At 40.3% G+C, this 72,089-nt stretch overlaps 1 protein-coding gene across 1 annotated transcript; it reads left to right on the forward strand.

Moving 5' to 3' along the window:
* Positions 1-21,238: 21,238 nt before the first annotated feature.
* Positions 21,239-47,130, forward strand: XIAP (X-linked inhibitor of apoptosis). The gene is made up of 7 exons (XM_080795451.1): positions 21,239-21,369; positions 27,045-27,953; positions 29,089-29,188; positions 30,248-30,326; positions 31,011-31,053; positions 36,439-36,639; positions 45,331-47,130. The coding sequence occupies exons 2-7, from the start codon at positions 27,077-27,079 to the stop codon at positions 45,522-45,524; spliced, it is 1,494 nt and encodes a 497-aa protein (XP_080651577.1). The 5' UTR covers positions 21,239-21,369; positions 27,045-27,076; the 3' UTR covers positions 45,525-47,130.
* The last annotated feature ends 24,959 nt before the right edge of the window (positions 47,131-72,089 follow it).

Below are 72,089 nucleotides of genomic sequence, written 5' to 3' on the forward strand. Positions count from 1 at the left end.
ACAGGTGGAGATCACAAGTAGGCAGAGAAGCAGGCAGAGAGTGAGGAAGGGAAGCAGGCTCCCTGCGGAGCAGATAGCCCAATGCGGGGCCCAATCCCAGGACCCTGGGATCATGACCTGCGCCGAAGGCAGAGGCTTTAACCCACTGAGCCACCCAGGTGCCCCAAGTGTACTCTTTTTTTAAAAAAGATTTTATTTGTTTATTTGAGAGGGAGCACAAGTGGTGAGAGGAGGCAAGGCAGGGGGCAGAGGGAGAGGGAGAAGCAGACTCCCCTCTTAGCAGGGAGCCTGACGTGGAGCTTGATCCCAGGACCCCAGGATCATGACCTGAGCTGAAGGCAGATGCTTAACCAACTGAGCCACCCAGGTGCCCCAAGATAAGTGTACTCTTAATCCCCTTTACTTGTTTGACCCGTTCCCACCACCACAAAAAGTATACCAATTTTTATTTTTATTTTATTTTTTTTTAAAGATTTTATTTATTCGACAGAGAGAGAAAGAGATCGCAAGTAGGCAGAGAGGCAGGCAGAAAGAGAGGGGGAATCAGGCTCCCCGCTGAGCAGAGAGCCTGATGCGGGGCTCGATCCCAAGGCTTAACCCACTGAGCCAGCAAGAGTGCCTGTTATCACGTACCTTTCCCACTGTTAGATTTTTATTGTTGGCAGTGATGGCCATCACTATCCTGCCAAACAAGACAAAAATGGTGGTATCTTTTTTTTTTTTTATTTGACAGACAGAGATCACAAGTAGGCAGAGAGGCAGGCAGAGTGAGAGGGAAACAGGCTCCCCGCTGAGCAGAGAGCCCGATGCGGGGCTCGATTCCAGGACCCTGAGATCATGACCCTAGGCGAAGGCAGAGGCTTTAACCCACTGAGCCACACAGGCGCCCCTGGTGGTATCTTTTAAAATGTTTATTTCCGGGGGGAAAAAAGTTTATTTCCGGGGTGCCTGGGTGGCTTAGTATATTCATAGACCATCTCGGGAGGAGTACACAAATTGGTAAGGGTTATTGCTACTGGGAATGTGTTGGGGGATTATTTTTATACTTTTCTAGGTTCCTTTGGCTGGTAAACTGATACAGGACAGATTAATAGGAAAAAATTTTGATTACATACATATGGGAGCCCCAGAAGAACATGAGATCTACAGGCAGTCAGAGTTGAGATTTATATGCCATCCTAAGCTGGGAGAAAAGGGGGTAGGGGTCTGAGACTTCAAAGGGGAGAAAGACAGTTTATAGGACGATAGGAAGAACCAATGTTTCATAAATGTTTGCCAGGCCATACATAGACAATGAAACACAGAGGAATTTGATCTCCAGGTCCTACAGAGCTTCCCCCAGCTTACCACACCTAGCTCGTATTCTTTGCAGTTATCTCAGGTGATAGTTCTCTTCCTGGACCAGGCCCTCTATCTAAATTCCTTTGGGCAGTTGAGGAGGAGGTAAAAGCATTTCCTGAATCTTTGGGGCTTGACTCACTTCCGGTTAAAGTAGTCAACAGGCCCCAGGCGCCTGGCTGGCTCGGTTGGTAGGACATGCAACTTTTGATCTCTGGGTCTTGAGTTCAAGCCCCACATTGAGGGTAGAGTTTACTTAGAAAAATAAGGGGCACCTGACTGGCTGATTGAGAAGAGCGTGCAACTTGATCTTGGGGTTTTGAGTTGGAGTTTCCAGTTGGGTGTAGAAATTATAATCAATAATAATAGTAATAAATATTTAAAAAGTAATTCTCATACCAAAGCTGCACACTTTGGGAAGGCTTCTTCTGAAACCCTGTAGTCCAGCCTTTGAAGCTTGCCCATGAAGTTTCACAACCCAGAAGTTGAGTTGGTATGTTGCTCCATCTCATTGAACTAGTCTCTTAATCCTGAGAATAGTCAGTTCAGTTAAATAGTTGTGTCTCATTTCAGGAGATGGTGATGCACTTGGGCTCCCAAAGTTAGGGCTGTGATGCAAACAGTCTGGTATTTAATAAGAGAAATTTCTGTGAAAACGAAACAGAAAGGTTAATAGAGCAGATTAAAGTTTCAGTTTCTGAGTTGTTTTTTTAGACAGAGATACAGTGAGAGAGGGAACACAAGCAGGGGGAGTGGGAGAGGAAGAAGCAGGCTTCCCACTGAGCAGGGAGCTCAGAGTGGGGCTCCATCCCAGGAACCTGGGATCACGACCTGAGCTGAATGCAGTCGCCTAAGGACTAAGCCACCCAGGCGTCCCCCCCCCCCCCCAGTTTCTGAGTTCTGAAGGCAGCCTGGTGAGAGGATTTCTAGATGTTCAGCTTGAAGCAGCTTCAGATAGAGTGGGGGCAGGCAGTGGCATTCTGAAAGATTTTCCTGAATGTCTCTGGTGATCTTTCTGAGTGGTCCACATAGCAATAGGCATGAAGACTGTATGTGAGCTGTTGTGGTGATTTCTCTGAAGCTTATATCAAGTTGTCAGACTTTAGGTCACATGGCTTTGGAAAAGGGGCAGTTTTAGTTCTCTGATTCCAACTCAGGAGGTTGGGGTAAATTTAGAAATGTTGGTTTGGAGAGTTGTAGCCAAATATTGGAGGAAACTTCTGGATTCAGAATCCAGTCCAGTTTATAGGTAGAAATCAAAGACAATAGCACTAGCATTTGAGACTTTTAAAAAAAGATTTATTTATTTAGAGAGAGAGCGTAAGTGGGGAAAGGAGAAGAGGGAAAGTATCTCCAAGCAGACTTACTGCTAAGCCCAGAGCCCAGTGTGGGGCTCAGTCCCACAACCCATGAGATCATGACTTGAGCTGAAATCAAAAGTTGGACGCTTAACCAACTGAGCCACCCAGGTGACCCCCCACTTTTCTTAAGAGGCTTCATGTGGAACCAAATGTGGGACTTGAGCTCACAACCCTGAGATCAAGACCTGAACTAAAATCAAGAGTCAAATGCTTGACCTGACTGAGCCACCCAGGTGCCCCAGTAGAACTAGAATTTGATATTCATAATGGTGTATTACTGAAACATAATTTTTCTCTGTCTGATCACCCCCATTTTTATCAAAGATAATCACATACCTGTCTATTTGCAGATTCAGTCTAGTTTCAATAAACTTGGCCTATTTACATAAGTGTAACACGAGTGGTGATTTATCATATAGGCTCTTTTAATCTGCTTTGTTGGAACTTTTCATAAGAAATATGATTGGACTCTTTTAAAGGCTTCTTGGGGCCAGAAAGCCAAGCCAAGACTTGCCATCAGACTTAACCTGTAATACTCACAGATTTGGGTTAATTTCTCTTTTCACGGTTCCCAGGATTTCCTAAGGTTCCTATCCTCCTGGAAGGTGACCTTCCTTCCTTACCTGGTAAGGCTACCGGGAACCCTGTAAGCAAGGTACCAGGCTGATTTTTCCAAGGGGCTTTATTGGCTCCATGAAATTAGCCTTAGCTCCTTAAAGCTGTCTAGTGGTATCTGAGTCTGTGCATGTCTCTCTCAAACATAATATCCCAGTCAGAGCCTTGGTACCATAGCCAGTGTTTCCAGTTGTGTCCTGTTATAAAGAGAACAGATTCTTATAGAACCGATGCAAATAACTATCTTGCCATGAAAATAAGAATACTGAGTTTCCAAATTCTGGATGGATCAGGTAAAAAATGTATGTTCCAGTTCTTCTCTCAAAGGTATCATTTAACAAATTGCTTAAGGTCATAGCTTAAGAAGAAAGGTTTCCTGGGGTGCCTGGCTGGCTCAGTCGGTTAAGTATCTGACTCTTGGTTTCAGCTCAGGTCATGATCTGGGGGGTTGTGAGATCAAGCCCCACTTTGGGCTCCATGCTCAGTGCAGAGTCCACTTGAGATTCTTTCCCTCTCTCTCTCCCAGTTTGAGTCCGTGCACACACACTTTCTCTCTCTCTCTCTCAAATGAACTTACTTGAAATTTATTTATCTGGAAAAGAGAGAAACTGAACACAAGCAGGGAGAGCGGCAGAGGGAGAGGGAGAAGCAGGTCCCCCACTGAGCAGGGCGCCCAGTAACCTGGGGCCTGATCCCAGGACCCCTGGATCATGACTCAAGCCGAAGGCAGACGCTTAACCAACTGAGCCACCCAGGTGCCCCAATAAATAAAATCTTTTTTTTTTTAAGATTTTATTTATTTGTTTGACAGAGACACAGCAAGAGAGGGAACACAAGCAGAGGAGCAGCAGAGGGAGAAGCAGGCTTCCTGCCAACCAGGGAACCCAGTGCGGGGCTCAATCCCAGGACCCTAGGATCATGACTTGAACCAAAGGCAGATGACTTAATGACTGAGCGACCCAGGTGCCCCTAAAGTCTTTTTTTTTTTTTTTTTAAAGAAAGCGTTCTTTATATCTGGAAGATAAAAGATGAAAGAATGAGGGGTGCCCGGGTGGCTCAGTGGGTTAAAGCCTCTGCCCTCAGCTCAGGTCATGATCCCAGAGTCCTGGGATCGAGCCTCACATCAGTCTCTCAGATTGGCGGGGAGCCTGCTTCCCCCTCTCTCTGCCTGCCTTTCTGCCTTCTTGGGATCTCTGTCTGTCAAATAAATAAACAAATAACCTTAAAAAAAAGATGAAAGAATGAGTGATATTATAAACAAGTCATAAAGAATCCTAATCATCCTCTTCAGTTCTTTACAGTACTATGTAATTAGTATTTGTTCTGTTAAATCCAGCTTTTACATTTGTTCCAAAAATTCTTACCCAGTTCAGTTTTATGATCTTAAAGTTATTGGAAACCCATATTCTAGCATACCTGTTGAGTCCTTTCTATAGGGCTCCACTTGGCATGAGCCTGCTTAAAAAGGAAAAGCAAAAAGAGTCCTTCCCATTCATTTCTCTGAAGGTGAAACAGTTTTGCGGAACATTTGCAAAAGCATCAGAGTAAATAAGTGTTAAGTAGCAAAAGCCTTTAACATGGCAATGGTTAAAGATCTGATGAGTGTTTGTTATGGGGCGCCTGGGTGGCTCAGTGGTTTAAAGCCTCTGCCTTCGGCTCAGGTCATGATCCCGGGGTCTTGGGATCGAGCCCTGCATCGGGCTCTCTGCTCAGCAGGGAGACTGCTTCCACCTCTCTCTCTGCCTGCCTTTCTGCCTACTTGTGATCTCTCTCTCTCTCTGTCAAATAAATAAATAAAATCTTAAAAAAAAATCTGATAAGTGTTTGTTATAATGCAGTTGACAAGGAAATTTGGTTGTTTTGGTGAGATACATTTTAAGATGGCAAACATACCAATATGTAATGGATTTTTAGAATTTTTTCAGAATTTAGAATATTTTAGAATTTTTTCCTTAACGTTTTATTTTTAAGTAATCTCTGCACCCAACTTGGGGCTCAGACCTATAACCCTGAGATCAAGAGTTGCACACTGGACTAACTGAGCCAGCCAGGCACCCCCAGATTTTTAGAAATTTCATATGAGGGGTGCCTTGGTGGCTCAGTTAAGTGTCTGCTTTCGGCTCTGGTCATGATCCCAGGGTCCTGGGATGGAGCCCTGCATTAGGCTCCCTGCTGGCGGGAAACCTGCTTTGCCCTCTCCCACTCCCCCTACTTGTATTCCCTCTCTCACTGTGTCTCTCTCTGCCAAATAAATAAATAAAATCTTTTTTAAAAATGTCATATGATTTCTGGAACACTTAGATTTAAGAAGATTATTATCAGCGGGCTCTCTGCTCAGCAGGGAGCCTGCTTCTCCCTCTCTCTCTGCCTGCCTCTCTGCCTACTTGTGATCTCTGTCTGTCAAATAAATAAGTAAAATCTTTAAAAAAAAAAAGATTATCAGTTATTTGACAATGCTTCCCATGTAATTTAACATACCAAATGAGCCTAATTACTTAATATCTCACTTTTTATAAGGAGAGAACAAATCTTTTGAGAGGTTCAAGGGGGCCCTTTGGAAAAATCCCCAAACTAGTTTGAGGTCAAAAAAGACTTTATAATTTAATTTTTGGAAACTTTGTCAAAAATACCAAAATATTTTAAAACATTTGACTAAATAGGATCAGAGATGATTATGAAACATTATTTAACCAGAGTGACAAAAGATTTTATGGGCAAATACAAAAGCTTACATAGTTGTGAGCAAAACCAATCAAAGAGCTGATAAATCACAGGAAATTATTTTAATAAAATACAAAATCTTTGCTTTCTAAGAAGATTACTTAAAAGGTAAAGAAAAACCTTTCACAGTCTCTTAAATTAGCAGACCAATAGTCCAAGGAAACATTGTCCTTTTAGTAAATGAATAATTAAGTTTTAATTTTACATAAGTATAGTACCAATATTAAAGCTTATTTTAAAAACCCTTGTGGGGTGCCTGTGTGGCTCAGTAGGTTAAGCATCTGCCTTCAGCTCAGGTCATGATCTCCAGGTCCTGGGATTGGCCCTGTGTCCAGCTCCCTGCTCAACAGGGAATCTTCTTGTCCCTCTGCCTCTGTGCCTCCCCTGCTAGCACACTCTTTCACTCAAATAAAATCTTTTTTAAAAAATTAAATTTAACAAAAACCCTAATTTTTTAAAGATTTTTATTTATTTGTATGACAGAGAAATCACAAGTAGGCAGAGAGGCAGGCAGAGAGAGAGGGGGAAGCAGGCTCCCCGCTGAGCAAAGAGCCCGATGTAGGGCTCCATCTCAGGACCCTGAGATCATGACCTGAGCTGAAAGCAGAGACTTAACCCACTGAGCCACCGAGGCACCCCAACAAAAACCCTTGTAATAACAGTTCAGATTTTTTTTTAAGATTTTATTTATTTGAGAGAGAGTGAGCATGAGCATGAGCAGGGAGAGGGAGAGGGAGAAGCCGGCTCCCTGCTTAGTGGGGATTCCAGTTCGGGGCTTGATCCAGGATCCCAGGATCATGACCTGAGCCAAAGGCAGATGCTTAACCAACTGAGCCACTGAGGTGCCCCAACAATTCAATTTTAGCCAGCTTGATTACACGAGCTAGGATTTTCTCTTTCTCTGTGTTCCCAACTTTCTATTTGTCCTTTCTTTTCACCTTTCCCAATTTGAAATAACGAGATTGACTTCAGGACAAATTACTTTCTTTTCCTGTAACACAAATGCATCTCCATACCTCATGCACTTTCATAGCCAAAAACACAACCTGCTTTTTTTTTTCCTGGTTAAAACTAATAAGCAATTGTGAACAGTTACATCAGTATTCTTTTAGATTGGCAAATTTTTGAGTACATTTCATAATTCCTAGAAGCATGTGCTTCTTCATTTTAGTCTTTTAGTGTGGTGTAAAATGTGTTTACTAATAGACCCATATTTATCTTTATGTATAACAGGAACCCAAAACTAGATAAAAACCTGTGTTCAGTAATTGATGTTTCATTGTTTTATCTTACTTGGAAATTAGATATTCAGTAAACTTCCATCATTTAACTTAGCAAAACTCTAAACTTTAAAGTTACCAAAAAGGGGGCACCTGGGTGGCTCAGTCAGTTTAGCGTCTGCCTTCACCTCAGGTCATTATCCCAGGGTGCTAGAATCAAGCCCTACATCAGCTCTGCTAGGTGGGAGCCTGCTTCTCCCTCTCCCTTTGCCTGCTGCTTTCCCTGCTTGTGCTCTCTCTCTCTGCCAAATGAATAAAATCCTTTTAAAAAGTAAAGTTACCAAAAAGATTTTAGAAGCTATTTTTATTTTATTTTATTTATTTATTTTTAGATTTTATTTATTTATTTGACAGACAGAGATCACAAGTAGGCAGAGAGGCAGGCAGAGAAAGAGGAGGAAGCAGGCTCCCCGCCGAGCAGAGAGCCCGACTCGGGGCTCGATCCCAGGACCCTGGGATCATGACCTGAGTCGAAGGCAGAGGCTTCAACCCACTGAGCCACCCAGGTGCCCCTGGAAGCTATTTTTAAGTACACATATTGTAAAATACAGTTAACTGCTCAAAAATTCAACCAAAAACCTCTACCCCACTTATATCTCACATCTAACTAAATCACTTGCTCCCAATGGTTGTGTTTAGACTACTCAGAAAAACTTCATGAGACATTAGACAGCCATCACCCCAAACTATTTTCTGTAAGCGCTATATACTTGACTAGTAAACCTAGGCAGAATAGAAGTTGAATGTCTGCATTATTATCAGTGTTGATAACTCTAAAGACATGCCTATTTTATTTTTTGTTTTTTAAGTATTTATTTATTTGAGAGCGAGTGAGCCCACGTGAGGGAGAGGCAGGGGGAGAGGAAGAGAGTCTCAAGCAGATTCCTACCTTATTTTAAACTAATGAACTTCAGTTGGCTTCAGTACTGAATATTTTTCCAGATCACATGAACCTGAGAAGGATTTGGGTTAGTTGCTATTATATTTCTGAGAACTTTCAGGATACCTAATTTATAAGCATTTAATTTTATAGAGCTTTTTAACAAATTAACTTTAGTAATACCATCTGGAGATAGAAAATGCCACCCATCTACAACACAGATATAAATATAGAGATAAATGCAGGTAGAGACCTTGTTTTAAAAAGTTAACCATGAGAGGGGTGCCTCACTGGCGCAGTTGATAGAACATGCATCTCTTGATTTTAGGGTCGTGAGTTCAAGCCCCACGTTGGGCATTTTAGCCATGAGATGGGTATGATAATGCAAAACTCACTAGTTTGTAAAGGAACAGTTGAGGGGTGCCTGGGTGGCTATCAACTTTTTTGTTTCAGCTCAGGTCATGATCTCAGGGTCAGGAGATCAAGCCCCTTGCCAGGCTCTGTGCTCAGGGCAGAGTTTGCTTGAGATTTTTTTCCCCTCCTTCCTCTCCCCCTCGGTTCCTCCCCCTGTTCATGTTTGCATGCACATGTGCTCTATCTAAAAAAATAAATAAAATCTTTGAACAGTCAGAATAAGTTTAGCTTACCTGAATAGAAGCTTTTTAGCTCATATTTATGGAGAAGACTTAGAAGATTTGTATTTGTCCTTGACAAGTAATATTTAAGGAGGCTATAGTCTAGAGTTGAGGCACAAAAGCCTTTTCAGCAGTTTGTATTTGCAATTATCATGTCTCAAATAAATCTCGTTGGCTGCCACTGTGCAAAGCGAGCAGTTTATATTTTAAAAAGGTTTCTGCCCCCCCCCCCTTTTTTTCCACACCACTCTTAGGAGTTGGGCATAGTCTAGGTAAGAGTTTACACTTAAAATCTCAAAGGCACAGGGAAAGAGTGCAAGTTCCTCCGAGAAAAATTTCGGCTTCTTAAGGCCAATATTTACAAGCCTTGTGAGATAGAGGTTTGGGGAATGGTAAAAAGGTATAGGTGAACTTTGAATTGCCTCTAGAGTTGCATTTCTAGTTTTGCAAAGATTTTAAGATAAGGACAGGTGCTCTCAGTCCCTCCAAGAATTGGGTTGCAACTTGAATCCTTACCCAAGAACATTAGAAGGTTTTTCTTTCCCTCTGGGTACATAGTTTTATTTCAACTTAGGGGAGGAGGCCAAAAAAGTTCCTGTCAGACTCTGAATATTAGCTTTCAGTCTGGCCAGTCTCTTACCACAGAACTACGTAAGCTGTAAACTTTATGGCCATCACAGGGCTTGAACTCATGACCCTGAGATCAGGAGTTGGATATTCTACCAACTGAACCATCCCTGAAAAAAAACCTTGTCAGTTTTTAGCCAGATAGACAGCAAGCATTTTCCAAGTTTAATGCAGTTTTGTAAAGTCTGTATAAAGCATCTTATTTTATTTTATTATTTTTTTTAATTTTTTATAAACATATAATGTATTTTTATCCCCAGGGGTACAGGTCTGTGAATCACCAGGTTTACACACTTCACAGCACTCACCATAGCACATATCCTCCCCAGTGTCCATAACCCCACCCCCCTCTCCCAACCCCTCTCTCCCGACCCCCCGAGCCCCAGCAACCCTCAGTTTGTTTTATGAGATTAAGAGTTACTTATGGTTTGTCTCCCTTATTTTATTTTATTTTTAAAAATATTTTATTTATTTATTTGACAGGGGGAGAGAGATCACAAGTAGGCAGAGCAACAGGCAGAGGGAGAGGGGGAAGCAGGCTCCCTGCTGAGCCGAGAGCCCGATGTGGGGCTCTATCGCAGGACCCTGAGATCATGACCTGGGCTAAAGGCAGAGGCTTAACCCACTGAGCCACCCAGGGGCCCCTGTATAAAGCATTTTAATAAAGGCCTTCTTTCTTAGTGTTCAGTTCAACCTTGAATTCACCTTAAGGGGAAAAGCCTCCCTGTCGGCCCCAAACATCGCCTTCAGTTGATATTTGTTGGAGGGCCTGGGAGAAATTCCAGGCAGGGAGAGGTTTTCAGGAGGTGGTCTGGCTGAGTGGAGTTGTAAATGGCCATTAATTTTTTGAATCCCTCTTTAAATTTGGTAGGCTCCTGAAAGTAGAGGTAAGGGCTTTATAATTTAAAAGATCTGCTGTCCAGGGGACATGAAATTCTTTGGGACATTGCCTAGGAGGAAACTGGAGGAGCCTGATTATAGAACCCAGCAAAGTAAGCCTTATGTCTGAGCCTTATTGTCCATCCTAGGTACTTCTGTTAAATTTATTTTCTGACTTTCAGTATTTACCTGAGTCACCTGTCTACCCTGGTCTTAGAGATCATGCTGGAGTGCTCCCTGTAAATATTGTAGGGAAGGGGAAGCTGAAACAAGCAGCTAAGTGCTTTAAGGGATTTTCTGAGGAAGGTGAAGGAGCTCTGGGGACTAAAGACTTTGCTAAAGAGATGGACCAGATTTTAAGAAGGGGAATTCATATTGGGGACTTCACAGCTTCTATTCTCATTTCTATTCTTACATCTTGTTAAAGGAGGCTCTAAGGCTAGCTCTTCTGTGTCTTTGTGTCTACTTTTTAATTTGGTCTTCCCATAGGTACCATTAAGACAATTGTTTAGGATGAGAGCTCTCTAAAAATTTTTTTCTAATACAGAACTTTTTCATTTCTGAAGATCCATCATCTGGCCATTGAGAAGTAGAATCTATGTTTTTTAAAGATTTATTTATTTGAGAGAATGCACTCACGTGAAGTGGGCGGCAGGCAGAAGGAGAGGAGAGAGGATCTTAAGCCGACTCCCCACTGATAACAGAGCCTGACAATGGGGCTCGATCTCATGACCCTCAGATCATGACCTGAATCGAAATCAAGAGCCAGATGCTTAACTGACTGAACCACCCAGGTGCCCCAACAAGTAGCATCTATTAACGTCAGTAGTGGTTCAAATCAGGAAAACTTTTTATGGCTTAACCAAGGATGCAAGAGGTATCCTACAAGAGAGTGCAAAAGATGCAGTCCTTACAAGATCCTGAAAATTCATTCCCAAAGATAGTCAAAGAAAGTAAAGCCCTTTGTTGTTACAGGCTGTAAAAATGGTGTGAAAACCATGTCTCTGTTTTCTCAGAAAAAACACCTCCAGTCCCAGACCCACTAATCTGACACCAGGCATTACTAGAATGGGTTTTTTCCAACACTAGGAAAACAAAGAAGGTTGCCATAAAAGCCCCTTATGGACTGGGATGGGACCCCTTCTGATAGATTCCCCTGAGAGCTGTCACAGTTAGATGAAAAGAGTGCTGCTTGTGATTTCATGTCTCAGAACCCCAGTCTCTTTGGCCATCAAGATGCACACTGGTATGTGCATCTTCTGGCTGGCAGAGACGAGACAATATTCTTACTGGACATACAGCCACACTCTCTAAGACATAGAACAAGACAAAAGGAAAACCTTATTCAGCTTTTTGTTTATGTATGTTAACAGCTTTAGCTAAGCCAGTCTCTCAAGCCAAACTAATACCTAAGATGGATGTTCCACTGGTTTGGGGATCATGTGGTGGTTTACAGAGTAACTTGCATGGAAATTTTTTTGAGTTTGACAGGTGACCTAATAGAAATCTAACCTGTTCTGTTCCAACTTACTCTAATACAGGAGTCTTTGGATTACGTGGCCAGTGCTGTAATAGCTCTTAAATACTTGACCCATACCCTCCAATCTTGTGACTTTGGCTTCCAAGATGTTTCATAGCAACAGCCTTTACCTCATGTCCTCATTAACCCACAGCAAAGTGTATGAACAGACACTGGTCTGGTGAGAGCCATGAGTTCACCAATCAGTGAGGCCGGCTTGAACAGCAGACTTACAGGGCCTGTGCCTATGTTCTCTACCCTATGGTCTTCCTTCTTATGACAACACAGCAGAGACAAAGGAAAACAGTGACTGTCTCTGGGAGGAAAAGGATCAGTAAAAATCAAAAGTACTAAAAAAAATCAAGAGTACTCATAATAGATCTTTACCAGAGTTGCTATACCCAAGGAACTAGTTTCACAAATATGTTTTCCTACTAATCTAAATTTAGAAAAGGAAAAAAAGGACTCACACCACTCTAATTTTCACTGGACCCTTCAGGCAGAGATCCAGAAAACTGATATGGTAAGAATTCTTACCTTCTGCCATGCCTGTTGGAGATGCCAGGATTTCGCAGCTGCTGTAGCCCTGGAGCAAGCAGTGATCAGTCAGTAAAGTTGCTCCTGCCTGGCTCACCAACTGTCGGGGAGAAAAGTTTTTTCCTCTGCTATTCCAGGTTCTTTGGCTGGTAAATTGATATAAAACAGACCAACAGGAGAAAAACAAATTTAAGTATGTGCAGAAGCCACATAGGAATATGAGAGCCGCAGGCAGTCAGGTGGTTGAGGCTTATTTGCCATCTGGAGCTAAGGAGAAGGGGGGGTAGGGGTCTGAGACTTCAAAGGGGAGAAAGACAGTTTACAAGAAGGTGGGAAGAGCAAATGTTTGATAAACAAATGTTTACCAGACCATACCGAGAGTGTGGAACCAGAGAGGAATTTGATCTCCAGGCCTGGTAGAGCTTCCCCCAGCTTAAGCACACCTAGCCCAAATTCTTTGTAGTTTTTTCTAATATCCTCTTCCTGGACGGGGCCCTTTATCTAAATTCCTTTAGGCAGTTAAGGAGAAGGTAAAAGCTTTTCTTGAGTCTTTGGGCCTTGATTTGACTTCAGCTTAAACTAATCCACATGCCAAAGTGGCATATTTTGGGAAAGCTTCTTCTGAAACCTTTCAAGGGAAACCAGAGGATTTAAAGTACAGGGTAGGTAGCATGAATGAGGTGACTTCTCGAACTGTTTGATCATGTGCATATTGTCTCTTTTTAAAATAATATATCTAGGGGCGCCTGAGTGGCTCAGTGGGTTAAGCCTCTGCCTTCGGCTCAGGTCATGATCCCAGGGTCCTGGGATTGAGCCCCACTTCGGGCTCTCTGCTCAGCGGGGAGCCTGCTTCCTCCCCTCTCTCTCTGCCTGCCTCTCTGTCTGCTTGTGTTCTCTCTCTCTGTCAAATAAATAAATAAAAATATTTAAAAAAATAAAATATACATCAAAAATTAGTGTTCAGAAATATGATTTGATGAGGTCATGGTACATTTGTATAGTCATGTTCTAGTCATCCTTTTATGAGACTGATGCGCTACCTACTGTGCTAACGAGGCACCTTAGTCATTTAAAATAATGTTCTAATCAAGATAAAGATGGATGTGGGAAGATGCTTATGATATATTATTAAATGGGGAAAAAAGCAAGGGCTCCTGGGTGGCTCAGTCAGTTAAGCATTGGCCTTCTGCTTAGGTCATGAGCCTGGAGTCCCGGGATGGAGCCCCACATTTGGCGGGTGGAGGGGGGGGGAAATCTCTGCACAGCAGGGAGTCTGCTTCTCGCTCTGCCCCTTACCTCACTCTCATGCTCGCTCTCACTCACTCTCTCAAGTAAATAAAACCTTTAAAAAAAAAGATAAGTTATAAAATACCATGTATAATAAATCCCCTCTAGAAATATTTATAATGTACATGTGTACATTCACACAGAAAAGTTTGGGTTGGTTTTTTTTTCAAAAATTTTATTTATTTATTTGGCAGAGAGAGAGATCAGAAGTAGGCAGAGAGGCAGGCAGAGAGAGAGGAAGGGAAGCAGGCTCCCTGCGGAGCAGAAAGCCCAATGCGGGGCTCAATCCCAGGGCCCTGGAATCATGACCTGAGCCGAAGGCAGAGGCTTTAACCCACTGAGCCACCCAGGCGCCCCTGGAAAAGGTTTTAAAAGGTTAAATATGCTAAAGGTCGCAGCCTGCATAGTAAGATTCTTTTTTTAATTCCTGTCCTTTGAAAAGGAAAACATGAGGGGTACCTAGGTGGCTCAGCTAATTAGACGTCTGCCTATGGCTCAGGTCATGATCTTGGGGTCCTAGGATCGGTTCTAAAACACTCAGCAGGGAGTCTGCTTTTCCCTCTGCCCCTCCTTCTGCTCCTGTTCTTCCCCACCCAATAAATAAAAAAAAAATCTCAAAAAAATTTCTTTTTAAGATTTTATTTATTTGTCAGAGAGAGAGTGCACACACACAAGGAGGCAGAGTGGCAGACAGAGGCAGAGAGAGCAGGAGGCTCCCTGCCGAACAAGGAACCCAATGTGGGACTTGATCCCAGAACCCTGGGATCACGACCTGAGCCAAAGGCAGCGGCTTAACCGACTGAGCCACCCAGGCGTCCCAAAAATCTTCAAAAACTTTTAAAAAATAAGAAAGAAAACATTTGTATTAAAGATTGAGTTAATGTCCATCTTGAGACTTTTTCTGCGTGTTCAGATTTTAGCAAAGGTTTTGATCTGGGCTCTGAATAAGCATAAATAATATTAGTTATGTCATGGATCTACAGTTTGGACTGTAGATGGTTTGTTTTTTAATCAAAGGCAGCTGATGAGCAAGCATGGTAGATTGCTTAAGTTTTGAACAGTTTCCAGTAAAATGAAAGAGGGAATAGTAATAGTGATGTTGAGCCTTTTTATGATCTTTAATGAATTATTGAGCCCCAAACCTGTGTATTCTTCATGTAAAACATTGTTTTGGGAAACACAGGTGCATAATTTGTTAAAAGATGAGGGAATATTTTTTAAAAAAGGAGGAAATATCTTACTGTTGTGTCCATTCTGAGCAACTGTACCTATGGAATTAATTATAATTAGGCAAAGACTGGAGGTCTGTGTTCAAAATTTAAGTATTACTCTGATTTTATAAATCAAGTATAGAACATGTAATTGATATTCTCTTTATTGATTCTCAGTATGCCTTTGCAGGTATTTATAGAAGTAGGTTTCATGATCAAGTACCTATTGTATATAGCACTATTCATAAGTTTCGATTATTGACTGAGCTTATGAGCTAAGTGCTCATTAATGTCATTTAGTTATTTGAATGACTCTGGTGCTTAATTTTAGGGAATGAACTTTTGATTTGATTGAATGTGATTAATCTCAAAAACGTTTTGTTGACCATTAATATAAAGTTAAAAGAGGGGTGCGTGGCTGGCTCAGTTGGAAGAGCATGCGAATCTTGATCTCAGGGTTGTGAGTTTGAGCCCCACATTGAGTGAAGAGATTACTTAAAGTTAAAAGAATTAAGGACGCCTGGGTGGCTCAGTTGGTTAAGCGGCTGCCTTCGGCTCAGGTCATGATCCCAGCATCCTGGGATGGAGTCCCACATTGGGCTCCTTGCTCGGCGGGGAGCGTGCTTCTCCCTCTGCCTCTGCCTACCACTCTGTCTGCCTGTGTTCGCTCGCTCGCTCTCTCTAACAAATATATAAATTTTAAAAAAATTTTAAAAAAAAGTTAAAAGAATTATAATATGTCATGATTTGAAGAACCCTACTAGGATAAACAAACAATTTGGCTAAAATTTGAAATTTTTAAAAATATTTTATTTATTTATTTGACAGATCACAAGTAGGCAGAGAGAGAGGGGGAAGCAGGCTCCCCACTGAGCAGAGAGCCCGACTCGGGGCTTGATCCCAGGACCCTGGGATCATGACCTGAGCCCAAGGCAGGGGTTTTAACCCACTGAGCCACCCAGGTGCCCCTGAATTTTTATGTAAATATAGCATAAAGGCTGAACTTCAAAATTGATACACCTTTTTTGTTCAGGGCATATCATTTTTAAAAGTTTAGCTTCTTAATATGATAAATTTACATAGATAGTACAACTTTGTAAATCCAAATGCTATTTCTAAACAGGGAACTAACTGGCTAATAGTTTAAGGTAATTAAAAGAGGGATTAGCCTCCTGTGGGTCAGTGAGAATGTTCCTTATTTTAAAAGATCTCTGTGGTGGATCTTCTATAGGGGGAAAAGGCAACTAGTGAGAAAAACTTGCAATATTTCTGCATGTAATGAGAGAGAATCTTTTTTTATTAAGATTTTATTTATTTATTTGACAGACAGAGATCACAAGTAGGCAGAGAGAGAGAGGAGGAAGCAGGCTCCCCACTGAGCAGAGAGCCTGATGCGATGCAGGTCTGGATCCCAGGACCCTGAGACCACCCCCAATGAGAGAGAATCTTAAGAAAAATTTGAAATTACGGTATTTTATGGTGAACACATAATATTTTGATTGTTACTATGAAAAATTTTATGAATCCTATATTTTTGAAATGTGATTTTTAAGTTTTTATTTAAGTAATCTCTCCACCCAAGGTGGAGATCAAGATTCAAAGGCTTCTTCTACTGAGCCAGCCAGGTGCCCCTAAAATGTGATTTTAGTATAGGTTTTTAATCACTGAAGAATTATACTATTTGCATGGTATGCATGTATTTCCTATTTTGTTCACATTTCTGAAGCATATATTAACAATTTTTAGTGCTCACCGTAATCTCAAGTGTCCTGGGGAGATGGTGGGTGGGATGTGGTGTAATAATAGCAGTAACCTACTAGATATGGTTTTGCCCACCATTCATTAAGCACTACTGTATGTTAATTTCCTTAGGCATTGGGAATACAGGTGCGGTAAGACAGTCCTTGCCAAAAAGGACCATTCTAACAATGTACTGCATATATACACACATACAGACATGCATGCAGAAATTATTACATCTTGTCCTAGTAAAACTTGGGTCATCAGCAAATTGTATAGAGGATATAGTAGGGGCACAAAGAGTAATCTTTCTGGGGTTTGGAGTGGAAGAATCTGCAAGGATGTTATAAATGAGATTCTTAAAAACATACATTTTCTGAGTTTTAAACAGACGCCTTTATTTAATTACATAATGTATTTAAGCATATTAGTGCTGCAGTGGGAGCTAATAGGGATATATTGCTGGCATAATTCCTGTCAAATTTTTAACATCATTGTTACTAGTTTTTTTAGGGCTGCCATAGCATGGTACCACAAACTGAGTGGCTTAAATAAACAGAAATTTATTTTCTCAAAGTTCTGAAGGCTAGAAATTGGAAATGAAGGTGTTGGCAGGGCCACATTCTCTCTGAAGGCTCTGGAGACAATCTGTTCCATGTCTTTCTTGTAGCTTCTGGAGTTGCCACTGATCCTTGGTGTTCCTTGGCTTATTGATGATGCATTATCACTCCAGTCTCTGCCTCCACCTTCACATGGCCGTCTTCCCTATGTGCCTCTTTGTGTTTCTTCAGTCTTTATAAGGGCCCATCCTAATGACCTCATCTTAACTTGATTACATCTGCAAAGACCCAGTTTCCAAGGAAGTTCACATTCCTAACCAGTGGTTAGGACTTAAACATACCTTTCGTGGGGGCATGATTCAACCTGCAACAATCATTTAGTTCCCTTTGTACTGTGTCATATCAATATAATTACTTAAGAAATGCATTTTCATGATGAGAGGTTAACAAAGCCCCTGGTTGCAGGAATAATGTTAAGAATTTGTAGTTCAGGGGTGCCTAGGTGGCTCAGTTGACTGAGTGGCTGCCTTAGGTTCCAGTTGTGATCCTGGGGTCCTGGGATGGAGCCCTGCCTCACATTGGGCTCCCTGCTCAGCAGGGAGCCTGCTTCTTCTCTCCCTCTCCTGCTCCCCCTGCTTGTGCTCTCTCTCAGGTGTTCTCTCTCTCTCAAATAAATAAAATCTTAAAAAATTTGTAGTTCATTAAGTGAGCCTGTAGTGATCGGATAAATTTCTTCCAGAGACCAGAAGAGTGAAGCATAGACAGATTGTAGAGATCTGTGAGCTTGATTATTTAAAAAAAAAAAAAACCACCACTAAAGCTTCTGCTATGTATTTGTTTAGAATGGTGATTTATTACTCAGGTGCTATTTTGACTTTAAAAATTTTAATGGGTATTTATAGTATTTAATTTTCAGTCATCAGAGACATCATCCTAGTTAGCCATCTTAAATAAATTTGTATTAGTTTGCAGACTTTTCATCACTGGTACACATATGAAACTGCTTAGTTATATATTTTTTTAAAGATTTTATTTATTTATTTGACAGAGAGAGAGAGAGATCACAAGTATGCAGAGAGGTAGGCAGAGAGAGGAGGAAGCAGGCTCCCCACTGAGCAGGGAGCCTGATGTGGGGCTCGATCCCAGGACCCTGACACCATGACCTGAGCCGAAGGCAGAGGCTTTAACCCGCTGAGCCACCCAGGCGCCCCTGCTTAGTTATATTTTCAAGGGTGCTGTGATACTGAAACTCATGATATTATGGAGTACATTGTTTTTTAAAATTGCCTAAGCCAGTAATAATTGACTACCAAACAACTTTTTAAAAAAATATTAATCTGGGGCGCCTGGGTGGCTCAGTGGGTTAAGCCTCTGCCTTCAGCTCAGGTCATGATCTCAGGGTCCTGGGATCGAGCCCCACATCAGGCTCTCTGCTCAACAGGGAGCCTGCTTCCTCCTCTCTCTCTCTGCCTGCCTCTCTGCCTACTTGTGATCTCTGTCTGTCAAATAAATAAATAAAATCTTTAAAAAATATTAATCTTTGTTTCAAGTAATGCAGGTATTTGTTAAAAAGCTTAATACATTTCTGAATAGTGTTCTTTTATTAAATCTAACAAAAAATACTTCTCTCTGCATGGGATTTTTTTTCTATTGCTTTAACACTAGAGGTTGGGTTTTTTTTTTCCTTTTTCAATTAATCAGGATTTTCTTTTTTTTTTTTTAACCATTTAGAGAATATGCCCTTCAGAATGTAGTCATTTGGGTCTTCCATTGTTTTAATAGCACACAACTGTTTCTAAAGGCATGCATAGGGGCACCTGGGTGGTGCAGTTGGTTAAATGGGTCATAATCTCAGGGTTGTGAGATCAAGCCTGGCGTCGAGGTTGCGTGGGGCTCTGCACTCAGCGCAGAGTCTGCTTAAGACTCTCTCTGCCCTGCCCCTCCCCCCAAATAAGTAAATCTTTTTAAAAAATAAATAAAGGTGCCCATAGCAGACCTACCATAAAATTAATTAATTGGGGTGCCTGGCTGGCTCAGTAGAGCATGTGACTCTTGATCTTAGGGTCCTAAGTTTAAGCCCCACATTGTGCATAGAGATTAGTTAATAAAATAAATTAATAAATAGATTTGGGGGCAATTACCCATAAGCTGTAAGGAATTTATATACTTCATGATATTCTTAATTTCTATATACATGCATACTATAGTGCTTGTGCACACTGTTCAATGATAAATACCAAGGAAGTCAGGCAAAGAATGAAAGTTAGCAGCCTTATTCTTATTTGTTCTAAGTGGATATGCGAGAAATAAATAGCCTATTGAAAATAATATGGATGACAAACTCTACCTGTTAATAATAAATACCACAACTTTCTTCTAAAGTGTAGTCAGTGATCCTAGAATAATCCCACTGAAGAAGATCTAAAATCTTTGTATAAATCTGTGCACAGATTTATCTGTGTATAAATCTGTGCACAAATCTGTCCTGTGTGTAAAAATCTTTTCAATCTATGTGTATTTTGGTTTCAAAACAATTCACACTACTTGAATACATTAAAAAGGTTCAAAAGTGTGCTAACATATGTGTAGACACAGCAAAAAGAATGCTTTGCAATGAGAGAGGAAATGAAGATAAGACATAAAGGAGAGTCTCCTATATTACCAGAGTCAGTGCCATTAACTGCATTTAGTAACGAATTATACCTATTTGGAACTAGTTTATAAATACGTAAGCCGTAAGATGAACAGAGCGAATGTTCAAAACTCACAGAATTTCATAATTCAGGAACATAGTTTCAGTGTTTCATAATATGGAAAGAAGCTCCTAAAAACAGCCAGTTGGTTTGCTTTCTTAGAAGTTAGAAAAAACTGCATTTCAGAAAATGATTTGTAATGATTAGGAACAGAAGAATATTAAGAAATAAAATATTGGGGCACGTGGGTGGCTCAGTGGTTAGACATCTGCCTTTGGCTCGGGTCATGATCCCAGGTTCCTGGGATGGCCCTTGCCTTGGGCTCCCTCCTCAGCCGGAAGTCTGCTTCTCCCTCTCCCACTCCCCCTGCTTGTGTTCCCTCTCTCTCTCTGTCTGTCTCTCTCTCTGTCAAATAAATAAATAAAACCTTTAAAAAAAAGAAAATATCAGGGCACCTGGGTGGCTCAGTGGGTTAAAGCCTCCGCCTTCGACTCAGGTCATGGTCCCAGGGTCCTGGGATCGAGCCCCACATCAGGCTCTCTGCTCAGCAGGGAGCCTGCTTCCCTTCCTCTCTCTCTCTCTCTGCCCGCCTCTCTGCCTGCTTGTGATCTCTGCCTGTTAAATAAATAAATAAAATCTTTAAAAAAAAAAAGAAAATATTGAGAACATAAGAACTGAGGTCCTCAGGGTAGAAAAAGAGATAAGAATTAGACTTCATAGTAGAATTTAAAGAATGTAGTTGAAAGAAAAATTAACTAGGATCTTTGTAACAGGTTAAATATTAAACCACCTCAAATAGAAGTGATTTTGTCCTCTCAACCTACTTCTGTAAATGTACAGTAACATCTAGTTTTCCATATAAAAAGCACATAATTTCATTAGCAAAGGTCCCTTTGGTTTAGCCTTAAAATCACATCTGATCCAGGGCTCTTGGCTGGCAGTTGGTGAAACGTGGCTCTTGATCTCAAGGTTGTGAGTTCAAGCCCTGTGTTTGGCATAGCATTTACTTAAAAAAATTTTTTTAAATTAAAAATCACCTTTGATCTACCAGTTCATACTAACAATTGCCAAACTAGCACTTAAACAGCTTTATCAAGATACATCTGACCTACCGTAAAATTAATTTTAAAGTGTACAGTTCTGTTGCCATTTAGTATATTCACAGTTGTGCAACCATCAGTACAGTCTAATTTAGAATATTTTCATTACTCTGAAAATAAATCCCAGTAACCATTTGCAGTCACTTCCTAGTCCCCTTCTGCCCCAGCTGTGCACAGTCACTAATCTACTTCCTGTTTCTATTTATTTTCATAACATTTTAAACTTGCAACACTATTGTTCTCATACCTGTTCCAGGTCACTGACTCAGAGGTTAGAAGTTCTTCAACTAGCCGTATTTACAAGTCCTGTGACATCTTCATTCAGAAAACATTCAAATGATGACTTCATAATATGATTGTTCCATATTCTGAGAGGTTTTGATCTGGTACGTGTGTTTCAAATTCTGTTTGTGCCACTTGATAGGGATGTTACCCTCAGAAGGAATAAAACCATTTTGTCCAGACTCAAAACGAAGTTTATTCAATGTGTGTTAACCATTCCAGGCTTTCTGATAGTGAGAAGAGCTTTAGGAATCATTTGTAGCATACATTATCTTCGTAATAATGTCATCTTCATCACCGTCTTCATCCTTTGGTCAAAGTTTGGTTTAATTTGCTGTGGATAGCCAAGAAGGCTATTATCGGTAGATTTGCTAGAGCTGCTGGAAGTCCTACTGTTCGTAACGTTATTCTGGTTTACTTGTCTGGCTGTTATGATGAAATTGCAACTGTTCCAGTCATCCTATTACTTGACCAAAACTCTTTTCTGAAACTTCTATGCCATTAACTTCTAAAACTTCATCATTAATATCCAGTAATCCTGCGCTGTGAACCAGAAAGATCCCTGGGACTTACCAAAGCCATGTGGTGTCTCCCTTGGGCTTTCTGAAACCATTCTGGCTATCAAGTCCTGGAGAATGTTCAGTCCTGTGTTTGTAAAGATAAACTAACCCTATGATGTTTTTCTGGGAGGATATTCATGGCTGTAATAGAAGATGCAAGTCTAACAGCTTGGGACATACCAATGACTGGGTGTTGAGGAAGCACAATGCATCTAGTAAACATTTTCCTTCTTTGTTAGCATGTCTGTACCTTAGGCACTATATTATCTGCCTCTTCCTCTTTTTGTATAAAGATCCTAAGCGTGGGTTGTCTGTTGAAACACCTTTGTGATAATTATTATTTATAGGCAGTAAGTCTCCCTGGAAGTCTGCATAGCCTAATAAATTGTCAACATTAGGTATCTTATGAACATGTCATAGTAATCCATAAAACTACTCAAAATGTCCAAGGTTTGCTCTTTCTAGCAAAAAACCAACGAAATTCATTGCCAGACCTGCTCTTCACCTCCAGGATGCCCTGGCAGCCACTGTCCTGCTGAGTGCTGGGCTGCCTCTGTATGGAGTGCCAGTTGGGCGCATGTGCACACTCAGCTGCAGCCCAGGAGTCCACAGCTCAGCAGATGCACCTATCAAGGTAGCTTGGATCTTGGTGCTCAGCTCCACTGAGCTCCACAGGGCTTTCACAGGGCAGCAAGGAGTGGTCTGGCCATGCAGCTGGTAGAGGCACAATTCCCTCCACCTCTCTGCCAGGCTCCAGTGGAAGAGGTGGAGGGGGCAGTTAGCCTATCCACCTCCTTGCTTTCATCCACCTCCCCCATGACTAGGCTCCTGACCTGGGCCTGGGCTCCTCATCCGAGCCAACAGTGCCAACCTGAGAGACTGTAAGTGAAAATATTACTAAAGACATTTTGCGGGGGGGTGGGCAGACATTCTGGAGAAAAGGATCACCTGTATTCCTGTCACCCTAACATAATTTACCCACTTAATATAAGTTATCTTATGATAAAAGTAAGGGGGGTGCCTGGCTGGATGTGTTGGTGAAACATGCGACTCTTGATCTTGGGGTCGTGAGTTCAAGCCCCATGTTTGGGGTAGAGTTTGCTTTTAAAAAATTGCTTTACAAGTCTTATCCATGAGTATATGTTGTCATGCAGTGGCAGTAAAATAACCTTTTTTTCTATATATTTAAAAACTTTAGTAATAAAAGCTTGGAGGGATAGAAACTTTGGGGGGCTTAGTCTTAAAACGTCTGCCTTCAGCTCAGGTCATGATGCCAGGGTCCTGGGATCAAGTCCTGCGTCGGGCTCCCTACTTGATGGGGAGTCTGCTTTTGCCTCTCCCTCTCCCTGCTGTTCTGCCTGCTTGTGCTTGGGATCTCAATCTCTCTCTCCCTGGCAAATAAATAAATAAATAAATAAATCTTTAAACAAAAGAAAAAGAAACTTTTGTATTATGTGCAGATATCAGTAAGTGGGTTTTATGTGTATATTTTTCTCTTCCCTCTAATCCCCCCACTTAGCACATTTTTTTTTTAAAAGATTTATTTATTGGGACGCCTGGGTGGCTCAGTTGGTTAAGCAGCTGCCTTCGGCTCAGGTCATGATCCCAGTGTCCTGGGATCGAGTCCCACATCGGGCTCCTTGCGTGGCAGGGAGCCTGCTTCTCCCTCTGCCTCTGCTCGCTCACTCTCTCTCCCACTCTCTCTCTGACAAATAAATAAAATTTAGAAAAAAAAAAAAAAAGATTTATTTATTTATTTATTTGTCAGAGAGAGAGAGAGAGAGAAGAGCGAGAGTGAGCACAAGCAGACAGAGTGGCAGGCAGAGGGAGAAGCAGGATCCCTGCTGAGCAAGGAGCCCGATGTGGGACTCGATCCCAGGGCGCTGGGATCATGACCTGAGCCGAAGGCAGCTGCTTAACCAACTGAGCCACCCAGGCGTCCCCACTTAGCACATTTTTGATAGATTAGCAATCGATCACTCCTCGGTACCCGTTCATGGCTGTCTTTACCCAGTTGACTACGCTAAATATGTATGTGTACTGTGTATGTATGTACATGTACATGTACGTGTATTTTTGGGGTATGTATATATTTTAAACAACATCTCACTATCTTGAAATCTTCCATGTCCTTCGTATTAACATGTAGCACTGCTTGCTGATTCTTTCTGCGCCCGTGTTGGTTTCCGTGATGGAATTTTTCCCAACCACCGTTCCATTCAAGATTACTGACTGCCTAGCCCTTTTAATGTCAGAGATTTCTTTGACATCTTTCTCTCAGTGCCTTCTTACCTTTCTGCTTACCCAATATAAAGCCTGAGAGTGTGCTTTTACAAAGAAGCCTTAAATGATCTCAGCATACTTTATTACGTTTAGACCTTTTCACATCTAAAGCTTTTTATCACCCTCCTCTAATATCTGTACCCCATTTTCTTCTCTATTCACAATTCCCATGCTTCATATATACTTATTTTCTGAATATCATCTCTCCCACCTTCATTTCACTTAAATCCTTTATTTCAAAAATCCTCTCCCTCATCCCTTTCCTTTGGTGCCTTCCGCCAATCCCAAGGTTTCTATCTGTTGTCAGTCATTTTTTCCCTTTCACCCCTAACCTCTGGTAATTCTGCTTTCACTCCCTTCAACAAAAGCTCACACTCTGATAATGTATGTGTAGTGTTCAATCGGGTGCTTCTGAATAAATATCTGCTTTTCAAAACAGTGAAATCTAAACTATTAGCATGGAAATAACCCCTGGGAAGATGAGGTCTCCACTCGAAAGCTTCAAATAGAGATTCTCCTGCTATTATTGAATCATGGAGTTTTATATAATAATATCTGAAATGGGGTTACTACTTGAACCATACAAAATGTCCACTATTGCAAAATGAGAATAGATCCTTGATTTTATACTTCTATTTTGGTTGACCTGAGAAATAAAACTTAGCACTTCAGAAAAGGTAATTTTCATATGTTTTGGATTATATTGAGCATTAATTGCTCAGGGTCATCATGGACTTAGAAATGTTTTGTTCTGCCTCCTAGTGTATGCCCAAGTGCCTTCTCATGATGGGAGAAATCTGTAAGACCCCAATCCATTCTGCACTGCTGTTGATTGTTCCAGCCGTTCCTCCTTGTATTGAGTTAAAAATCTACTGGCTAGAATTATATTCATTGACTCAGCTTCTGTCCTCAGGCTACACTGAATTTGATCCCTTCCTATGTAACAGCCCTTTAGATAGCTAACGGTAATTATTCTGTCCTCTACAGCTCGCTCTCTCCATATTTTTTCCCTTTGAGATAAACACTCTCAGCTCTTCTACCTGCTCCTCACTGAACACCATTTTCATCATCCCGATTGCTGTCTGTAGATAGGACGCTTTGTTAATGTTCCTTCTGAAGTGTTTTCAGTACTGAAAATAATCAGTGTGTAGCTGAATTGGGTCCAGGCCTTGTACATCTGGACATTAATGCAGCCTGGAGTTGCTTTAAATTTCTTTTTAGTAACCATGTGATACTGGCTCATAATGAATTTTTTAAAAAAATAAGCTCTGTACCCAACATGGGGCTTGAACATATGACCCCAAGATCAAGAGTCTCAGGCTCTACCAACTGAGCCACCCAGGCACCCCTCATAATGGAATTTTTAATTAACTAAAATTCCAAGATTTTAATCTAGAGATTTGCCTTCACATGACTTCTTTCCAAACCAAGTTTCCATTTTCCTTTAGTTGTACAACAAATTTCTAAAGTCAGAATGTAATGTTTAATAACCCTGTGGAATTTCATCTCAGCCTGTCAGCCAGCCTTAGTTTCTTTGAATTTTGATTTTTGTCATCTAGCTTACGCTGATTGAACAAGGGGTCTTGAAGCTTGTGCAAAATGTTTTCAGACATCTGGGAAACAATAATGAAGAATCATGGAGTCTGTCTTCCAAAAATTGTTGTATGCAGATAATATCTCAGCTCTTGCGGTATATATGAATTACTACCACTGTAAATTGACAAGGCCAATTGAAAGGCTAAAGTTTATTGCCAGCCTGCAGGACAGAAGCCTTGTGTTGAACATTACTCTGAGATGATGTTCTAAGACATACTGTGCCAACATAATGCCAGGGCTCCTTATTCTTCCCAAGAAATCAATTAATGCACATACGAAGTAGAGACAGAATTATTGTGACCTTTTTTTTTTTTTTTTTTTTTTGGCCAAGCATATACTGAGCACAGTATTAGGAACAGTGTGAGATTCTGGAGAATCAGGTTTGCCTGAGGCGATTCTGATTTACGCCTGTTGTGCTAGCGTAATTATTAGTAGCATCATTTTTCACTTCCCAAAGTGTCTAGGTTTGGAGGATAAATTATCTGGCCACCCTTCTCATAATCCAGCTAGTTCCTTTTACTATTTTATCTGGATTAAAGGTTACACAGCTGTAATTCAGCAGCTTTAATGAGGCTGCAGTAGTACTTCTCTTCCATTTGAGCAGATTGTTTCTTGACCATGGGAAGTTGATAGCAAAAGTAACTGCAATTAGGGTCTACCCATACTTAGTATTTTTCCTGAGCTACTCTCTAGAGGGCAGTAATATATACACCTGAAATGATCCGATTCCAACAAAAAATGGACTACAAAGTCCTGTTTTCATATGCATGAAAATCAGAAACATTTGATGCTCTTAAAGTACATATTGGAACCAATACTATGAGTAAAACTCAAATACCTTTTGCTAAGCAGAAAAGTAAAGAAATACCAAAAATTAATTCATTAAGATTCTGAACATACTTTTTTTTAAATTGTAAAAACTGAACTTTGATGCCTTGAATATATAATGATCCATTATAACAATTACACATAGAGTTTGAGAATCTGCATATTTTATGCTTTTATGTTTTTCCTAATTAATAATTTTGCATGGTTAATAATTTCAATATATTCTGTATCACATAGTTTCCATGTTTATGTGAAATAAGCAATTAAAAATGAATAGTTCTGTTCTACCTGCTAAAATATTATTTTCCTCTAAAAAATGAAAATGCTAAGTTTTATTTTATAACTTGAATCTTGTGGTAATATAGAGCTCTAGTATTTAGAATTAGAGGGTTTCTTAGAGATTGTGTAATTAATCCTATGTCATCAGTAGGTAATTTGTTAGCTCCTAATATCAAAATTATATTGCCTATGTTTCACATTTTGGATTTCCTAATGTAATGTTCTCTTTTTAGAAAAGGTGGACAAGTCCTATTTTCAAGAGAAGATGAGTTTTAACAGTTTTGAAGGATCTAAAACTTGTGTACCTGCAGACATCGATAAGGATGAAGAATTTGTAGAAGAGTTTAATAGATTAAAAACTTTTGCTAATTTTCCAAGTAGTAGTCCTGTTTCCGCATCAACACTAGCACGAGCTGGTTTTCTGTATACTGGTGAAGGAGACGTCGTGCGGTGCTTTAGTTGTCATGCAGCAGTAGATAGATGGCAATATGGAGACTCAGCAGTTGGAAGACACAGGAAAGTATCCCCAAATTGCAGATTTATCAATGGCTTTTATTTTGAAAATACCGCTGCACAACCTACAAATCCGGGTATCCCAAATGGTCAGTATAAAGTGGAAAGCTACCTGGGAAACAGAAATCATTTTGTTTTAGACAGGCCATCTGAGACTCATGCCGACTATCTTTTGCGAACTGGGCAGGTCGTAGATATATCAGACACCATATACCCGAGGAACCCCGCCATGTGTAGTGAAGAAGCTAGATTAAAGTCCTTTCAGAACTGGCCAGACTATGCCCACTTGACCCCAAGAGAGTTAGCTAGTGCTGGACTCTACTACACAGGTATTGATGATCAAGTGCAGTGCTTTTGTTGTGGTGGAAAACTGAAAAATTGGGAACCGTGTGATCGTGCATGGTCAGAACACAGGCGACACTTTCCCAACTGCTTCTTTGTTCTGGGCCGGAATGTTAACATGCGAAGTGAATCTGATGTTGTGAGTTCTGATAGGAATTTCCCAAATTCAACAAATGTTCCAAGAAATCCAGCCATGGCAGATTACGAAGCACGGATCATTACTTTTGGGACGTGGATATACTCAGTTAACAAGGAGCAGCTTGCAAGAGCTGGATTTTATGCTTTAGGTAAACTTCATTATAAAATCAGGCTAATAACTTACTTTCCAACTATTCTAGTGCTTTTAAAAAGTAGATTCCTTTAGCCCCTTGAACTGGTAAATATTTAGGTGTAGGCTGGCATGATTATTTATATCAGTATTAATCTGCAAACCCTTATGTTGAATGTGCAGTGTAACCACTACGTTTATGGGAGAATGACTACCATATTGTGACTTATGTTTACCTTTATGTGATTGTTTTTTGGAGAAGGATGACATGCAAAAGATGATAGTTCTCCCTGAGAGAATGGTTCTGACCGTAATATTAACTCTAATTTATTGAGCTCAGTCATGTATCACATGTGTTACATGCATTCTTTCTACATCTCATAAAAAGAGTTAACATTAGAGAGTTTAGTTTGGTATTAAAATTGCTCAGTATGTGTATTATATGCATTCTTTCTACATCTCATAAAAAGAGTTAACATTAAAGAGTTTAGTTTGGCTGATATTAAAATTGATATCTGCCTTTTGTACAGAAACTGTATATTTGAAAGCTGACCTGTATGATGCCTTCTTGCTTCAGATAAGCACTTCTCAAAGGGACTGCTGTAAACATGTCAGGAAGGGGCCATTGGTGTGAGGGCTTCCAGGAGTATTCAGAAAAGTTACACCATTATATATCTGACCCATTTATTTTAGGATTGAGTTGTACCAAAACACAAAATATTAGTTATTTCAGTATTTTATTTACATAGTCTCCTATAGCAATCTTGAAGGCTTGTTTAGTGTCATGTAGCTATAATAACCTTAGAGAAACTTACTTTGTATTTTTGTTAAGCTGAACTTTATTGTTAAAGTTCCACAGTTTGAAAAAGTGTAGTATTGGTGGCCCTAAATGACATGTTAGAAAGACGGTAATAGTCGTAATTTTTTACATAAAAATTGAGCATGTAAAATACCTCAAATTAAATCAGTGAGTTTACTATGCATTTCCTCCTCAATCATATCTTTTACTTAGATATGAATTTGAATGTCTTCCTTGAAGCTGTAAGATTTTCATGTAATTTAGAAATGATTAATTTCATGGTGTGAAAGGGAGTATTTTTTCATAAGCTTCCAGTTGCACAAATACATGTATTTTTACTTGTGTCTTTTCTTAGGGGAAGGTGATAAAGTAAAATGCTTTCACTGTGGAGGAGGGCTAACTGATTGGAAGCCCAGTGAAGACCCTTGGGAACAACATGCTAAGTGGTATCCAGGGTAAGGTATTTAAATGTTTATTCAGGAACAGGCAAGTTAGACATTTGCAATGGGAAAATCTTGAATAACTTTTCACCTCAACTATTTTTGCCTTCACCATGGCTTGTAATTCACACCAGGTTTATAAAAATTGGGTCACCTACTTTATAGGAAAAAAAACCCTAAGCCTTCTCTGGTGACCAAAGCATTTGTTGCTTATGTGTTGTATCTATGACATTCAGATGATTCTATTTCTAAACAGCAAATTAGGAGTATATAGTTTTGTTGTTGGAAGTGGGTTCTTTTCACAGTGGGCACAAGAGAGCCCTTGTTGCCAAGGATTTTCCCTAAGAACCCATCACATCCCCTAGCAAATAGTGCTGTGTCTCAATGATTCTAAGACATACAGTCGTTCATATTTTCAGATTTTTGAAATGAGGACACATCTAGTGGTGGGTCATAATTTAATTGGCACTCGTGGTACATAGAATAATCATGCTTCTTATAATCATTGGCATCTTAGAATGATAATGACATACTCTAAATGTCTCTTTGTCAATGATATACTCTAAATGTCTCTTTGTCATCTTTAAAAATAAAGTATACATATATGTAGGTGGTGTAGAATTTTTGGCCTGCAAAATAGTATAACTTAAAACTTAAGAGTGATTGTTTGAAAATAAACCTTAACCTTAAAAAGCCTTAAAACGAAGGGTTGAAAGCCCAAAGAATTCCTTCAAAATGTACAGTTGGTTAATCCTTTAAATAAAATTTAAGATTAACTATTTGAAAAAATTTTTGAATCTTAAGGCAATAATGTAATAACTTGTTTAAAAGTTGAAAGTTCTCACGTTGGTATTTTTTGCCTCACTAAGATTAGCAAAGTAGTGTAACAAAGGGAACCTTTTTTTTTTAACTTTAAAACTACAGTTGATAGGGAATTGGATAACATTTCATTTTGCAGCTTCTTAGAAATGCCAAAAAGCAAGTTCATGGAATTAAGACCATGGAGATTATATCTTTACTTATACTTTACTAATTTGTCAGCTACCAAAGTTTAACTTTCTTTTAACTGTTTAGGTGTAAATATCTGTTAGAAGAGAAGGGACAAGAATATGTAAGCAATATTCATTTAACCCATTCACTTGAGGACTCTATGGTAAGTCACATATTGTAGAATACATAATTTTAAATATTTAATTTCTTTTGCAATGATTTCTTGGTGTAAAATTCACAGTATAGTATCTTAAATTAATAATGTATGATGAGCCTTAAAGAGGAGATCTTGAAGAATGCTTGTTCTTGACCTGAAGCAGATTTGTGAAAAGGGAATCACCATGAGCTGACTCATTCAGTGATCACTGTAAACAAAAATGGGCTTGAAGAACTAAAATCCCTCAGCTTCTGAAATTACTTTTGTGTAATGTGTTTTATACTCATAAATAGTTGTAAACTTTTCATAGACAGTATTTTAAATCTCAAAAACGTGTCTAAATTGACAGTGCAGCCTGGGGTGGCCAAGGTATCGGTACCACATGGGAAGAGTCATGGACTAGAATGGAAGGCCTGAGTTGCCATTATGGCTTTACCATGAACTCTCTAGCCTCGATGGAGTTGCTTTATCTCCCTGAGCCTCAGCGTCTTGGCTGTAAAGTGAATGGATTGGGTTAGATGATCTGTTAACTTCCTTCTAGCTTCATCATATTATGCCTCTTGTGAACTCTCATATGTTAAATTGGAATAAAGCCAACTTATAAATTCATGATTAGTGTAACTTTTCAAATTGAGGTAACTGCCTTCTACCAAAAAGAATTCTAACTTATAATCCATATTTCTATTTTAGGTAAGAACTGCTGAAAAAACACCATCATTAACTAAAAGAATTGGTAAATATGTTTATTAAAATAAATACACTTTTATTTATTTTTTTAAGATTTTATTTATTTGACAAACAGAGATCACAAGTAGGCAGAGAAGCAGGCGGGGGCAGAGGGGGGTGGGGGAAACAGGCTCCCTGCTGAGCAGAGAGCCTGATGCGGGGCTCGATCCCAGGACCCTGAGAGCATGACCTGAGTTGAAGGCAGAGGCTTAACCCACTGAGCCACCCAGGTGCCCCTAAAATAAATACACTTTTAATTTCATTGCCAATTTATTGCAGTTGTTATTTATAGGGTGGAGACATAAGGCTATTCTTTCAAGGTAATTAAGGTATCTTTATTTGAGATGAGATTGCTATAAATCTAAGAATTAATGAAGTGCCTATAAATTTAAGCCAGATATTTATATATTAATAACATTCATGTGACAAAGATAACACTGTAAATTAATTGTACTGGAAAAATTTTCAATGACACTAAATCATATTAAATTCTAAGTTATATAGTTACATATATAAAATTATATTAATTATACTTAAAAATAATAAATAAAATTTTAAGAAACAACATTTCTATGGAGATTGGGCAGTTTGCTTTTCTAAGTTCGAGAGCAGCAGCTGTCCATTTGGATCCAAATGGCTGTCCATTGCCATTTCTGTTAAAATCAAAAAAGGAAGAGGTAAGTGTATTTTTGTCCCAGGTGCTTCTTGAGTTAGCCGGGATCACGAATCCAGTGATCTGCTAATGTGTCATCACTGTGATCAGCTCTACCTGCTTCCTTATCCCATGCCATCTTTGTGCCTCCCCCAGTTTCTTCGCAGAGGGGCATGGTTCAGTTTATCTCCTGTTACATTATAGAGAGGTAGAAGTTTTTATCCCGAAGATTATTTACTCATCATAAACATGTTTAAAAACCAGAAAGATAGTATGTTAAGCAGAGATGATACCATTATCAGATGAAGAAACACAGATGAAGAAACACAGTAAGGGAGGTTAAGTGACCTGCCCACAGTTACATTACGAATCATTAATAGAACTAGGACTGTAAACAGGGTCTTCTGAAACCTACATCACACTATAGATCTTGTTCTCAACTTAGGCATCATGTTTCAAAAATAGTAAAAAAAAAGTTTAATTTAGAATATGTCTGCTAATTCCCCACTCCTTAGAGCATCATCTAAGGGTTACAAGAGAAAACTATATATAAGCATAAATATGCTTAAGAAGGAGAGCCACTTTGATAATGTTTGATATAGGTTTTGTAATGGGCATAAGTAATAAAGTTTAAGAAATTACTTACTCCAGCCTATATTTTTGAAATTATCCACAAATGAAGATTCTGTAACATTTCTTGGGGCACCTGGGTGGCTCGGTCGTTAAGCATCTACCTTTGGCTTGGGTCATAATTCTTGGGGTCTAGCCCCACATTGAGCTCCCTGTTTGGCAGGAAGCCTGCTTCTTCCTCTCCTACTCCTCCTACTTATGTTCCCTCTCTCACTGTGTCTCTCTCTGTCAAATAAATAAATCTTAAAAAAAAAAGATTCTGTAACATTTCTTGATAGTAATCACCCTAACAATGTATACTTTTTTTAAAAGATTTTATTTATTTGGGAGAGAGAAAGCATGGGAGGGGAGAGGTCAGAGGGAGAAGCAGACTCTCTGCTGAGCAGGGAGCCCGATGTGGGACTCGATCCTGGGACTCTAGGATCATAATCTGAGCCCAAGGCAGTTGCTTAACCAACTGAGCCACGCAGGTGCCCTGTACTGTACTTTTTATGACTACTGAGACTCTTGCTCTAGTTCAGGATTAATGTTTTAAAATTGACATGTAATTCATATAGCAAAAATTTCACCCTTATAAACTGTACACTTTGGTGTTTTTTAGTATATTCACAGGGTCGTAGAACCATCACTGATATTTAATTGCAGAACATTATCATAATCCCTAAAAGAAACTGTGTACCCATTAGCAGTCAGTCACCATTGCTGCCCCTTCACCCTCAAGTCTAGCCAGACAACTACCAATCTATTTCTGTCTCTCTGGATTTACCTATCCTGGACATTTCATATAAATGGAATCATAGTATGTGGCTTTGAAGTTCATCCATGTTGTGGTACTCATATGAATCCTTCCTTCTTTCTTATGGGGGAAAAATTTTCCTTTGTATGGGTAATACCACATTCTCTTTATCCATTCATCAATTGAAAGACATTTGGGTTTCCACTTTTTGGCTCTTATGAATGATGCTGATGCTGCTATGAAAATTCGTGTGAAAATTTTTGTGTGGACAAAGGTTTTTAATTCTTTTGAGTATATATTTTGGCATGGAATTGCTGGGTTATGTAGTAACTCTACATTTAACCTTTAGATAAATGGCCAGTTTTCCAACATGGCTGCACCATTTTACATTCTCACTAGCAGTGTAGAAGGGTTCCAGTTTGTTTCTCCACGTTTTTGTTAACACTTGTTATTATATGTCTTTTTATTATGTCCATCCTAGTGGACATGAAGTGGTATCTTACTGTGATTTTGATTTGCATTTCCCTGATAGCTAATGATGTCAGGCATCCTTTCATGTGCTTATTGGCCATTTGTATGTCTTCTTTGGAGAAGTGTCCATCGCCTTTGCGTGTTTTTCAGTTGGGTTATTTATCTTTTTGTTACTAAGTTATAAGAGTTCTTTGTATATTCTAGTTTTTTACATATAAGTCCCTGTCAGATACATGATTGGCAAATATTTTCACTCATTTTCATTTTCTTGCTGGTGTACTTTGAAGTATATAAATTTTTAATTTTTATGAAAACAATTTATCTTATTTTTTTGTTCCTTATGCTTTTAGTCTTATATCTAAGAAACCATTGCCTGATCCAAGATCATTTATGTTTTCTTCTAAGAGTTTTATGGTTTTATCTCTTACATTCAGGTCTTTGATCCATTTTGAGTTAGTTTTTATATATGTGTAAGGTGGGGGCCCTTTTAATTATTTTTCATGTGGATATCCTGTTGTCCCTGCTTTTGTTTTTTAGCAGGATAACCTTGAGATACCTACAGGATATCCAAGTAGGTGGGTCTTAAAATCTGGAACTCACATAAATAAGGGTAAAATTGTGGTATTGAGGGGAGTATCCAGAGAGATTGTTTAAAAGGGGGAGTCAGTGAGGGAATAGGAGGGAACCACCAGTGTCTAATCAGGTGAGCAGAAGGAGCCAGCAAAACAAGCTGGCAAAAAATTCAGACAGTAGAACCAGGAAGAGTGATGTCCAGCTGACCTCTGGACATATCCACCTAGAAATCTCAAAAAGCAGCTCAAATTCAGCATTTCTAAAAATCACTCAGACTGAATCCAGTCCTTTTCTTTTCCCCCAGGCTGGTTGATAGTTCCACAGTTCACAAAGTCGTCCAGTAATTTGAGTCATTTTAAGTTCTTTGCTTTCCTTAATCCCTCTACATTTAATTAGCCACCAGGTCTGATGAATTCAACCTTTTTAATATTGTCAAAAATCCACTGGTTCTGCCCTAGTTTCTGTCCTTATTTCTCATTCAGTTGCTTTAGTAGTCTCATAAATGGTCTTTTATCTGCATTATAACTTCCCAACATATCAAAGATCTTAAGTTACTTTCCTACTTCTCTTATTACTTACCATGTAATATTTCTTACAATCAAATCCCTTTCCAACTTCTCTTTTTAAAAAACATTTATTGGGGTGCCTGGGTGGCTCAGTGGGTTAAAGCCTCTGCCTTCGGCTCAGGTCATGATCCCAGGGTCCTGGGATCGAGCCCCACATCGGGATCTCTGTTCGGCGGGGGGCCTGCTTCCTCCTCTCTCTCTGCCTGCTTCTCTGCCTACTTGTGATCTCTGTCAAATAAATAAATAAAATCTTCAAAAAAATTAAAAAAAATTTATTGAAGTATAATACACATACAATAAAATGCTTAAAATAGACTAATCTTAAGTATTTAAGTCAGTGAACTTTAACATGCATTTGTCTGTGTAGTCATTAGTTAAATCAAAATATAGAACTGGGGGCACCTGGGTGATTCAGTCAGTTAAGCATCTGCCTTTGGCTCAGGTCATGATCTCAGGATCCTGGGATCCAGCTCTACACAGGGCTCCCTGCCCAGCGGGGAGTCTGCTTCTCCCACCCCCCACCCCCCACCACCCACTACTGCTTGCACGCTCTCTCTCAAATAAATAAATTAAAATCTTACTTTAAAAAAAAAGGTAATAGAACATTCCCACCATGCCAGAAACTCCTTCAGGCCCCTTTCCCAATCAGCATCTACCCCAAGTTATGTTTTGACTCTATGGTTTTTTTTAAGATTTTATTTTTATTTGACAGAGACACAGTGAGAGAGGGGACACAAGCAGGGGGTGGTGGGAGAGGGAGAAGCAGGCTTCCAGCCGAGCAAGGAGCCCGATTCAGGGCTTGATCCCTGGGATAATGACCAGAGCCACCCAGAAGCCCCACCATAGATTAGTCTTGAACATCCAATAAATGTAATCATATGGTATATTCTTTTGTCTCTGGTTCATTATTATGATGACATTTTGTTCATCAGATCTGTGAGATTCATTATGTTGTCTGTGGCAGAAGTTCATTTTTCTTGTTACTCTGTAGTGTTCGGATATACCACAATTTACTTACCTGTTCACCTGGTGATAGATGTTCAAGTTGTTTCCAGTTTGAGGCTCTTACAAATGACACTGCTATGAATATTCTTGTGCATGTCTTTGGTGGATCTTTTTTTTTTGGTGGACCTTTGTACTTATTTTTAGTACTCAAGTAGAATTGATGAATCAGAGGGTGTAAGTCTCCTCTTTCAGCAGTTCCATTCATAACCTGTATTTCAACTTCGAGTACCATTACAGTGAATTTCTATTCATTTTGTTTCCTTATCTAGTTCACCCCCCTTGGCTGCAGAAACTAAGTCTCAGAGATAGGAAACACACATTCAAGGTCACAGACTGCAGATTCCCCCTATTTCCCATGATTTTTCCAAAATAATTGCTAGTGACTTGGGAAAGACATCTACTCTTAAGTACCTAGGTTAGCTGTTAATGAGTACAGCTGATTTGAAAAAAAAAATCTGATTTTTGAAGCACTTAACTTCATCTTCTCGGTTTCGCCTGATCTTGCACTATTTCTTTAGTCTTTAAAGCATCTAATCTCAATTCATAGTGCTACAAAATAATACTGTATTTTCAATGATTATAAGATTCTGATTCTTCAGTGCTTAAGTATTTTAAAATCTTCCCAGAGTAGCTTTGACTTTTTTTTTATTTTCTTGCTGCGTACCTTTTTCTTCTTAACTGTACTTTGCTGTTGAGTTGTGTTAATGAAAATAATTGTTTAAACTCTGTGTTCTTTTTCCTCACCAATTTTTATTTCAGATGATGCCATCTTCCAAAATCCTATGTTACAAGAGGCTCTACGAATGGGATTCAATTTCAAGGACATTAAGAAAATAATGGAGGAAAAAATTCAGACATCTGGGAGCAACTATACATCACTTGAGATTCTGGTTTCAGATTTAGTGAGTGCTCAGAAAGACAATACACAAGATGAATCAAGCCAGACTTCATTGCAAAAAGGTATGCATGGCTGTTTTTATTTTCAAAAAGCAAGAAACGCCTAATAGTACTTCATTATGGATTGTATCTTATATGACTGTGGCCCATTCATTTTTTTCCTTCTCATATCCCCCTTGGGATAAACTTTTTAAAAAAAAAAAAAACGTTCTGTTATGGGCACCTAGCTGGCTCAGTCAGTTGGGCTTCTGCCTCCAGCCCAGGTCATGATCCCAGAATCCTAGTATCAAGCCCCCATGGGGCCGTCTACTTGGTGGGGAATCTGGTTCTCCTCCCCCTCTCTCTCCAGCTCTGCCTACTTGTGCTCACTCTATCAAATAAATAAATAAAATCTTTTTAAAAAAACTTTCTGCTAATAAAAAATTCAAAAAAAAAAGTCAAAATTGGGGCACCTGGGTGGCTCAGTGGTTTAAGCCTCTGCCTTCGGCTCGGGTCATGATCCCAGTGTCCTGGGATCGAGCCCCGCATTAGGCTCTCTGCTCAGCGGGGAGCCTGCTTCCTCCTCTCTGCCTGCCCCTGCCTACTTGTGATCTGTCTGTCAAATAAATAAATAAAAAATCTTAAAAAAAAAAAAAAGTCAAAATTGGAGAAAACAGTACAGTGAACCCTCATGTACCCGTAAACCAGATTTCAGTAATTATCACCAATTTTCCAATCTTGTTTCATTTTTTTCCCCAACATTTTTTGCTGTGGTATTTCAAAGAAAATTCCAGGTATCCCATATATCATTTACCTATAAGTACTTTAATATATACCTAACAGATAAGGATTTTTTTAACTTAATGCTGTCCTGTTAAGCAGTAACTTAAACTATGCTCAGAGTGCTCTAACAGAATACCATAGATTTAAAACAACAGATACTTATTTCTCACATTTCTGGGGGCCAGGAAGTCCAGGATCAAGGTGCTGGCATATTTGGTTCCTGATGAGGACACTCTTCCAGGCTTGCAGATAGCTGCTTTCTCTCTGTAAAGGCAGAGCACTCTGGTCTCTTCCTCTTATAAATACACTGATTCCATGGGACATCTGGCTGGCTTAGTAGAGCGTACAACTCTTGATAGTGGGATTGTGAGTTGGAGCTCCACATTACGTGTAGAGATTACTTAAAAATAAAGTCTTTAAGATAAATGAAAATAAAAATACATACATATGTATATACATGCATACATAATAAAGTGAAAGAAAGAAATAAAAGAAAAAAAAAGATACCGATTCCATAATGAGCAGGTCCCACCCTTATGACCTCATCTGAATTTAATTACCTGCCTCCCAGAGGGCCCATCTATGAGTCCCATCACATTGGGTGTTCAGGGCTTCAACGTAGAAATTCTTGAGTGGATACATTTATTCCATAACATACTGTTACCACACTTAACAAAATTATCAGTAATTCCATAATATCATTTGAAAATCAGTTGGTTTTAATTTTTTCCATTGTCTTGAAACATTTGTAACAGTTGATTTGTCCTAATTGGTATTCAATAAGATCCACTAGTTTAGTAATGTTATTTTATTTTTATAATGATTTACCTATTTATTTTAGAGATAGTGCGGGGGGAGGGGATAGAGGGAGAGGGAAAAAGAGAATCTCAAGCAGATTCCCCACTGAGCATGGAACCTTTGCAGAGCTTGAGCCCATGACCCTGCGATCATGACCTGAGCTGAAATCAAGGGTTGGATGCTGGGGTATCTAGGTAGCTCTGTCGGTTAAGCATCCAGCTCTTTGTTTCAACTCAGGTCATGATCTCATGGGTTGTGGGATCAGGCACCGCTCTGGGTGGGGAGTCCACTTGAGGATTCTCTCCCTTTGCCTTTCCCCCTTCTGTCTCTCTCTAGAATAAATAAATCTTTTAAAAAAAGAAAAAAAGAGTTGGACGCTTAACTGACTGAGCCACGCAGGCATGCCTTATTTATTTAGGGTGGGTTTGTGTCTTAGTTTAGATAAAGAACAATGAAGGCTTTTATGATTATGTGTGGAATCTGTAAGTTTTGTAATTGAAATGGATTTAGAGTGTTCTGCAACTTTTCATGCGATGTAAACCTGTAAACACACCATATTACTAAATAGAGCTTGAATGAGTGGCACGCTGGTACTGTAAATCATATATGGAAAGTGTATTAAACTTTTTTTTTAAGTAGACTCCATGTCCAACCCAGGGCTTGGACTCACAACCCTGAGATCAAGAGTGGAATGGTCTGTTGACCGAGCCAGCCAGGTGCCCCTAAAAATTGCATTAAATAATGTGCAAGAGAAGCATATAAACTCCTTTTAGGAACAAGAAGTGTAAGGGCCTATTCAGCCAGAGCGGCCCCACTCCGGTTGAACTGCCATTTTGTTGTTTATGCAGTAAAAGGTAAAAAATGTAAGTTTCTGGGGTGCCTGGGTGCCTCAGTGGGTTAAAGCCTCTGCCTTCGGCTCAGGTCATGATCCCAGGGTCCTGGGATGGAGACCCGCATCGGGCTCTCTGCTCAGCAGGGAGCCTGCTTCCTCCTCTCTCTCTGCCTGTCTCTCTGCCTACTTGTGATCTCTGTCTGACAAATAAATAAAATCTTTTAAAAAAACGTAAGTTCCTTCTTTAAGGATGAAAACAACTCAGGGTACCTGGGTGGCTCAGTGGGTTAAGCCTCTGTCTTCAGCTCAGGTCATGATCTCAGGGTCCTAGGATCGAGCCCTACATCAGGCTCTCTGCCCAGCAGGGAGCCTGCGTCCCCCGCCCCCTCCCTCTCTGCCTCTGCCTCTCTGCCTTCTTGTGATCTCTATCAAATAAATAAAATCTTTTTTTTAAAAAGGATGAAAGCAATTCTTTGATGTTTGCTTGGCAAACTATGAGTACATTTCAAACTATGAGTAATTTTGGGTCCTGAGGTACGTTGTTAGAGTCATTATTCTTTGAGCTCTTGACCACCTCTCGCAAAGGTTGAAAATTCTCCCAGTGCTAATAAATCTAAAAGTTTACTTTTTTTTTTTTTTTTGCATTAAAGACCCTTTTGGAGCTCCTGGCTGGCCCAGTCAGAAGAGCTGGTGACTCTTAATCTCGGGGTTATGAGTTCGAGCTCCACATTGAGTGTAGGGCTTACTTTAAAAAAATAAAAATTAAAATATGAATACACCCTTTTGATCTTTAAGTTATTTCCAGTGCTTCTAGAACATTATTCAGATAATTCATTGGTCACAAAACAGTATTAACAGTGATTTTTTAAAGTTACATCGGTTGATATAAAACATTCAACAGAAAGCATACTGTTCTTTTCCTAAATAGGCATTTATTTAAAACTTGTAATAGGGGCGCCTGGGTGGCTCAGTTGGTTAAGTAACTGCCTTCGGCTCAGGTCATGATCCTGGAGTCCTGGGATCAAGTACCGCATTGGGCTCCCTGCTCGGCGGGCAGTCTGCTTCTCCGACTGACCTTCTCTCCTCTCATGTTCTCTCTCTCACTCTGTCTCAAATAAATAAATAAAGCCTTTAAAAAAAATAAAACCGGTAATAGCTTCACTTGTCCTGGCAGTGGTAAAATGAACCACTGATTTGGTCGTCTTTCTACTACAATAGAAATACAAGTGACCGTATCATTTTCCTCTGCATCTAAACCACAACTCAAGTTTGACAATAAGGTGTTTTTATACCTGAAGGTATTGTCAGCAACAGGATGGTTTAGTGGGTTGCAATAGGAAGAGAACAAGGGACAGAGTACTTTAGGGAGTGTCTGTTTTCTATCCAACAGAAGTCGATGGGCGTTCTTGTTACCAGAGAGACTACAAACTAGGATGGTGTAGGAAGGAAGGGCTGAGCAAGTGGCAGCTTTCAGAAGCAGGAGTTGGAATTCATCAGTTGTCTCCTTGGTCTCATTAAATTGAGAGGGAGGTTAACCAATACAGGCTATCTTCTCCCACTAGGGCTACTGCCTGTTCCTCTTACCAAGGGCTGATGAGTAAAGACTGACACTAAGACTCTTCTTAATTCTATCCAGAAGAGGAGATGGGCCTAACTGAGGTAAAGCAGGTGGAAGTTATTAGAAAAACTACACTGTTACTGTTGCTTACTGAGAAATCCTAGATTCAGTACTAGCTTTATCCCAATGGCTATATGACAGAGAATACCCAGTAAATGGTCTTCTAAAAATAGTATTAGATAGTATATTTATTTCTTTTTAAACGTTACATAGTGTGCTGGGGCGCCTGGGTAGCTCAGTCGGTTAAGCATCCGACTCTTGATTTCAGCTCAGGGTCGATCAATCTCAGGGATGTGGGATTGAGCCCCTCATTGGGTTCTGTGCTCAGTGGCCAGTCTGCTTGAGATTCTCTCTCCCCCTCTCCTCCCTCCCACTCACGTGGTCACTCTCAAATAAATAATTTTTTTTAAAGTTGGGGATACCTGGGTGGCTTGGGTGGTTAAGCGTCTGCCTTCAGCTCAGGTGATGATCTCCGGGTCATGGGATCTAGTCCCACATTGGGCTCCTAGCTTAGCAGGGGAGTCTGCCTCCCCCCCCCAACTCTTGCTTTCTCTCGGTCTCTCAAATGAATAAAGTCTTAAAAAAAAAAGATGGGGTGCCTGGGTGGCACAGTTGGTTAAGCATCTGACTCTTGATTTCGGCTCAGGTCATGGCTCGGGGTCGTGGGATTGAGCCCAGCGTCAGGCTCTGTGCACAGTGCGGGGTCTTCTTGTCCCTCTCCCTCTGTTCCTCCACCTGCTTATGTACTCGCTATCTCTTTCTCAAATAAATAAATTAATTAAATACTAAAGAAAGGAAAGAAAGTGTAAGGGGAAAGGTACCATAGTGAAGGATGTAGAATCCAATAGTTACCCGAAGATTTGAGTGAAATAAAATTGTCAGAGGTAAACTATTAGTCTCAGGGGGTGAAATCTATGGCCAGAACCTCACCATGTCAAGTAGGTTGCTGTACATAAGGCTGAAATAAGGTAGGAAAAGTCAATAACAGTGTTTGGTAGGCCTGACATTTCATTCCACTATGCTCTGTAAAACAGAATCACAAACCATCAGAACCAAAATGAACCTGAAAGATCATATAAAAACTTCATTACTTCAGGGGCGCCTGGGTGGCTCAGTGGGTTAAAGCCTCTGCCTTCAACTCAGATCATGATCTCAGGTCCTGGGATCAAGCCCCACATCGGGCTCTCTGCTCAGCAGGGAACCTGCTTCCTCCTCTCTCTCTGCCTGCCTCTCTGCCTGCTTGTGATCTCTCTCTCTGTCAAATAAATAAATAAAATCTTTAAAAAAAAAACTTTCATTACTTCAGTAAGAAAACTGAAGTATAGATGTGCTGTTGGCAAAGATCACTCAGCTAGTTGAGAATAAAAATCAGTTTTCCTGACAGGTGGTCCAGTGTTCCTCTTAAAAAAAAATGTTTCAAGTGTACAGTTCAGTAGTGTTAACTACATTCACAGTTGTGCAGCCAGTCTCCACAACTCTTTTTATCTAAACAACTGAAACTGTCCCCATTAAACAACACATCCTTATTCCCCCTCCCCCAGCCCAATAATTGCCATTCTGCTTTCTGTCTCTATTAAACTTGACTCTCCTAGGTCCAGTGTTCATTTTTACTCATTGGAGCATCACATCTAAAAGTCACGTGTAAATTTCTTTTTTTTTAAAGATTTTATTTATTTATTTGACAGAGAGATCACAAGTAGGCAGAGAGGCAGGCCCCTGCTGAGCAGAGAGCCAGATGCGATGCGGGGCTCCATCCAAGGATGCTAAGAGGCTTAACCCACTGAGCCACCCAGGCGCCCCCATGTGTAAATGTCTTAATTATTTTCCTCCTTATGGGGGGTCATGAGTATGTACTTGATTCTAACTTTCTTGGTTAAACGCTTTCATATGAGACAAATCAGTGTAGAGTGCCAGCTCTTTACTTCCATTGTTACTTGCGCCCCAGCTGCCTTTTCCCTGTCTGTGTACCTAGTCTTATTCCCCACTCCACCCCCAGTCCCCTAAATCCATCTTGTGAACTCATCCTTCAAGGTTCCACTTAGAGGTCATTCTTTGAAGCTTTCCTCAGTACCCACATCAGAGTTCGGAGCTCCCTCTTCTCTACATGTGCTGCTATGAGAGCATTTGTAACATCGTTTTAGAACGGTTTTCCTTTTCTGTCCTGCACCTCAGACGAAGCTTCTTGAGAACTGGTGCTTTATCTTGTCCCTGGTGCAGTCCATGTTTGAGCTTACAGGAGCTTACAGTTTTGATTATGCCCATGAGGTTGCTTTTTAAGAAGAAAGAGATTAAATAATACTTCTCCACCCTGGTCAGGCATACCTTTCCAAAGCAGGAATCTCCTCCTATCTCTCTCCAGGTTAATACCCTTTACTGGCCCCCAGGGCCCTTAGGATCAAGTCCAAACTCCTTTAGGTGGGTTAAGTCTTCCATGATGGGGCACCTGCTGATCTTCTGTAGCCTCAAGTCATGCTGTGTCTCTCCCCAAGTCTTACCCGTGTACTTGTAGTCCTGGTTCTGTCTCTCCCCTCGGAGCCTGCCTGTACCGTTTCCTCTGCCCAGAACACTCTTCTCCCACTGCCTCTGTCCCCCAGGGTCCCCCCTCCATCTTTCCTAGTTAACTCCTCCTCCTCCTCTAGGACCCAGTTTAACTATAATTTTCTCCAAGAGGCCTTCTGTTTATGTGTACATGCACATTTACACCTTTCCTGTGTTCTTTATAACATATTGTAATTACCCTTATCATTACATTCTATTATAATTTCCTGTCTACTTGTGTTTCTCACTTGTTTATGAACGATTAGGGGCCTAGGGCCTTTGTATTTGCTAGTTGTTGTATCTCAAGTTCCTAGAACCTAGTTAAGTGTTCAGTAAATATTTGTTGAACAAAACTCAACCACTGTTTCCCAAACTTGTTTTCAAACAGTGTTCTGGGGCACCTGGGTGGCTCAGTGGGTTAAGCCTCTGCCTTTGGCTCAGGTCATGATCTCAGGGTGTAGCATCAAGCCCGACATCGCATTGGGCTCTCTGCTCAGCGGGGAGCCTGCTTCCCTCCAGCTCTCTGTCTGTCTGTCTGCCTCTCTGCCTGCTTATGATCTCTGTCAAATAAATAAATAAATAAAAATCTTTTAAAAAACAAAACAAAACAGTGTTCCCCAGGATGTTAAAGGGGATGCCATGAAAAGGGAGCCAAAAAAAAAAAAAGGAACTCTGTAGTTAAATGTGACTTTCTAAGAGGGGATATACACTGTACTGTAATGACCTGTACTTCATAGCAGTGGTTCCCAAGCCAGTGTGTGTAATCCCAGAAATTGTTGTTGTTGTTGTATAAAACCATATCTTCTTTATTTTGCATATTTTAATTTTGGAACAACAACAAAAAAAAACCAGAAATTTTAGATTTAGTGAATGGGGCATAGCAATCGATCATTTTAAAAAATGCCCAAGTGCGCCCAAGTTGCTCAGTTAAGCATCCAGCTCTTGGTTGTGACTCAGGTCATGATCTCATGGGTCCTGTGATGGAGCCCCAGAGTGGCTCCCTGCTCAGTGGGGAGTCTGAAGGTTCTCTCCTGCTGCCCCTCCTCCACTCTCGGAAATAGACAAATAAATCTTTTTTTAAAATGCCTCAAGTGATTCCCACGTGAGGCCACATTTGGAAACCACTGGTCTACAAAGATTGTTAAAATATGTAACGCCTTTAGAATAGTGCCTGGCACGTAATAATAAGTGCTATGTTACTGTTAACTGCTGCCATTGTTGATGTTGTTGTCATTATCGTTCTTTTTTTTTTTTTTTTAAGTAGGCTCCACGTGGAGCGTGGAGCCCAGCACAGGGCTTGAATTCACAACCATGAGATTGAGATCTGAGCTGAGATCAAGAGTGGGACGCTTAACCAACTGAGCCACCCAAGTACCCCTGTCATTATTGTTTTGTTTGACCATGAAACACATTTTTGTGATGTATTTGTAAACACCTCAAAACCTAGTTTGGGAAAGGCTGAATTAAACAAGTACTTTAGTGCCACCTATATGCTGATGTTACCCAAATCCCTTTTTCTAGCCCTAACTTCTCCTGATCTCAAGACGTGACTGTCCAATGACATTTATATACAGATGCCGTGCAGACACCTCAAAAACAACTTGAAAAATGCCAAACCAGTATTTCCTTTTGGCATCACCATCCCCTTGTAGCCACACTAGAAATCTTAAAATCAACTCTGGTTCCTCTTTTTCCTTATCCCTCCCATGCAGTCAGTCACCAAATCCTAGTAGTCCCACTTCAGAAGTGTCGCTCAGATCCATCCCTCCATTTCTGGAGTAAGTCATGCCCTTTCCATATGTCACTTCATTTTACCTAACCCTGGCTTCTCTGCCTGGCAAGTTGCTGGCCATGTTTAAATGTCACCCCACCTCTTCCCCCGTCCCCCACACCCTGTAGCTGCCAACCTGAGAAGCTTTTCCCACCTCATCTGAACAGAAGAGCTGGTTCTCTCATCTCATCCCCGAGCACTTTGTACATAACTTTATTATAGCACTTACCACTTTGTACTTTGTGCTTCCCTCCATAGCCTCAGCTCACGTCCTTCTCTAGCCTGCAAGCTGCTTGAGAGCAGGCGTCGTGTGTGAGTCATCCTGTCTCCCGGCCCTTGCCTAGCACCTGCACATAGTAGGGGTTCACGTTGTTTCAGTACATTTCAACAACTAAGAAAGTAAAAAATTAACACATTTCTTTTCTCTTTGTGCAGAGATTAGTGCTGAAGAGCAGCTAAGACTCCTGCAAGAGGAAAAGCTTTGCAAAATCTGTATGGATAGAAATATTGCTGTGGTTTTCATTCCTTGTGGACATCTGGTCACTTGTAAACAATGCGCTGAAGCAGTTGACAAATGTCCCATGTGCTACACAGTCATTACTTTCAAGCAAAAAATTTTTATGTCTTAAAAAATTATATGTCTTAATCTAACTCTACAGTTAGGTGCATTATGTTCTTGTCATTACCCTGATTGAGTGTGTGATGTGAACTGACGTTAAGTAATCAGCATTGAATGCCATTAGCATTTGCTACCAGGTAGACAAAATGTAAACTACAATGTTCTAGTTCATAATCTAAAATTTGAATTTCTGGATTTTGGGGGATATTAGATATATTGTATATCTTTTTTTTTTACTCTTATTTAACTGAAATCTAGACTAAGAAGCATCATACTGTAACTGATCACAATGTGTATTTGTAGTACACTAACTTAGTTTCTAAGTGTAAGTGAATTAATCAGCTGAATTTTTCATTCTTTTCATAGAGGCTTAACAAATGGAGCATTCTTTGTAAATGTGGAGATTAGAGTTAATCTCCCCAATCACATAATTTGTTTTGTGTGAAAAGGAATGAACTGTTCCACACTGGTGGAAAGATAGAGATTATTTTTAGATGTTTGTCTTTGTGTTTTAGTATTTTGTCCATTCTCTTTTAAAATTAGACACACGTGTTTGGATGGGTGATTGTAAAAAATTATTTTGCTATTGTTAAAAGGGTATTTAAGGATAGAATACCATCTAGCCAACATGTACTGACATGGAAAGATGTCAAAGATATATTAAGTGTAAGCTGAAGTGGCAAAACACTGTGTATAGAATGAGTCAGATGAAGGTGTGTGTGTTTTGTATGTGTATAGAACAAAAGATTTGGATCGATAAAGCACCAAACTGTTAAATGTGGTTTCTCTTGGTGGGGGGAGGGTAGGGCCCATGGGGGGGGGTTGCAGGGGCCTTTCACTTTCTACTTTGTCGTTTTGTTCTGTTTGGATTTTTGTAAGTATGTATTAATTTTGTAATCAGAATTTTTAGAAAGTATTTTACTGATTTAAAGGCTTAGGCATGTTCAAACGCCTGCAAAACTACTTATTGCTCAGCTTTAGTTTTTCTAATCCAAGAAGGCAGAGCAGTTAACCTTTTTGGTGCCAATGTGAAATTTAAATGTTTTTTTGTTTTTCCTGCTTTTGTGGATGAAAAATATTTCTGAGTGGTAGTTTTCTGACAGGTAGACCATGTCTTCTCTTGTTTCAAAATAAATATTCCTGATTTTGTAAAATGAAATATAAAATATGTCTCAGATCTTCCAATTAATTAGTAAGGATTCATCCTTAATCCTTGCTAGTTTAAGCCTGCCTAAGTCACTTTACTAAAAGATCTTTGTTAACCCAGTATTTTAAACATCTGTCAGCTTATGTAGGAAAAAGTAGAAGCATGTTTGTACAACTGCTTGTAGTTATAGTGACAGCTTTCCACGTTGAGATTCTCATATCATCTTGTATCTTAAAGTTTCATGTGCGTTTTTACTGTTTGGATAATTAAGATGTATATAGGACAAAATGTCAAGTCTTTACCTAAATTGTTTTGTTTCCTTGACTAGTAATAGTAGTAGGTACTTCTGAAATAAATGTTCTCTCAAGATCCTTAAAATCTCTTGGAAATTACAAAATATTGACAAGAAAATGAGCATACTTGTTTAAATATTAAAAAGAAAATAAAACTTGAATAAGAGTCAATAGAGATTAAAAAATAGAAGTTTAAAAGTGCTTCATACAACACCCAGGGTTTGCTTAAAAGATTCTTAAACCAACCTGTCAATAGAGGTGAGTGAGGCATTTTACTGCAGAGAAACATTTGAGAGTGAAACTTAAAAATCCTATTTTCATTGTATTTTCTACGAGAAGGAATATTGTCATGTTCTCCTCACCTCTGTGGATGACTGTTTTAACCCACTGAGCCACCCAGGTGCCCCTGGATGACTGTTTTAAGTGACAGTCATTTAAAGCATTGTGAATTTAAATGAGAACTTTTCGAATTAAATAATGACCGCCCTGGTTGGGGGGGGTGTGTTGTTTTATGGTGTAAACTCTCAGTTCTTTACCTTTGCACTTCACTTAGGTTTAGTTAAATGTTCATTAAGTTAACTTTTACTTATATAGTCTATGCTTTGAATTTAAATTACAAGGGGAGAAAAGTGTTAAAGGTTCTTAAATGTGTTTTCCAGAACATGTCAGCTCCAAGTCAGGTAGTTAATTCAATCTAGTTGTTGGCCAAGGACTGAATTATTTTAACATAAGGCTTTTCCTGTTCTGGGAGCCTCAGTTCATTAAAACTCTTCTTTTAAAACTTGAATGTTTAGAGTTAAGAAAGACCTTTTTTTCTCCCCATGAGTTGTGAAATGTAATGCATGAAGCTGATGTGGATAACAAGTTTATTTTAAGAATTGTTTAGAAATGCTGTTGCTTCAGGTTCTGAAATCACTCAGCACTCCAACTTCTAATCACATTTTTTTTAAGACTTACCAGTGTTTGTCTGTGTTCTCACTATAAAAAGCACTGGATCCTTTCCATCTAGTTGTGCAAAAAATGATTACTTGCAAGGTCAAAATATAACCAGATCCAAATCTGCGCCTCCCCCTTTCCCAAAATAGTTCTTCGTATCTACATGTAGACATTCCTTTTCTGTTAGAAAGTCTACTTTAAAGATTTCCAAGTCACCACCTATTATACTACATTTTAGTCATGTGAAGAGTCGGGTTGTTTGGTAATAAGTAGTTCTCTTTATTCATAATAATTTGGTTTGCTGATCAAAAGCCTTGTTTTAATTTTTGAAAAATGGGTTTCATGTTTATAAAGTAAACTCCAGTTTATTAATTAATGGCTTTGTATTGCCTTTCCTGCTAGGTTTGGGTTTCTTGGGGGTTTTTTTCCCCCTTTGGTTAGGGGCTAAGATGGGGTAGGGTGGGTGTGATGGGTGTATATAATGGGATTTGGCCCTGCCTAACTATGATCTTTTGTTTTTGTGGTTACATTATTTAAATTTTGGTAGGCTTTTTTTTTCCTGTTTTCATTTGAGTGGATAAAACTGGTATTTTGAACTCTGAATGGAGACTACCACCGCAGCATTAGGTGTGTGTATTGTACTCTTTAGGCCCAAATCATTGTTTTATTTCCTGATTCCCCAGGGGTTGAGTATGAGGGGAAAGGGTGGGGGAGTGGGACAAATGGGGTAGGTTTTTCGTTTCCATTAGAGAAATAAGAAAACAGGAGGGGACTGTTGACAGATGTAGTTATTTTTAGCCAAGTCTGCTTTTAAAAAGAGAGAGCTATTTCTTTATCTCTGAAATAAGAATAATAACTGTCTTATAAAATCAGGAGAGTTCAGGGAGACCCTGGATGTCAGATACTTGCTACAAATGTTCATTCCCTTCCCAGCACACTCTCTAACCCTTCAGGGGTTTGCCTTGACTCTGGAAATTTGGGCTAAGACTTAGATGATAACTCGTTCGGTGACTCTTACTCATCTTTTTTTGGCAGCTCTCATAGTTAAGATGTAAATTATAATAAATAGGTCAGGTCCTTAAAAATATTTAAGTTCCTCTTTTAAAAATCTTAGCTATTTTTATCGAATTCAGTGAGTTTTCCTAATAGAAACAATTGGCTTATTTCTACTTTCATCATTGGTGTCAATTTGACTCTTACTCACTTAGCACAATGTGCATTTCACTAGTGGCATACTAGAATCCTAGAGTGTCAGAGCTAGAAGTGACCTTAGAGGAGTATCTGATTCTTCCCCCTCATTTTACAGGTGAGACAACTGAGGCTCAAAGGTGAATGATTTATTCAAAGCTATCTAGCTAATTAGTGGCAGCCCAGACTGACACATGGTTTGAAGGTGAAAAACTTCAAGTTACCTCTCCTGGGAGGTCTCAAATGTTTATTTTTTCAACTATTCTTTCTTTTATAACATAACTTTCACTACATATTAAATGACACTTTATGACTAATACAGTAGGACAATCTTAAATACGTATATCTTCAAATTGTACAATACTACGTTAATGTTTTGGGTGGTAAGATTCTATTTTGAAGACTGAAGTTTGCAGATATGCATAGAGATTTTTTTTTGGCATTTCCTACGTTCTTATTGTGTATCATTAATGCAACATTTAAAATTACTATATAAGTATATTTTGTCATTTTCCCTATATTTACTAACAAATACGCGTTTTTCGATTTGATGTAATAAAGGCTTTAATGTACTTTTGGTTAGAAGATTTTGCATTTTTTTCATTACTGTTAATATTTAATCTGACAGAATGACGGATTCTTATGTCATTGTATTAGTGCTGTGAATAATCGTGAAATGTTTTCAGATAGAGTGCTATATTTGTGAATATAATTTTATGACTTTTTTCATTTAGTAGAAGCCTTTCCATCAATATGGAAAACAAAGAAAATAGCTTTCCACTGTATAATCTGGCAGTCATCATAGATTAAAGCTTATTTTTCTGTGAATAAAACTTATTCAATAAAGTACTATTCTTTAAAATGATATCTTATTCCTTTGTATTTATTTTACTTTCTTAGAAAAAATAAAATAGCCCTCTTAAAAATGCTAAAATGAAACCTAAATATGTTTTCTGCTATTGGGCAGAAAAAAGACATCTGTTTTCATATTAATTTATAAAAATCTGTAAGTACATGAAAAGCCTGTTTTTAAAATGTATAAAAATACGAACTATTTTACCCTCTCCCCACAAAGATTGGCCTATTTCTCCCAAGAGATAATATTAGTCATCATAACAAATCATGAGCAAGAAATTTAAATGCAGCCTGCCTTTCTTCATGTCAACTATACTTTCAATGAATATTGATAAAGATGTGAATTTTCAAACTTTCTCTTGAAATTCAAGCCCCAGAGAGGGCACCAAAAAAAATTTTTTTTAAAAGCTTTCTCTTACAGAAATTTTCAAACTTACACAAAAGTAGAAAGGAAATTATAGCTAACTCCATGGTATTCTTCATTCAGCTTCAATAAATAACATTTGCGGGCACCTGGGTGGCTCAGTCGCTTAAGCGTCTGTCTCGAGCCCCACAAGAGCCTGCTTTTCCCTCTCCCTTTGCCCGCCACTCCCCCTGCTTGTGCTCACTCTCTTTCTCTGTCATATAAATAAAAACTATTCAATAAATAAATAACATTTTGCTCATCTTGTTTCATCTGGGATTTCCCCCCTTCCCTCCCCTTTTTTGCTTGAATATTCTAGAACAAATCCTAGGCATCGTGTAATTTCTTCTGTAGTTACCTTATTATGTACCTATACCGGATTAGAATTTTTTTAACAAAAATTAAATTTTTAACTCTCTACTGTTGCTGAATTTTAATGGACATCTAAATAAGAATTAAAGTCAACTTTATTGCCCTTTCCCCTATTTGAAGATTAGGGTAAATAAACCCCCTCAGAACTGACATTTAAGGGGTGCCTGGGTGGCTCAGTTGTTAAGTGTCTGCCTTGGGCTCTGGTCATGATCCCAGGGTCCTGCTGAGGAGGAATTCTGCTTCTCCCTCTCTCACTCCCCCTGCTTCTGTTCCTTCTCTTGCATGTCTCCCTCTGTCAAATAAATAAAATCTTAAAAAAAAAAAAAAAAGAACTGATACTTAAAAATACTTTCAGGGATGCCTGGGTAACTCAGTTGTTAACCCTCTGCCTTCGGCTCACGTCATGATCACAGGGACCTGGGACTGAGTCCCACACTGGGATTCTTGCTCGGTGGGGAGTCTGCTTCTCCCTCTCTCCCTCCCCATGCTCGAGAGTGTGCACACACATGCACCCTCTCTGTCATATAAATAAAATCTTTAAAAATAATAACGCTTTCAGACTATGTTCTTGGGGTGGTTTGGCTGGCTCAGTAGAGCATGTGACTCTTGATCTCGTGGTTGTGAGTTCGAGCCCCACGTTGGGTGTAGAGATTACTAAAATCTTAAAAAAAAAAACCTATGTTCTCACTATGTCATTTGTAATTTGTTTATAGATTATAGAATAAATGTGGTAGTTGTTAGAAGTTAGTAGTTTCGGGGTACCTGGCTGAGTCAGCCGGTAGAGCATGTGACTCTTGATCTTGACATAGTGAATTCAAGCCTCACACTGGGCATAAAGTTTACTTAATTTAAAAAAGAGGGCACCTGGGTGGCTCAATCAGTTAAGCCTCTTTGGCTCAGGTCATGATCTCATAGTCCTGGGATGGAACCCCACTTAGGGCTCCACACTCAGCAAGGAGTCTGATTCCTCTCCCTTTGCCCCTCCTCCCCACTCATTCTCTCTCTCAAATAAATAAAACCTGAAATATATATAGATGAGTAAGCTAACTGCATGGTGAATGGATACCTTGTTCTCAAAGTGTGGTTCTGGGACCAGCAGCATCTGCATCAGCTAGGAACTTGTTAGAATTGCAAATTATTGGGCCCCATCTCAAATCTACTGAATCAGAAACTCTGGGGCTTGACCCAGCAATCTGTGTGTGTGTGTGTGTGTGTGTGTGTGTGTATGTGTGTGTTTAAGATTTTATTTGACATACAGAAATCACAAGTAGGCAGAGAGAGAGAGAGAGGGAAGCAAGCTCCCCGCCGAGCAGAGAGCCCGAGCTGAGCCCAATGTGGGCCTTCATCCCAGGACCCTGGGATCATGACCTGAGCTGAAGGCAGAGGCTTTAACCCACTGAGCCACCCAGGCGCCCCAACAATCTGTGTTTTAACAGGCCCTGTAAGTGGTTCTGATGCAGGTTAAAGTTTGAAAACCCCTGGGATATGGTACAAGGTCTGAATCCAGAAAGAACTAAATGGCTGAAACCTATAGATGAATTGATGTAGCTCTCCGCAAATGACTGTCATCCTCACTGTTCTTTTCCTTATAATTTATTGCTGATCCAGTCCTGCATTTTCTCCTGTAATCAAAACATGAAGACATAAAAGACAACATCCTGAAAGTCCCTTCTGATTCTACTTTTCAACAAAACTTTCTGGCATAGAGTACTCTTTGAATTTAATAATAAGTATAAATCTTTAGCCCTTTCACTGCTAAATGCATAATTGCCCCACATTGCTCATGCCATCAAACTATCCTCCAATCAAGCAATGAAAGAGTTAAATATTTGAAGCTGCACTCACAAGTGCTAGTGTGACAGGAATCAGTTGAAATTGCACAGAACAGACCTGCACTTCTAGAAAGGGCCAAAGCTTCAGTGGAATGTAAGGAGTTAATCTACAATGATAGAATGTAAGAGTTCGAAGCCCCTCTAATTCATAATAAATAGCACCTCTGAATTCTTCTTTCCTGTAGTGGTGTTAGGTCTCTGAAGGCCTTCAGAGTTGCATAAATCCACACTTATTAGTCACTATTGGTCTCTTTAACTGTAACCAAAATTAAAATCTTTTTTTTCTTATAAGATCACTAGATCTTATTGCAATTTCTTTTTTTTTAAGATTTTATTTATTTATTTATTTATTTGACAGAGAAAGAGCACAAGCAGGGAGTGTGGAAGAGGGAGAAGCAAGCTCCCCACTGAGCAGGGAGCCCACTTCGGGGCTCCATCCCAGGACCCTCAGATCATGACCTGAGCTGAAGGCAGACATTTATCCAACTGAGCCACCCAGGTACCCCAAAATTAAAATCTTAAATCTAGATGAAAGTCGGTGATTTTCTTTTCTGTTCTATTCCTGCAAACCACTAATTTGCTTATAACAAATACTTACATAAACTGGCCATTTAGCTTTGAATAGATTTGGTCTGCTCAGAGGTTTTTTATCCCAATCTTATTCTGTTTAATTTGATATTTCAAGAGCCTATATTCACCATAATTAATGACAACAGCATAAAAAATATTTTGTATGGGCCAATACTTGTTAACTTTAGCTTATGAATAAATAATGGAAGGATACCGGTTCAAAACAAATAAGGAATAAAAATCCAAGAGAAACCAAACTTTTTTTTTTAATTTTATTTATTTGACAGAGATCACAAGTAGGCAGAGAGAGAGAGGAGGAAGCAGGCTCCCTGCTGAGCAGAGAGCCCGATGCAGGGCTTGATCCCAGGACTCTGGGATCATGACCTGAGCTGAAGGCAGAGGCCTTAACCCACTGAGCCACCCAGGCGCCCTGAGAAACTAAACTTTGATCATTATTTTCCCCCGTCACTTTCCCAGAGGAATTTAAAGTTGGGAAAAAAAAAAACCACAACTCAAGTGTAATCAGTTGAGGTAATGTGATTGAAACAATGATCCTGCTTCAAAGTCTAATTTTTGTTTCAGGGGCACCTGGGTGGCTCAGTCGTTAAGCATCTGCCTTCAGCTCGGGTCTTGATCCCAGGGTCCTGGGATAGAACACTAAGCAAGCTGAGCAGGGAGCTTCTCCCTCTCCCTCTGCCCCTGCTTTTGCTCCCTCTCTCACGGTATCTCTCCCTGTCAAATAAATAAAATCTTTAAAGAAAGTAATTTTTGTTTCAATAAACTTCACTAAAGATACATTTTACAGGGAGGCCTGGCTGGCTCAGTCACAAGGACATGGGACTCTTGATTTCGAGGTCATGAATTGGAGCCCTACATTGGGTGTAGAGGTCGCTTAAATAAAACAAAAAGATATATTTGGGGGGGGGGCACCTGGGTGGCTTAGTCAGTGAAGCATCTGCCTTTGGCTCAGGTTATGATCCTTGGGTCCTGGGATGGAGCCCTGCATCAGGCTCCTTGCTCAATGGGGAGCCTGCTTTTCCTTCTCCCTCTGCCTGCCACTCTGCCCACTTGAGCTCTCTCTCTGTCAAATTAATAAATTAAATATTTTTAAAGATATATATACAGGGGGCGCCTGGGTGGCTCAGGGGTTAAAGCCTCTGCCTTCGGCTCAGGTGGGATCGAGCCCCACATCAGGCTTTCTGCTCAGCGGGGAGCCTGCTTCCTCCTCTATCTCTGCCTGCCTCTCTGCCTGCCTCTCTGCCTACTTGTGATCTCTGTCTGTCAAATAAATAAATAAAAATCTTTAAAAAAAAAAGATATATATACAAATATATATATATATTTAAAAGATATATTTTACAGTAGTCCCCCCTTATCTAGTTCCCTTTCTATGGTTTCAGTTACCTGTGGCCAACTATGGTCCAGAAACAGATGATTCTCTTTCTGATCATCGTCAAAAGATCAATACTAGCCTAACGCTACCTCACCAGCCTCCATCATATTCCCCTCACTTCATGTCATCACATAAACATGCTATCATCTCACATCACAAGAAGGGTGAGTACAGTACAATAAGATATTTTGAGGGAGATCACATTCACGTAACTTTCATTATAGTATGTTATAATGCTCTACTTTATTATTGTTAATCTCTTACTGTGCCTAGATTATAAATGAAACTTTATCATAGGTAGGCGGCTGTAGGAAAAAACATAGTCTATATAGGGTTTGGTACTATCCACAGCTTAAAGCATCCACTGGGGGTCTTGGAATGTATCCCAAATAGATAAGGGGGGACTGCTCTACATACAAAATTATAGATGTCCATTTGTTACATAACGTTCTGAGAGTTATTTTTCTTTAAGTCTGTGCATTGTATTTCTTTAATTTTATTCCATTACCAGGTACTAGGGATTTCTTTTTAATTCCATTAGCTTATGTAAGGGGCTTTGCATTTTTGGCTAAAGCATCAAAAATGTATTTTCTCATTAAATACTGGAATTTTGTTTGGCAATGATTAGGCTCTGCTTCTGCCAGATTACTGACAACCGTATTGAGGAAAACAGAACACACGAATATGTTCATGAACACGTACTGATATTTAAGAGGAACTTACTCCCCCCACTGAAGAACTTATATTAAAAACAAAAATATCCCAATTCTCCTCCATTAAATTAATCAGAAATGGATAAAAGCTTACTAAACATCATTTTATTTTTCATTAAATAAACATTGTGCATAGATTTCCTAGTAGAAATTTAATAAAGGCCCATGTTAATCATTAAGAGAATGACCTAACTTGTCTGGAAAAACCTGTTTTTCTTTCGACTAGGATTTTTTGTTTGTTTGTTTGTTTGTCATTTGATTATTAAAAAGAATGTACTCTACTTATACCTTTCTTAGTTTCCCATTATAAACTTTTTGTATATATTATATTCTTATGTGATATATAAGAATTAAGTAAAAAAGATCTATGGTACCTATAAGTTCTAAAGCAAGATTTGGTTAGTTATACAAAATAAAATGTAACAAAAGTATTACTACACGGGGATAATAATCCCCACTCCACCTACCTCAGAGGATTGTTGCAAGGATCATATGAGTAAATGTACATGAAAGAGCTTCAAAAAGTATAAACCCTCTATACAAGCCCAAGGAATCATTCCTCTAATTAGAATTTACTGCAGTAGTTATGGGCTAGTTTTACACAAAACGAAACAGTTCTGGACCAGCATCTGATTAATCAGGGATATATGGTGATGAAATTCATTTATATAGTTTTTTGGCCATTTCCATGACTCTCAAAACCCTTCATATACATAGTCTCTATGTCTTCCAGTCTCTATGTGGTTACTCCTTGTGTTTACATCAAAAGTGCATGGGTAGGGGCGCCTGGGTGGCTCAGTGGCTTAAAGCCTCTGCCTTCGGCTCAGGTCATGATCCCAGGATCCTGGGATCACCCGTGTCTGGCTCTCTGCTCAGCGGGGAGCCTGCTGCTACCCCTCTCTCTCTGTCTGCCTCTCTGCCTACTTGTGATCTCTGTCTGTCAAATAAATAAATAAAATCTTTAAAAAAAAAAGTGCATGGGTAACAGCCCAGAGATAATTGGAGAAATTGTTGCTGTGTACGATTGTGGAAATCATATTCATAAACCCTGCCATTTGAGGGGCTCTCAAATAGATTTGCTTGGGCAGTCAGGTCAGCTCTGTTTTCTAACATGTGATAATAAGAATACATAAGCCAGATTAAATTTAGGGACAATAAAATAATTGGTCTGGTATTCTTGCACTCTGCCATTGTGTCTCTCATTCATTATATTCCTAGCATCTCTGTAATTTACAGCTGAGGCACCCCAGACATAAAGGTTATGTGACTCACCTAAATCATATGGTGAATCACCAGTCAAGCTGTTCTTATAGGCAGTGAGAATGTTTTTAGCTAATTTTTGGCATGGATTAGCAAGACTGGCTGCCTCACTGTCTGATCTTAGAGTATATATGTCCAAATCCAGGCTCTATTTTGGATGCCAAGACCTGACTGGCCATATGATACCAAACCACAAGGCCAAATAGAAGCAGTAAATAGGTGTATGACGTCCTTAGCATGTCTACTCAACTAGAATTACAAAATTAATTCTGAAAAACTCAAAGTTACATTTCTTTCTTTAAAATTTTTCATTTAAAATAAGCTCTAACCCCAGCGTGGGGCTTGAATTCATGAGCCCGACAGTGTGGAGTTTGGACTCAAGAGCCCGAGATCAAGAGTCACACATTCTACCAACTGAACCAGCCAGGTGCCTCCAAAATTTGTGTTTCTGATCTCAAGAATTTGGAAGTGGGAAAGAGGACTTTTCACTACATTGCCAAGGCAAACCTTGGAGGTCAGGAACCATGTCTTCCTAATCACTGTGTTTGCAATGACTACCATGCTGTCTAGTCCATTAATAAGCACAGAGTTAATTTTTTCAGTACATACATATATGAGTGAAGGAATGAAGAAATAAATAAACGGAGTGGGAAAACCTCATCTAAAAGTTGTGCATTGACAAATATAATACAATTTAGAATTCATGCTGGTTTTCCACAAATTTCAACCCTTTTTATGAACAAACATCAAACACCTGCTGTGTGCCAGGCTCTGTGCTAGATGCTAGGGGATCTGTTCTGTCATAGAGCACAGAAGGGCAGTAGTAACTGTCTCTAATTCAAATTGTTTGGGGGAGGGTCTCGGGGAGACTGTTCTGAAGGAGGGGACCCTTGAAGTAGTCAAGGAGGTGGAGGAAGGGAGTTCTGCCTAGGAGAGAAGCATGTGCAGAGCTCAGAGTCAACAAAGTCTGATGCCTCTGAAGAACTAAAAATGGGGGTTTTGAATGAGAGGTTCGAGGGCATTATTTTTGGTAAAGATTTTATTTATTTATTTGACAGAGACAGTGAGAAAGCCAACAGAAGCAGTGGGAATGGGAGAGGGAGAAGCAGGCTTCCCGCCCAGCAGGGAGCCCAACACGGGGCTCGATGTGGGGCTCGATGTGGGGCTCGATGTGGGGCTGGATCCCAGGACCCTGGGATCGCGACCTGAGCCAAAGCAGACGCTTAAAGACTGAGCCAACCAAGCGCCCCCTCTCAAGGGCTCTTTATGCGCACTAGGTCTCCCTGGGTACACATTTAATTTCTCCCCCTACAGGCGAGAGAAATTCAAGCTGGTATGTAATGGGTTTTGAATTTCTGAATAGGAAACTTATTTTTTAAAGTAGGTTTTGTGAGGTACGTTGGGGGATAAAGGAAAAGATACTCATTTTCCAGGCAACCATCACTGCCTTAGCTGGGGCTGGATGGAATATATGAGTTTCACATAGACACCTTTTTATTAGAAATATGTATTCAAATTATGCCACCTTGTTTAATGAGTTAACCGAAACCTTCTTTCACTTCATTCGGGCCTCCACCAACGTCTTTTAATCTTGTTAAGTCACACCAACAGTGTGTATTGAGTGCTTGCAGAAATTCTGGGAGGTAGTGATAGGAGAATAGGAGTGATAGGAGTGCTTCTCTCTTAGGCAGAACTCCCTTTCTCCACCTCATTGACTACTTCAAGGGTCCCCTCCTTCAGAACAGTCTCCCCCAAGATAGGCTTGGCCCTCCTAGAGTTTACAGTCTTGTCGGCAAAAGGAGATGTACATTCATCATTCACAAGATATTCCCCCGTTCCAAACATAATACATGGGTCTTTGGTAACCACTGTGTTGTTTAGCTCAAAAGAGCAAAAGAGCAAAAGAATGTAAATACAATGTGATACAGTGCTAGATTGTGTGGTGTAGACTATCATTGTTGTAGGAACACAGAAGGACAAATGAGGGTGTGAACCAATAATTAGGGTAGGTTTCATGAAATTGGTGTGACCAAAGCTAAAGGATCTGAGATTGTCGAAGGTCGTTCCAGATACTAAAACTTTATGATTGTAGTGGTGTCTGGGTGGCTCAGTGGGTTAAGCCTCTGCCTTTGGCTCAGGTCATGATCTCAGGGTCCTGGGATCGAGCCCCACATCGGGCTCTCTGCTTGGTGGGGAGTCTGCTTCCCCCTCTCTCTCTGCGTGCCTCTCTGCCTACTTGTGATCTCTCTCTCTCTGTCAAATGGATAAATAAAATCTTTTAAAAAACTTTATGATTGTATATGACACCTTTGTTGTTTTGTTTTGTATGCAAGTTTAATGATGGAGGACAAAAGGACCCACTTGGGCTGTTATGCTATGTGTCTTGAATAATATTTTCATATATTTCCACACATTCCGTTAAATCATAGCGCTTTGAACAGCATTCTTTCTTTAATTAAAGATTTTATTTATTTATTTGACACAGTGAGAGAGGGAACACAAGCAGGGGGAGTGGGAGAGGTAGAAGCAGGCTTCGGGCCAAGTAGGGAGCCCGATGCGGGGCTCAATCCTGGGACCCCGGGACCACTACCTGAGCCGAAGGCAGCCGCCTAATGACTGAGCCACCCAGGCGCCCCTGAACGACATTTTATCTCAAAAAGAATTCAGCCTCTCTTGCATCCAAACAAACAAAGCCAAAATTTGGATGCCTAGGTGGCTCAGTTGCCTAAGCACCCGCCTTTGGCTCCGGTCATGATCCCTGAGTCCTGGAATCCAGCTCCTTGCTCAGTGGGTAGCCTGCTTCTCCCTCTGCCTGCCGCTCCCCCTGCTTGTACTCTCTCTCTGACAAATAAATAAATAAGGCTTTAAAAAAAAAAGCCAGAATTCACTCAGAACACTGCTCAAGTAGTTCTCTCTTCATGTGGAAGTGGTCAATTAATTCAAATGACAACTCCGAAATAGGAGCAACTCAGCAGGTGATTCATGGTGTGATTGAAGGGGTCTGGTAACCTTTCTGACTCAGTTTCTTCATCTGTCTGTAGGAAATAATGGTCTCACAGAGGTGTTATGAAAAATAATTGAAGTTGGTAATGTGCTTTGAGATCCATGCATGAACCTTGCTTTCAAAGTGCATAATTACACCCTGCAGTGAGCCTCTCGGACTGGCTCCTTCCACTCATTCTTTAATAGGTATTTAAAATGATAGAGCTCAGGTAGATTTTTTTTCTTGTTCTCAAGTTACTACTACATTATTTAGCCCTGATACCAGTTGCCTTTAAAATCGAATGCAGCCCACAGCATAGTAAGGACCACTAATCCTTTGGTTTTAGGATTCTTAGTCTTTCCTTCTGGGGAGTTTAGTTTTCCAGATCACTCTCAACCTACATTTCTCCATTTTCCCATTTCAATTGACTCACTCATCTCCTCTCTGATAATAATCCCCAAAGATTGTAAAAGATCAGCTCAATGGCTTCACGGAAACCTAACAGGAGGCCCTTCTTTGCTTTGCTTAATACTTGGTAATTTCTTCTTTGCTGTTCTTATTCCTATTCTTTCTCCTCCCCTCTCCCCCGTTTTAATTGGCCTGTTGGAAACACAGCAGGTGAAATTCTTTAGATGACTCCACAGCAGGAGAAGAAAAGAGATGCTAACATCCAAATGTTGAGTTGTTGAATTGGGGGATAGGAGTAGGGCTGGGATTGGCCAAGCAGAAAACTAGAGGGGAGCTTCGAGCAAGATGTTTTGACAACATCCGAGTCTATCTGGGTAGTAAGGGGAAACCTAGAAAAACAAAGCTAATTGAGAACACAGGAAAAGAGAACCATTGACCCCTAACACGGGCCGCCTTCCACAAACTCCTTTTGCCGTTTCACCATTTGACAGAAGGGAGCGAGAGAATGTGGTATCCCTCCCCGTCACAGGAAAAGCTCGTCAAGCTTATCTATCCTAATGACCTTGGATCCGTAGTGACATCTTTATTCAAAGGAAAGTACACTTTTTCCTGAACATTTGGTTCTAAGATGGAATATGAGAATAAATCCAACCTTTTTCTTAAGCTCAGCTTGCATTCTGTCAATATGTGTGACAGTTTCTTTTTGTTTTTTTAACTTTTTATTTTGAAGTAATTTTAGAATTACAGAAGAGTTGCAACAACAGTACTGGATTTTCACATTTATCTTCCACTCAGCTTTCCCTAATAGTAACAACTCAAGGAATTTGAACAATGATGAAAACCAGGAAATTAGCCTTGGTAAATACACAGGAGTCATACTTAACAGTAAACAACTGACCTTACTTAAATTTCACCAGTTTTACCCCTCGTGTTCATTTTCTGTTCCTGGGTCTAGTCCAGCATCCCACATTGCATATCGTTGTGTGTCTCATTAATTTCCTTCTATCTGTGGCATTTCCCCGTTTTAAAGAAGAAAATAAAATCTGTTGGTAGTGATAATGTTGAAATGCAAGATAAATGTAAGGACATAAAAATGATCTGCCCTTCCTTCTTTTTTTCCTCCCAAGCAACTAAAAATTAGCTTTATTTTTATTTGCTATAACAAGTAAAGAGTAAGTTATGGTTTTTATTTTTAAAATAAGTAAAAAATGCAGTTGGTAGTTTTAAAGGCTTTAAAGAAGTCAAACATATTTCAGAATAGTCAAATACGTTTCTTTAAATATGAAATTGTTTGTGTATTACAATTGTATGATTATAATAATCTTGGAGTTGATTTCACTGTGTAGTAAATATTTTAACCTTGCCCCAAAAGAGGTCTGATCTTTGTTCTTGGCTTCTGAGAGGTGGTCTCTAAGCCTTTGGAATGTCATGCTTGAAAGGAGAATCTATATCTACCTGAGCAATATGTGTGACAATTTCTACATGAATTTCAGGCAAAAGTTTTCTTTCATTCTCTCCAACCCGAGTTCTGTCTGCACTACCTAGGGGAACAGAGCTTCCTTTCATAGAAACCACTACTCAAAGCAGTGCCCATTCCTGAATGGCTTCTGTTACCATCACAAAACTAGAACTTAAACAGACTAAGATATCCAGAGAGTGGGTCAATTTTACTTTTACTTTGCTGGTAGGAAATATTTTCCTTCGATTGGAGTAAAAAACACCAAGAGGGCTTGGCTTTTCCCCTTCTTGAAATACTATAGCACTGCATATGTTTCTCACTCTAAGTGCAGAAAACTTTTGAAAAGTATCTATTTATATAACAATTTTGAAATGACAAAATTGAAGAAATGGAGGACAGCTTAGTGGTTGCCAAGGACTGGGGAGGGGAGGGCAGAGGGAGATGAGTGTGGTTACAAAAGAGCAATTGGAGGAATTCTTGTGGTGTTGGAACTGTTCTGTATCTTGGCTGTGGTGGTGGATACATGAATCTACATGGGTGATTAAAATTGTATGTAAATTAATTAACACATGCACATAACGTGCACACACACACAAATTAGTACAATTAAAAGTGGGGAAATCCTAGTAAGATCAGTGAACTGTATCAGTGTCAGTATTCTGGTTGTGAGGGGCTCCTGGGAGGCTCAGTGGATTAAGCCTCTGCCTTTGGCCCAGGTCATGATCTCAGGGTCCTGGGATGGAGCCCCACTTCGGGCTCTCTGCTCAGCGGGGAGCCTGCTTCCCCCTCTCTCTCTGCCTGCTGCTCTGCCTACTTGTGATCTCTCTCCCTCTGTCAAATAAATAAATAAGGGATGCCTGGGTGGCTCAGTGGGTTAAAGCCTCTGCCTTCAGCTCAGGTCATGATCTCAGGGTCCTGGGATCAAGCCCCGCATCTGGCTCCCCCCTCAGCAGGGAGCCTGATTCCTCCTCTCTCTCTGCCTGCCTCTCTGCTTACTTGTGATCTCTGTCAAATAAATAAATAAAATATTTTAAAAAAAAACCTTTATCCTTTAAAAAAACTATTCTGGTTGTGATATAATACTATAGGGTCCAAGAGCAGGTTGCCCCATGATGGGCCACTTTGGAATGAGGATTATTTGAGTTAAATTAAAAACAATCAAAACCCAAGAGATTCAGGAAAAACTTTACCTCCCCTTCAAGTGCCTACTACCTGTACCAGGAGGAGAGCTATTAACAGAGATGCCTCTTTACGTGAGAAACTTATATGCATAACAGGGCCATCCTCCCACTTTTCCTGCTGTCTTCTTCCTCTTGTATCCCCACATCCTACCCCTCTTCTTAGCTCAGTATGTCATTTGTGCCTCCTGTTGTCTGTCTTTGAGATTTCATGTGTGTGTGGACTCCCCATATATACGAAACTAAATTTAATTTTCCCATTCATCTGTCTCATGTCAATGTGATTCTTAGTCCAGTTAGAAGGACCTTGAAATGGGCACCTGGGTGTCTCAGATGCCTAAGTGTCTGCCTTTGGCTTGGGTAATGATCCCAGGGTGCTGGGATCAGATACCATCTCCTGCTCCCTGCTCAGCGGGGAGGCTGTTCTCCCTCTCTCTGTCTGTCTGTCTCTCATGAATTAGAAAATAAAATCGTTTAAAAAAAAGAAGGATCTTGAAAGGAAGAGTAAATTCCTTCCTCCCCAACAATGTTGTAGTTTTGCAAGATGCAACTGATGAAGCATAGAAGCAGAAAAATGTTCACCTTTAGTCCAGAAGGCTGACCTATAGCCTACATAGCTCCGACAAGCATCAAATACTTGCTGGTTGCTACATTCTTTTGTTTTGTTTTGTTTTAAGATTTTTAAAATTTATTTGACAGAGATCACAAGTAGGCAGAGAGGCAGGCATAGCGGCAGGTGTGGGCAGGGAGCAGGCTCCCTCCTGAGCAGGGAGCCAGATGTGGGGCTGTATCCCAGGACCCTGAGATCATGACCTGAGCCCAAGGTAGAGGTTTAACCCACTGAGCCACCCAGGCACCCCTGGTTGCTACGTTCTTAAAGGGTCTCATGACTGCCTGTATAGCTCACTGATGATTGATATCAAAATGAATTATAAGCAGCAGTTATATATGTTATATAAGCAGAAATTATAAGAGAAATTTTACAAAAGTGGTTTTAGGAGTAGAAATTTGAAGAAGACATTTATGATGTAATACTCCCTGCATGTCCCCTCCCCCTTGAGCACTAAGCATATAACCACCAGCTTCATACAGAAGAGTGCAGCTTTTTCTGCCCAGTGCCCTGTCCCTGTGCTACTCAAATAAAGTTACTAAGTTGCACCATACAATGTCTCAAGAATTCTTTCTTGATTGTTCGCTGGACAACCCACAACATTACCACTGGGGGAACCTGGGCAAAGTGAACAAGGGATTTCTGTATTTTTTATACAACTACATGCAAATCTACAAATAGCTCAATAAGAATTTCAGTTAAAAAAAAGTTAACCAGGACTTTGCTAGGCCCTACTCAAACAGCATGGGCAAGGAGACAAACCACCCATGGCTGCGACAAAAAGAAGAAAGCTCACCCCTGAGAGGTAAGCTGGCCTCTGAGGATGGAGTGATTCAGAACCAAAGTTTGATACATCAGAAAAGCAGAAAATGTTTATATTTTTCTAAATTTTCATTTATTTATTTTAAAGAGAGAGAGTGTGTGAGACAGAGAGCATGGGGGGAGGGGCAGAGGGAAAGGGAGAGAATGTCAAGCAGATTCCTCACTGAGCACAGAGCCAACAAAGACCTCCAACCCATGACCCTGAGATCACAACCAGAGCTGAAATCAAGAGTCAGATGCTTAACCCACTGAGCCACCCAAGTGCCTCAGAAATGGTTTTTGATTACAACTTAACATTCCATGTAAAGAATTTAGGTTTCAAAATAGAAAAAAAAAAAAAAAAACAACCATGCTGAATTGTACAATCTTTATTTCTTTTAAAAGTTGGTCTAAGAAAAAAAAAGTTGGTCTAAGATACAATTAAAAAATTAATGGTACTCCCTAATGTCTATTTATTTTTATTATAGAATCATATTTTTATTAATAAGAATAGGAAATCATGCTGATGTTTAGGCAGAAATTTATTAACCCAGGTGCCATCACTGCAAAATGACTGATTCAGATTTGTTCTGAGAAAGGAATAAATCTCATAAAGATTAAATCTTCATACTAGAGTGTCAAGTATAGCAAAAGATGTAGATACAGCCTTTTTTTTGGAAATGAAGAAATCTTAAGGCTAGGTTTTGAATATATATTTGAAACAAAAAGGTAGCAGTAGATAAGACCAAAGCGAGATGAGGAAAACTCTAGTTGACATTCTCTGTGAGGTAATTATTGTCCTGAGGGAATCAAGGAGAAAAAAATGGCTCAGCCCATCTGTTTAAGTATTAAAACCTTTTCCAATTAAAATATTCTGTGTGAGTCAATAATGAGGTAATTCAGATAGACTCAAACTAATATATACCTTGATATAGAACTGAAAAGAATTCCCGGTCCAAGCCAAATCTTTGCCTAGTATCCTATGTGTATGATATGTGAGACTAGGTGTGGCTAAGCGATGATAAATAATGTATATACTGAAATTCCAACTACTGTGCAGATATTCCTGGCAAATTACAGCATTCTTTCAAACAACATCCTGAAGGCTCAGCCGGATGATATTTTCCATCCCCAGGAAGACTTGAAGGATATCATCCAAGCAAGGAGGGAAATAATATCCTGGAGGCTGAGTTAGGGCTCTCAATGCCAGCAAGGAATAGGAGAGAGCTCAGAATTTAGCAGACACAGGATCAAGATTACCATGTTGGGGCAAACATGGGAGAAAGGGAAGGGCTGCTCTCCTAGAGGTTTTCAAAGGCACATGGGCAAAAAGGGAGCTGACAGCCAGGTACACTATAAAAGAATCAAAGGGCTATATAGGAACTTCTAATGAGCAAGAAGACTGGGTGAAGGGAATTGACAAAAGTATGATCGAAAGCAAAAAGCGGAAAAGAAGCAATGAAAATCTCCAGATGCAGAGGCTGCAAGTATCAGCCCAGAGCTGATTCCAACACCTCCAAATGGCTGAGAAATTATACATGAATGAAAAAAATGCATAAAACATAGAACAGGTCCTAGTCTGTAAGAAGAAAATGATAGGAAAATAATTAAAAGAACTTTAAAAATGAGGATTTCACAGAAGGATTACATAGGAGGTGGAAAAGGAGCCTGGCTATATGTCATTCGGCTTTTTTTTTTTAAAAGGTTTATTTATTTATTTTAGAGAGTGAGAGAGTGTGGGGGGAGGGGCAGAGGGAGAGGGAGAAAGAAAAATCTTAAGCAGAATCCCCACTGAATGCAGAGCCCTACCCAGGGCTTGATCCCATGACCCTGAGATCATGACCTGAGCTGAAACCAAGACTTGGATGGTTAACCTACTAAGCCACGCAGGTGCCCCTAATTTGGTTTTTTTGGAGCAAAGTTTACATTGACATTCAAGTGTTCCAGGTGGTCTCTAACCAAAGCTGGTGACATCAGGCCAATCACAGTTTCGTGGCCGCTTAAAAACCTACAGTCTCTTATTTCAGAAACAAATAATGGATCTTGATGGTTATTCTTTCTGTAAATACAGTATTGTCTTCGATAATAATTGTTATATGGAAGCCTCTTCTTCCTTTCTGGGGCTAAGCATGCTGTTTTGTAATTTCCTACTGCCTATTAATTTCTAGAAGGTAAAAACTGTGCCTTACATTTTCTGAATTCCAAGTGCCTGACATGTGCTAGGAACTCAATGAATGTTCACGTCTTTAATAAATGAACAGCAAAAAAAAAAAAAAAAAAAAAAAAAACTTAAGAAAAATGAAAGCGGGAGGTGCCTGACTGGCTCAGTGCTCAGAGCCTGCGACTCTTGATCTTGGGGTCATGATTTCGAGCCCCACATTGGGTAAGGAGCCTACTTAAACAAATAATGAAGGAAAAATGAAAGGCAACATTCACTTACCTGCTGGAGAGGCAGCTGAATTCTGACAGTGATTCTTAGTAATCTTTACATGATGGCATTGAAGGAAACTAGATGGTGACCTAATAATTTCTTTGAGGAAGTTTGGGAGAGAACTGTTTACAAAGCAACAAGGAACAATACCAGAGAAACACAATTCCTGTCTAACATGCTAAGATGTAATAGAGTCAAAGCTCACATTCAATTACAGCTGGGTGGCTCAGTCGATTAAAAGGCTGCCTTCAGCTCAGGTCATGATCCCAGGGTCCTGGGATCGAGTTCTGCATTAAGCTCTCTGCTCAGCATGGTGCCTGCTTCTCCCTCTCCCTCTGCCTGCCACTTTGCCTACTTGTGCTATCTCTCTGTCGAATAAGTAAATAAAATCTTTAAAAAAAATAAATTACAACTGGTAACAACACTTTTCCCTTCCCAACTTAAATCCAGCTTCCCCTTTCATCAGCTTCTCCCTGCTGTGCACCTTCTGTTTTTTTTGTTTTGTTTTGTTTTAAACCACACAAGACCATTTGCCCTTCCTGAGATAGTCTGTGCCCTTTCTGTCCTTTGTGCCTTTGTTTGTAGCGTTCAGTCTGACTGGAAAGTTCTTTCCTCCATTATCTTCTTCTTTTTTTTTAAAGATTTTATTTATTTATTGGACAGACAGAGATCATAAGTAGGCAGAGAGGCAGGCAGAGAGAGAAGGGAGGAGGCAGGCTCCCCGCTGAGCAGAGAGCCCGATGCGGGGCTCGATTCCAGGACCGTGGGATCATGACCTGAGCCGAAGGCAGAGGCTTTAACCCACTGAGCCACCCAGGCGCCCCTCCTCCATTATCTTCCTAAGGAATTCCTATTCACCTTTCCATTGCCAGTTTGTCTAATTTACCAATTGCTGCATAACAAACTCTCCCACAGACTGAGTAGCTTTAAACAATTTGATTTATTATTTTCCCAAGATTATGTGGGTTGGCTGGGCAGGGGTGCTGGGCTTGCCTGGGCTCCCTCAGCTGGTGGGTCATCTAAGGGCTGGGCTCAGCTGCGACGCTGTCACACCCGGTCTTCTCTCCATGTGGTTTCTCATCCTCCAGGGCCTCTGCCTCCACATAGCCTCTTCGCAGCACCATTGTCTAGACTTCTTGCCATGGCAACTGGATTCCAAGAGCAAAAGCAGAAAACTGCTGCTTACCTTCAGACATGCCTAGAGTCAGAAATCCCAGAATGTCATTTCTGACATTCTGACATGTTATTATAGGTCAAAGCAAGTTATACAGTCAGCCCAGATTCAAGGGGAAGGGAAATGGACTCCACCTCTTGCTAGGAGGAGTTACAGAATCACTTTGCAAAGGGACCTGAAACGCAGGGAAGCATAATTCACTGGGAGCCATTTTTAACAACTATACAGCTGAAATGTCACCTCTTTGTTCATCATGTGTGATACAGAGGACGAGAGGGGGAGGACCATCAGATTATCTCATTATCTCATGGACATTATCTTATTCTTCTGTCCATGTCTGTTTCCCCTGTTATACTCTGGCATGCTCCTGACACACTTGAAGGAGGCAGGGGTTTAAGGAAACAGTCTGAAAGAACAGCTTCCCATAATCTGACTGGGAATAGCTATACCGACGAGATGCACTTGGAAGTAGAGTTTAGGGCCAGATCATAGAGAACCTTGAATGCCATGCTAAGGAATTTAGATTTTATCTTGCAAGCACTTAGAATTGAAGCCAAGAACATATCTCCCAAACTTTTTCTCCTGTATTTCCTAACCAAGTGAATGGCAGAAATAGGGACTCAAACCTTCTACCTACCTTGTTTAAAAGGCCTCCAAGTGCTACTTATCATAATTCTTAAATATCTCTTGACTGTCCCATCCTCCTATCTACCTCACCGTAGTTTTATTCCAGGGTCTAACTCATCGTCTTTATTCTAACCTAGTGTCACTGCCTGTTGGCAAGTTCCCGTGATACCAGTCTTGTCCCATTTTCCACCCTCCACACTTCCACCGAACTCGTCTGCCGATGTTAGCCCCCTAATCATAAGCCTTCATGGATTTCTGTCACTCTCGAGAGAGAGTTCAGTCTCTAGCACTGAATACAAGGGCCTTCCATGATTTGTTCCCCTACCTAATCTCACTCTATTGCCCCCCTTGACCTTGCCTTTTATATATCAGTGACCCAAACTTCTTATAGATCCTTACTTCATCCATGGCTTATGTCCCAGTGCCTTTGCCCATGCTAGACTCTGTGTCAAAAACATGGACAGAGGGGCGCCTGGGTGGCACAGTGGGTTAAAGCCTCTGCCTTCGGCTCGGGTCGTGGTCTCAGGGTCCTGGGATCAGCCCGCATCGGGCTCTCTGCTCAGCGGGGAGCCTGCTTCCTCCTCTCTCTCTGCCTGCCTCTCTGCCTACTTGTGATCTCTGTCTGTCAAATAAATAAATAAAATTTAAAAAAAAAAAACATGGACAGGACTGGAAGAGATTATGCTGAGTGAAATAAGTCAAACAGAGAGAGTCCAGTATCATATGGTTTCACTTATTTGTGGAGCATAACAAATAATATAGAGGACAAGGGTAGATGGAGAGGAGAAGGGAGTTGAGGAAAATTGGAAGGGGAGGTGAACCATGAGAGACTATGGACTCTGAAAAACAACCTGAGGGTTTTGAAGGGGCGGGGGGTAGGAGAGTGGGGGAACCAGGTGGTGGGTATTGGGGAGGGCACAGATTGCATGGAGCACTGGGTATGGTGAAAAAACAATGAATACTGTTACGCTGAAAATAAATAAAAAATTTAATTTAAAAACAACAACAACAAAAAACTATTGCCCCCTCCTCTTGTGTAACTCCCAGTTTTCTTTCAAGACCCAATCTCTAGGAATACTTCCCTGACCTATACGCCCCTCATACTGTATTAGGTGCCCCTCTTCTGTGCCATGATAGCACCTAGTTCTTACTGCTATCATAATAATAGTACTTAACGATCACTCGCATGAATAACTCAATACTCATACCAGCTGCTTGAAGGAGATCCCCACTGTGACAGCTAGTACATGACAGAGCTAGGATTGGACCCAAAGCGCCTGACTCAAGGAGCCCCTATTAAAACCACTATACTACTTTCCTGCTTAGGTAGAACACACATCACATTGTATTGTAAGTGTCAATTTGCCTGTGGGATGCCCCCCCCATCTATTGTGAGTTTCTTGAGAATAGAGATCATGTCACATTCATCTTCTTATCCTCAGAAACTAACATAATGCCTGTCACATAATAGGTACTCTATAAATGTCTGTTGAATGGATGGATGGACAAATGAATGAATGACTCCCGAAATTTATGAATGATTTTTCTTGCTCTGTTGTTTTAACCATTTTCTAAAAAAACCACTTTACTTATTTATTTGACAGAAAGAGAGACAGATCACAAGTAGGCAGAGAGGCAGGCAGAGAGACAAGGGGAAGCAGGCTCCCCACTGAGCAGAGAGCCCCATGTGGGGCTCCATGTGGGGCTTGATCCCAGGACCCTGAGACCATGACCTGAGCCGAAGGCAGAGGCTTAACCCATTGAGCCACCCAGACGCCCCTGTTTTAGCCATTTTTTAAAAGATAAAAATGGTGGGGCGCCTGGGTGGCTCAGTGGGTTGAGCCTCTGCCTTCAGCTCAGGTCATGAACCCAGTGTCCTGGAATCGAGACCCGCATCGGACTCTGTGCTCAGCGGGGAGCCTGCTTCCTCCTCTCTCTCTGCCTGCCTCTCTGCCTACTTGTGATCTCTCTCTCTCTGTGTCAAATAAATAAATAAAATATTTTTTTTAAAAAAGATAAAAATGGCTACAGAACTAGACACATACTTCAATAAAGACGCAAATTATATTAAGGGAAGAACAGAGGACTGCTCATAAGTGATACATTTTCTGTTTACTGATGTTCTGGTCAGCCATTTAAAAATGCAAGCAAAAGGGGTGCCTGGGTAGCTCAGTCATTAAGCATCTGCCTTTGGCTCGGGTCATGATCCTGGAGTCTTGGGCTCGAGCCCTGCATCAGGCTTCCTGCTCGGCTCCCTGCTGGGCGGGAGGCCTACTTCTCCCTCTCTCACTCCCCCTGCTTGTGTTCCCTCTTTCACTGTCTCTCTCTTTGTCAAATAAAATCTTCAAAAAAATGCAAGCAAAATCATTTTATTAAGCAAGAATATACAACGGTGGAATTAAGAAGGTACTAGATAACAGCAGAAGTTTAATTCTTCCTTCAACTTCTCCCCATCAAGGTAAGAAATGAAATTAAGCCCACTATTAAGGTAAACCAGAAGGGGGGGCGCCTGGGTGGCTCAGTTGGTTAAGTGACTGCCTTAGGCTCAGGTCATGATCCTGGAGTCCCGGGATCGAGTCCCACCTCCGGCTCCCTGCTTGGCAGGGAGTCTGCTTTTCCCACTGACCTTTCTCACTCATGCTCTCTCTCTCAAATAAACAAATAAAATCTTAAAAAAAAAAAGGTAAACCAGAAGGGGACACAAAGTCTGTATAAAAAAAGATATGTTTAACTAGAATGAAGATATTAATGATACCTAGAAATATAATGAAATAATTATACTGAAAGATGGCTTGGTTGTGGAAAGCCCATGTATTTTGCATCCTAATAAACCTGAGTTTGAATCCTGTCTACCCCTCCATAGTTTTAGTCCAGGGTCTACCTCATCGTCTCTCCTCTGACCCAGTGTCAGAGGAGAGTGTCAGCCTGTTGGAAGGTTCCCATGATACTAGTCTTGCCCCATTGTCCATCCTCCACACTTCCACCAAACTCGTCTGTTGATGTTAGCCCCCGATCATAAGCGTGGGTGGCTCAGTCAGTTAAGCACCTGCCTTTTGTTCAGGTCATGATCCCAGAATCCTGGGATCCAGTCCTGCCTCAGGCTCCCTGCTCAGTGGGGAGCCTGCTTCTCCCTCTCCTACTCCCCCTGCTTGTGTTCTCTCTCTCTTTTTTGTCAAATAAATAAATAAAATCTTTTAAAAAGGGGATATGAATGTCATGATACCATTTATGTAACATACCACAATACTATGTATTTTTCTTTTTTTTTTTTAATTTTATTTATTTATTTGTCAGAGAGGGAGAGAGAGAGCGCGAGCGAGCACAGGCAGACAGAGTGGCAGAGGGAGAAGCAGGCTCCCTGCGGAGCAAGGAGCCCGATGTGGGACTCGATCCAAGGACGCTGGGATCATGACCTGAGCCGAAGGCAGCCGCTCAACCGAGCCACCCAGGCGTCCCAATACTATGTATTTTTCTATACCATTTAGGTAAAGGTATTTAAAAGATTTATCTGGAAGAATGCTCATCAAACTAAAAAATGTTTGTGGGGAGAAGGGAGGAAAGCAAGTTGGGAAGGTGGCCAAGGGGATGGTCTGTGCTGGTTAACTTTATATGTTAAATTGACTAGACCACAGTGTTCCCAGGTGTTTGGTCAAACCTTATTCTGGATGTGTCTGTGAGAATGTTTTTGTTTTTGCTTTTAATTTTATTTTATTTTTTCAGTGTTCCAAGATTCATTGTTTATGCACCACACCTGGTGTTCCATGCAATACGTGCCCTCCTTAATACCCACCACCAGGCTCACCTGACCCTCCACCCCCTTTCCCTCCAGTGAATGTTTTTGAATGAGATTAACCTTTGAATCAGTAGACTTGAGTCAAGCAGACTGCCTTCCCGAATGGGCATGGCCCTCATCAGTTGAAGACCTGAACAGAACAGAAAGGC

Source organism: Martes martes, assembly GCF_963455335.1.
Source record: "Martes martes genome assembly, chromosome: X".
Taxonomy (NCBI): domain Eukaryota; kingdom Metazoa; phylum Chordata; class Mammalia; order Carnivora; family Mustelidae; genus Martes; species Martes martes.

Excerpts from the sequence above, each read along its gene's own strand:
- XIAP (XM_080795451.1), top strand. The coding sequence starts at position 27,077 with ATGAGTTTTAACAGTTTTGAAGGATCTAAAACTTGTGTACCTGCAGAC. Across the intron at positions 29,189-30,247 it reads CATGCTAAGTGGTATCCAGG|GTGTAAATATCTGTTAGAAG; the intron begins GTAAGGTATTTA and ends TTAACTGTTTAG. Across the intron at positions 36,640-45,330 it reads CCAGACTTCATTGCAAAAAG|AGATTAGTGCTGAAGAGCAG; the intron begins GTATGCATGGCT and ends CTCTTTGTGCAG.